Genomic DNA, 72,089 nt, shown 5'->3' on the forward strand with positions numbered 1-72,089 from the left:
TCCCCTTTTATGTTTTGTGTTGCTTAAATTTGTGATAATGACATGGCCAGCATAAAATGATGTATATTTTTGATGTTATTATTTGCAGTTACAACATATCATGACAATACCCCGGCATGTAAGCATCACTGGATGGTATTTGAAAGCAAAGTTACATGTATTTTTATAGGGTGTTGTAAAAAGGCTGACCTTCCAATGTTGTCATTTCAGGTTGATTTGGGTCGGATTGTTCTGGCCCTGCTCCCGGAAGCCGACCAACCTCAATCTCGTCCCAGGCGTAGGCATCGTAGGCGTGCAAGGCCCCAGATATTTCGAACACGTGTCACCCTTTTTGGAATGCCAGATGATGAGGTTTTAAGATGATACCGTCTTCCTCCAAAAATCATCATAGACACTCTCTCATTAATAGAGAGTGATCTTGAGCGGCAAATTGACAGTCCTACAGCAATTCCACCACTTACGCAATTAATGGCGGTGTTACATTTCTGTGCCTCAGGATCGTTCCAAACAACGGTGGGAATAGTGGCGGGCATCTCACAATCCTCCTTTTCCCGGATCCTGAGGGCAGTGATGGAGGCACTTTTCAAGCACCTCCATCATTTTATTCAAATGCCTTTGGATATGGGTGCCCTTAGTGTGGCCAAGGCCAATTTTTACCAAATAGCTGGCTTCCCACACATCATAGGGGTTGTGGATGGTACTCACATACCACTTCAGCCTCCAGCACGGCTGGAGGCAATATTTAGAAACCGTAAACACTATCACTCCCTCAATGTAATGGTGGTATGTGAAGCCTCCCTCCAGATCCTGTCCCTGAATGCAAAATTACCAGGAAGTGCACATGACTCCTTCGTCATCTGGCAATCAGGGATCTGGCACAAATTAAACAACCTACAAGCTGGTGATGCGTGGCTTCTGGGTAAGTAGAGACCTTTAGTACATAACAATGTTAAGCTTCATACAGAGTGAGCCTGATGTTGTCTTTTCGTTTTCACAGGAGACAGTGGCTACCCCTGCATGCCCTGGCTGCTCACTCCTTATTTGGCTCCCACACCAGGGCCACAAAGTGAGTATAATTCCGCACTTACTGCCACCAGGCAAGTGGTGGAGCGCTGTATCAGCCTTTTAAAAGGCAGATTCAGATGCCTCCACCGCTCTGGTGGCGAACTCATGTATTTGCCGGATATGGTTTCGAAAATTGTGGTCCTGTGTGGGATATTTCACAACATCGCCATAAGGAGTGGTGTCCCAATGCAGCCAGAGGATGCCTTACCTGAGGATGGCCCCCCCGAGGTTGGTCGGAGGTCAGTATGTGGGGGGGCCATACGTGATAATGTGGTGGCCAGATTTTTTAGGTAATTATTTGCAAAAAACCAGTGTTGATACCTAATGTGGTTGGGTTTGTTTGAGAGCATCTAATTTTTTGCTAATTTGTTTCTCCCTCTTCTGTTTTTTGACATAATCTTTGGCACTCCAACGATGACTACTTCCTGCTACCCTTACAAAACCTGTATGTGGATATTTTGTGGCTATATTCTGGAACACTTATTGCCACGCCATATATGTGGAATCATGTTGGCATGGTCCTTCGTCAACCAGTTCTTGATTGTTTTTTTTGGATGTTTGTTTTTTGGTATGTGTTGTATTTGAGATTATCACTGTGTGTTTTGTTTGTGAGTGACCACTTTGAAATTTCTGTTATGTTGGTAATAAATGTTTTTAGAGTGAAATGTTGTCCCTTTTTTGTAACGTTACCACCAAGTGTAACCAGGTTCACACACGTAACATTTGACTAAGGGGTAATCCAGTACTGACGCCATTTGAGCAAAAATGATTCCTTTATTCTGGGTCCAAACTAGGGATGTGCAGGCTCGGATAGGTTCGAGTTTGCACGTGGAGTTCGGATTTTTCCCTCCAAAAAAACGGAACTCAGAACGAGGCAAAACGTCATCTTACATGGACGAACATCATCATTCCTGGACAAAAGACCAGGAATGATGATGTTCGTCCATGTAAGATGACGTTTTGCCTCGTTCTGAGTTCCATTTTTTTGGAGGGAAAAATCCGAACTCCACGTGCAAACTCGAACCTATCCGAGCCTGCACATCCCTAGTCCAAACCAACACCAAAAGGAAGCCTGTACAATCCTTTTGCTTCGTAATATTGCCCTAAGCTGCTTGCACACCAACTAGGAACCTGGAAAATGTTGAAATATCTAATCGTGACTACACCAAAAAAGGGAAATCAGATTTGTACTGTTAGGTGTTTCTTGTGGCTGTTTGACCCAAAAATACAACACACACTCTTATTGGCCCAAATGTGAAATCCTTGCAGGAACACTATACTTTTGTCAGGGTAAACAATATGTGGTTGGGACAAAACGAATGAGCCAGAACGTAACTTCAAACAAAACAATTTATTTACAGAATGTTGAACAAAAAAAAAACTACTCCCTAAGGAGGACCGACATACGGTCAAGGACCACCAGCACCCCGATGATTTGGCTGTGCATCTGGGCCACACATCCGGCTAAATTTGCCCGAAGCCTCTGTTCCTCTGTGGGTGTGAAAAAATTGGGGATTAATACAACAATAGTGAAACCACATAAAAAAACAATTTAAAAAAAAAAAAAAATTAACAAAACTGCATTAAAATTCATCACACTAAAATGGTGTAGGGCAAAAATACAAGGCCTATGTCCAAATTCAGACAGGTGTGCTATGTGTATGTTGAAAATAGCAGTAACAGGTTACTGCAATCGACCAAAACCACTTATTTTTGGGTTAAACAAACAAAAAACATAAAATTATAAACAAAAAACAAACAGTTTGTGTCGAAAAAAAACAGCAAAAAAAAACATACCGGAAGACCCAACGCCAGCTACAGAAGGCCCTCCATCGTCCTCCTCGGAGGTGGGTCCATTCCCCAAAGATCGGGGCGGTGTAATGACCGACTCCGGGGAGGGGGTCATTCGAAGAGGGGTGGTTGGAGGAGAGGGGGAATTGGGACGGAGGGGAAGGAGTCCAGAAAAATCTGGCTGAGGGTGTAGGAAGGCTGGGGAGGAGGGGGGAATAGGGGAAGGAGTGGAGTTGGAGTGTTGGCTGGGGGTGGGGGAGAGTGGCCGTGCTCGCCGTCTGGCGGGACGCTGATGGCGTAGTCTTCGCTGGGCCCCTAAAAGATGGTAAACAAATTGTGGTTAGTTCCAACACAAATCCGCAAACAAAATCAATTTCAAATGCACCCCCAAACCCAAAAAAAAAAAAAAAAAGATTAGAATGAATAAATATGAAAGACAGGGAAAACATGGCCATGCAGATATGAGGAGAATGAATAAATATGAAAGACACGGAAAACATGGCCATGCAGATAGGAGGAGAATGAATAAATATGAAAGACACGGAAAACATGGCCATGCAGATAGGAGGAGAATGAATAAAGATGAAAGACACGGAAAACATGGCCATGCAGATAGGAGGAGAATGAATAAAGATGAAAGACACGGAAAACATGGCCATGCAGATAGGAGGAGAATGAATAAAGATGAAAGACACGGAAAACATGGCCATGCAGATAGGAGGAGAATGAATAAAGATGAAAGACACGGAAAACATGGCCATGCAGATAGGAGGAGAATGAATAAAGATGAAAGACAGGGAAAACATGGCCATGCAGATAGGAGGAGAATGAATAAAGATGAAAGACAGGGAAAACATGGCCATGCAGATAGGAGGAGAATGAATAAAGATAAAAGACACGGAAAACATGGCCATGCAGATAGGAGGAGAATGAATAAAGATGAAAGACAGGGAAAACATGGCCATGCAGATAGGAGGAGAATGAATAAAGATGAAAGACAGGGAAAACATGGCCATGCAGATAGGAGGAGAATGAATAAATATGAAAGACACGGAAAACATGTCCATGCAGATATGAGGAGAATTAATAAATATGAAAGACACGGAAAACATGGCCATGCAGATAGGAGGAGAATGAATAAATATGAAAGACACGGAAAACATGGCCATGCAGATAGGAGGAGAATTAATAAATATGAAAGACACGGAAAACATGGCCATGCAGATAGGAGGAGAATGAATAAAGATGAAAGACACGGAAAACATGGCCATGCAGATAGGAGGAGAATGAATAAATATGAAAGACACGGAAAACATGGCCATGCAGTTAGGGCCACAAAGACAAACATGAAAACCACAATCCATTAAACTTACTCGCAGAGATCTGCATGCGAAAGCATGCCAGCAAGCGGGGCGTCCGCCGTTGCAGGTCCGACCACCTGCGCTCCAGCTGCCCGATATGGCGGCGTGAGCCGAAGGAGCGCAGGCGGGCCCGAACCTCCGCATATGCGGATCGCTTCTCCCGGTTGGTGATGGGTGGAGGCTGGATGGTTATCCGCCGATCCATCACCTCCGTAAGCACCAGCAGCTCGCGCCTGGTGAATGCGGAGGCTCTCATGATGGCAATGGAGTTTTTCCAAAAAATCATTTTTGATAAAGTGCTAAATAAAATTCTGATTGGCTAATGTATTTAGGATATTAACAGGAGCAATTCTATTGGTTAGTGTATGAGTCATGTGTTCGACAGGGCCAGAAATCTGAGGAGACTTATGATAGGCTTAATGCAGTGACATGCGTAAGCAAATTTACATAAAAAAATGAACTCCATGAAATATGCGGGGCTAAAAACAAATAGACCAATTATTTAATAGGGGTTAACATGTATTTTGACAAATAAAAGCGAATGTTTAAGCCGTACGTATTCTGCGGGTAAACACAAACACGGACATAAATAAAGTTTATTGCATTGTGTAAAAAAAAAAAAAAACAATTAAGCTAATTGATATATTGATTGGCATGTTACGATTGAGGGAGGGAGGCAGAATAAACGAGCAGTTAATCGAAATGTCTCAGGCCAACTTCCGGGTAGTACTAGTGCGTGCGTTCCCTTCAAACCACTTGATTGTTTTGATGCGAACGAAAATACGAGCGTGTGCCTGAATTTAAATATTTCTTTACGTTCGCCCAACGTACGAACGGCCACTTGCGTCCGGGTCTGAATGAGGGCCAAAGTTTAGGGAAAATTACTTTACATTAGGGATGTGCAGGCTCGGATAGGTTCGAGTTTGCACGTGGAGTTCGGATTTTTCCCTCCAAAAAAACGGAACTCAGAAAGAGGCAAAACGTCATCTTACATGGACGAACATCATCATTCCTGGACTGATGTCAGTGGGGCCGGCTTGAGATGGTAGGCGTTCCCATGGGAACACCTCCGTCTGGCAGGCACGCCCCAGGCACGCCCACCAAAGGGGCGTGCTGTCAATCAACATCGACTGCACGCCCCCTTTGGTGCGAGACCCGGAGCGATGGTGAGCCCGTCGCTCGCCGGGTCTCGCGCATGCGCACGATGGAGCTCCCTCCGTCATGCGCATGTGCAGTGGGGAACATCGACCCGCTTGCGAGTGTCCTGCCGCTCGCGAGCGGGTCTGAATGACCCCCAATGGCGGAAGATGGAACCCGGATATGCCGCCCAGCAGTAAATTTGGATCCCAACAGGTGTGCAGGAATTTATAAAAGACACTAACAATGCGTTTCGATGCTCTGTGGCGTCTTTGTCAAGATAGGTGTCTGTTCGATCATAAACTAGACCAGCGCTTCTTACACTGCCACCATATTGAAGAGTCTTCGGATTCAATATGGCGGCAGTGTAAGAAGCGCTAGTCCCGCTGATATTGTAAGATCGTATCTGTTGTGTTATGTATGTATAGACAAGTTTGGTGACTTGTCACACGATCTTATTTCTGCTGCTTTGAGGGGCAGCGCCCAAGGTGTGAAATTACTTTTGTATATTATATTCACTATGTGTGAATTCAGTTTTAGCACCAGCAGCCATCTCCCTACAACCCCTCTTCCTGTCCGAGAGAAAAAGCCATCCTCCCCTTTGTGCAGGGGCAGAAGCAGCCATCTCCATGCTCCCTCCTCCCCCAGCCATCTCCCTGCTCCCCCCTCCGCCAGCCATCTCCCTGCTCCCTCCTCCCTCTGTCCAAGAGCATCAGAAGCCATGCCCTCCCCCCTCTGTGCAGGGGCACAAGCAGCCACCCCCCTGCTCCCCCCTTCACCAGCCATATTCCTGCTTCCCCTCTTCCTCTGCTCGAGGGCAGCAGGAGCCACTCCCCTCCCCCCCCCTCTGTGTGGGGTCAGTAGCAGTGGTGTAGAACAGAGGTTGTCTCCCTGCACAGTGTCAGTAGCGCACAGAAAGCGCCACTGTGCAGGGATTACAGTCTCCGCTCAGACCAGCAGCAGCAGGGCGCGGGGAACTGGCAATGCACTCTCCCCCCTCGGCTCCCTGATGACAGCCTGTCACTGACACACCCCCGGAACGGGAGCGCATTACACAGGCTCCAATCACAGCACAGGGTGAGCACAGCCTGCTCAGCTCAGTGCATGATGCGGATTGTGCTAGGGGGGCAATTGCTCCAATCGCCCACGCCCCCCCCCCCCTTTGGATCCGCCACTGGTGTAACCGGCCCAGTATAGTGTGTGTAGTGGTGTGTGATAATAATTCCCATGTGTGGCATGGATGCAATGAGTATCTATTCTGCTAAATTTTTTGTATTAGTAGTTCCATGAATTACTGGATTAGAGGAATTGGGAGTTCCTATGCCTGTATTTGGGTGGAGTCTATATGTGCGTGTTCATGTCTGTACATAGGGCAGCCAGATGGAGCAAAGTTTGCTGCGTTTAATATGTATATTTGTTTTTCATCTTTGTTTTATTTACTTGGTCTATACCTACAGAATATTTGCAGTGGTGTGTGTATAGTACAGGGAATAGCAGGGAGCATATACTGGGCTCAATCCTATTAGGTGTGAGTAGGGTCCTGCGGGCCGTTCTCATGGCAGACTTGCATTGCAGGATGGTCTCTGTAGTCCTAGAGCGAGATTCAGTGCACTGTAGTGATAAGCTCCATTGCCTATGCCCAGGGCCATAGAGAGTCCGGACTGGCCCAGGTGAAGTAGACATGGCCTAATCGCGGGATGCGTGGCCATGCCCCCTTGTGCTAAAAAAAAACAAACAAAAAGGGAGGGGGGCGCTGTAAGCCCCTCAGCCCGGCGCTAAGCGCGGGGCGGCGCGATCAGTGTGACTGCTCACCCCCACACCCATAGGAGACTGCTACGGCTGCTGCTCAGCAGCCATGAGCAGTCTACCACTGCAGCCCAGCACACGCTGTGAGAGAGGGGGTGGCGCCAGACCCGGGCCCCGCTAGCAAGCCCAACCCGGGTAAATAGTACCCTCCCCTCTCGGCACTCCTGCCTATGCCAAACTACAACTCCCGGCAGTATGCAGGTAACCGTCCTCCTCTCGCGGTGCTGGTTGATTTAATTGCCAGTACAGGGACGTGCTTTTGCTGCATGTGTTCCCGGAGCTGGGCAGTAGTGTAGTGTTTTTGTTATGTCTATGAGTGAGGAGACTGGGAGAGAGCAGTGATGTCTGCATACAGAGGGCAAATCAGCAAAAGCAAAGGCTTACTGATCTCTGTCACACCCCTGGCGAGGAGATTTGAGTTTGTCCGCACAAAAAACTCGGACCCTATTACATTTACCCCCTGACATGCATGAGAGCTGCCAGTACAACAATGGCTAAAATCAAAACTCTTGACAATGAATTTAAAGATAATAGATTACACAACAAAAATACATTTTTGAATAATTATTGTAGTTGATAAGGCACCACATAAGCTGATGGCAATGACAACAGAGTATATCTAAAATAACCAACAGTGTATACAAAATAAATAGAGGTGTAAAAGAGAACTAAGGACCTGATTCGCTAGGATGCGTTCACTGGTAGCTGGCCGATTTTCACATATTGAGCATGCATACGCATCGCAGTGTGCGTGCGTGAACCAGTGCGAGAGATCTGGAAGCGTTTGCTCCCTATGCATAGACAGCCCAGCAGAGTGAGTGACAGGAGTGTTTTTTTGTGGGTGGTGACAGGGGCTGGCCATTACCAACTGGGGAGTGGAGGTGCGAACACAGGCATGCCTGAGTGTCTTAACACAGTCTCAGAGGTGTGCATAATTAACAGGCAGCGTCATAGTACACGTCACCTGGTTGTATTTCATACTGAAGTGATCGCAGTGCTTGCGGCATGGTATAGTCAACCTCAAGCACTGTGTTCGCTTCCGATGGTGCCGGATGTACCGATGGTTGCATTCACATCCTGGAGATGACGTGCGCAAGTGGGTGTCTTAAGACAGGCTGGTGAGCATCTATATACACAAAGCGATCGCACGCCAAGACATAGTGGGCGTGTTTATGCCTTGCCGTGCGATCGCCTGCCTTGCTGAGTGTGTGTCGGATTTGCATATGCTGGGTGGGAGCGTAAGCATCTAGCGAGCGGGTCTGAATCGAGCCCTAAGATTATAATGAGAAAAAGGTACAGCTGAGAAACAAGTGTGGCTTCAAGTGCAGAGTGGGACAGTTTTTATGGTGTTCACTGTGTGTAATATGGGTGAGAGTGGTGTAAGCTTGAAATAAAGCTAATTACAGGAGACAAGGTGAGACACAGTTAAAAGGTAGATCAGAGGGTTGTAAAAGAGTATTTTGAAATGATGTTTGGCATAATAGGGGAGTGGTCTTATTAGTGGTAGATTTCCCATTCGGGAAGGTACACACTAGGTAGGACGTTGAATCAGCCTTCTGGCCGATCCGCCGTCCTGTCTGACGATTGGCAATTGCATACACACTTGCCAATCGTCGGCGCAATGTGTAGTGCCTGACGTCACAAGTGGCCGGGCAATTACGTGTGCCATCGGCTGTGCTGCACAGCCAATGCAATGTGTCTGTGAATGACATTGCTTAGGGGCATGGCCACAAATCTTCAGACATATCGTCTTTACTGACTGGCCGACACACACGATATATCGGCCATTTAATTGAACAGCCAATACAGGGCCGGATTATAGGCAGGGCGGACGGGGCGGCTGCCCAGTGGGCCTCCCACATTGGGGGCCGCCACACATTGCCCCTACCCTGCCCACTCTGAAACCTTCCTGGCTTGGCTGGCTCCTGGCAGCATCTCTGACTCTACAACTGCAGTGTCTGCGACCGGTCAGACCTTCCGCAAGGGCAAGATGGCTGCTTGATGTGATTGATGTTAGCAATATTTATGCAGGTAAACAATGTTGTAGGCAGATGAGAAGGTAGCAGTGGGCGTCCCTATGCTCAGGTGATCTTTGCAATCATTGTAGGTGTACTGTATGTCGCTGTTTCTTAAACCATGGCTCATATGAATACCTCTTTGGGACTTGACACCTTGATTGTTGGATGGCTTATTCTCTCTGGTACTGGACTCCTGGCTGATCTATGGACTTGCTATTCCTTGAATCCCCAGACACACACTCTGTATTTAAAGGCACAGTACACCTTCTCTAAGACTGTTTCTGCCATTGTAATCTGCCACTCAGTATCTGCTATACAAAGACCATCATCCTTGACAGTTGAATTACATTTTTCTCCCAAATTGCTGCTTATTGGCACCTTATTTATATCTTAAGTTAGTCATACAATCATATAAGTAAAGGAAGGTTGGGGTTATTTTTATTTTCTTTGTTTTTTACATAAATCTATTAGAAATCTTTAGACACTGTCAGTTAAAAAGGTGTGTTAGATAAAAACTATTTCCTCCACCCTTTTCTCAAAGCTTTAACGGAAATAATGCTTGCGTACTTAGTATAACAATAAATATTGCCTTAGGCATGGAAAAAGTTGGCAAAGTCATAGAATAGAGAGCAAACATTATCAAAACTCAGAGGTTTGTTACTTGATAACCACATCCCCGGTATTCTGTAGCTCTTTTGTCATTATGTCAACAACGCACTCTAGAAAAATTTTAAACAAGAACTCATAAAAGTGTGTATCACTAGTTATTAGGAATTAAAAGTTGTTATTTTTAAGTAAATATAAAAACAATATAGTACCAGTTATGGATTTACTCCTAATATTTTTGTAAGTTACATATATTGTGCGTTTCTGTTATCACATCCTAACTTTACACCTAAAGAGTTAGCCTGAAATGGCAAAAGGTAGTTCCGAATTTGAATGTTCTAAAGCCTGGTACTCACTTGTTAATGCCGGCAGCGACCATCGGCAGTGACGGAATGATCGGCGGTGGCCATGCTGCATTTGGCAGCATGGCCCCGCTGACGATATCGCCCATCGGACCTACATGTACAATTGGTCGTTATCGACAAATTCATTTACAATATCGTTTAGTGTGTACCCGACATAACACCCTCATAAAGTACAAATACAAAGAAAAGTTATGGCACAGATAAAGTTGTGCTGACAAACTCAGTCACTTTTCCGCCCCATTTCCCTGGCTCCCTGTGATCCGTTTATACAGTAGAGATAACATAGATTTATTATTTTCTCCTAAGAGCTCAGGAACTGACTAACTGCCACAATGAATGGAAGAGGAACAGGAGTTCCCTTCTCAGTACATGATACCACTGAAATGGCCACTGGCTGTACTTTTATAGAACAAATACACTGTGATAATCCAATTATACTTATTGACCTGGGGGCATATGGTAAAAGCATAGAGAACAACATATACGTAGAGGCTGATTTTGAGTCGCAGGCAGCTGCGGAAGCCATATTTACTACCTTATGTCAATGTAAGATTCTACTCAGCTAATGCGGGGGTCCGTGCATCCATGCAGAAACCCCTGCTCCCACTGATTTTATGCCAGCCGTCTCATCAGCCATCATTAGTATCGGCATTTGCTGGATGCAAGAGATCTGTCAGAAAGAAGCTTCCCTTCTCCATATACTTTAGATACACTCCCACTCGCATTGTTGCTGCCCAGTTCACACCCCAAAACGCCTAGCTTCACAAAAACACATCTGGACAAGTTCCGCCCAACTCAGAATAGGAGGGGGATACACAAAAATGTGTAACCTTGCACCTGCGCAATCACTGTATGCAAAACTGACCGTTTGCATTCGTGTACAGAGATCCTTCTAACTGACAAACAGCCCAATAGAGAGCGTTCTCAGCACAACAAAACCAAACAAGCAAGTTAAAACTCTGGCAAAAAAATAATAACAAAAAATAAAACCTATTATTACTCTACTTTGTACAGCAGAGGCTGATTTTCAAGATAGCACATTTATGTAGTCCCTCCTTTCTTTACATGATTGTTCATTGATCTGATGTGATCGCAGCTAACAGAAGAGAATATTAAATTGTTATTTGGTTTATTTTTCTGTGACACTGCACTATTCTGATTCACTGTCCTCTACTGAACAGAAGACGAAATGGATCAAATCTCAGTTAGGTCCTTCCGTAAAAAGCCGATCCTACTGGCAATGAAAGGTTCAGACCATGGGCAAATGGTACTATTAGTTGTCCTGCTAGTACTAACATGCCCAGTGCAAAATCATGTGCCCACTGAGGCCCTACATCTTATATCATTTTTCATGTTGCACCGTCTATAGACCTGTTACATCAGAAAAAGAACACTGACCATGAGGAAAAACCATTTGGGCCCTCATGTAATGCTGAGTTGAATCTAAAGCCGCATACACACTAGGCGATATTTATGAACTATGGGCCTGATTCAGAGCCGCTCGTAAGCGGCCGCTCGTTCGCTCCGAGCGATGTTTGCCCAACTGCGCATGCGTAAGGATCGTTATACGCATGCGCGAACCAGTCAGTGCGGTCGAAATTCATGTGCTCGCAAAATAGCGAATGCCTGATAATTTGAGTGACAGAAAGAGGCGTATGTGGGTGGTAACAGGGGAAGGTGCTTGAAAACGGGGAGTGGAGATCCGATCGCAGGCGTGCTTAAAGGTCAAAACGGGCGTTTTATGGGTGTGCATAATTAAAACAGCAGCGTCATTGAGCACGTCACTGGGTTATTTTATAGCCAGAACTGCTCGCAAAATTGTGGTAGGAAAAACCAACCACAAGAATAGCGAGCAGCTCATACCCTGGTCGATGTACTCGATTAATCTAATAAATAGCGGACATGACGTAGGATGCGAGCGGCCAGGGGGCGTAGTTTCCCAAAAAACGACCGCAAGTTTTGTTCGCTCGTTCAGACCTAGAGGCGTGAACAGACCGCAAAGAACGGTTCATTTGAATAGCCACCCCTTTTTTTTTGAACGAACGACCGCAAATAGCGACCGGCTCTGAATCAGGCCCTATATGGACGATAACGATATCGTTCAACCAGGGCAGGCTCCAGGGCTAAAAGCACCATATGCCGGCGGAGTGCTCTGTGCTCTTTAGGCGTGGCCTAATTATCATAGGCCACACCTCCTTATGTGACATTATCTGAGGGGCATGCCTGCATGGTACACCACCAAATAATGTCAGGCTGGGGGGGGCCTCAGTAGCTGCATCCATTCAGACTCCAGGGTAGCAGCACCGCCACACAGCTGCGGCAGTGGGGGTCCCCAACCCCCCGATTTGACAACCTGCAGGCCACTTTGGCCCATGGGTGGAACAGCACTGTCCTGCTGAAATCGGGATTCTGGGGAAGGGTGCGCCCTCTATGGGTGGCGCCCCTGTTCAACCACTAAGGTCGAACACCCCTAGAGCTGGCCCTACGTTCATGATATATCGTTCATATCGTCCAGTGTGTATGCCCTCACTGACAAACGATGCACGCTCCTGCGGGTCGTTAACGATATCCCCAGTCGGCTGTACATGCAGTCAAATCTGGGGATATCGTTAATGATGCCATGCTGCCAAATGCAGCATGGCCCTGCCACCTTGTGCTTCGTTAACGGCAAGTGTGTATGCACTTGCCAATGCTGGCATCCCCGCCAAGCCCGTCGCTGACTAGGTCGGCTATTAAATACATCGTCTAGTGTGTATGAGCCTTTATACTGTCCATGCGCTGTAGAGCTGTTTTCATCATATTCCCCATTTGGAAATGAGAGAATGAGTAATAGAGATACAGTACAATGGGATAGTTACATTGATAATGAGGGATGATAATGTTGATATAAGTGTTTAGCTTGGATAGGTTTGAGGAGAATGTTATTGATTATTTAGTTGCAGTAAATCATTCACATATACTACCACATATCCTATCACACTGTACATTGTTATATTTGATCAAAAGACAAACAGATCCACCTCCTGCATGTGGATATATCTGTATCCATACCTAGATTACAGATTAAGTAGAGGTAGAACCCCAGTTCATCTTTGTACCTTGGGGCCAGATGTACTAAGCTCTGAAAAGTGATAAACTGGAGAGTGATAAACCACCAGCCAATCAGCTCCCAACTGTCAGTTTTCAAACACAGCCTGCAACATGACAGTTGGGAGCTGATTGGTTGGTCATTTATTACTCTCCAGTTTATCACTTTTCAGAGCTTCATACATCTCATGTCATTTACAAGAGTTCATTACAGGAATTTGTTACAATCATAAACATCATGTATAGCAGTAAGGGCAGTTCAGCAGCAGCTATCGGAAGTATTGATAGATAACAACTGTACTCAGCAGCAACACCAGCATTATTCACACCATGTATAACAACTTCATTGATGAATACTGTTATTGGCAAACTGAGAATCAGTAACAGTTGATTCCATAGAGCTAAGCTTATACTGTATTATATTATTACATTATATTAGGTGATGATCTTGACAGAACTGCTGGCACCCATGTGGACAATAAATTGAATGGAGGAAGATGCCCACTATTCCATTATCCAAAGATCCATACATTATTATTTTGCCCATACAAGCAAAGCACCTGGACTACAAATGTTACAAACCCTAATGCTAAAGTATTAACGTTTTTGGTTTCTTAAACTACAGTATGTACTTGTCTTATTTCATCTACAACATAAGTGTGGGTGGTTGGTACCAAGGACAATACCATGTTCTTATACTATAGTTTTTATATTATTAGCATAATATTTTATTATTTAGAAATGTTGGGATTCAACCAAAAGAACATTCTATTAAAATGCTGCCCTACTAGCGCTCTGAATCTGCTTTTTACATTCTTTTCATTACATCCAATTATTTCTTGCTGTACTGTTAACAATTATTATTAAATGTTCCGCTTTGCCCACTTGTATATTTTTGTTAAATGTCCTATCATGTAGCTGGGACTGTTCTCTTCATTTGTTTCCTCTACTTCCAGTGTTGTTTCCTTTACTACCAAGTTTATATGACAAAAAAATAGTAGTTATAGTGACTATAGTATCTTCATCAACAACCACTGTTTTTTATATACCCCTCAATTTCACTTTTCATTTATGTCAGTTTTCATGTTGGTGTGTATATATATATATATATATATATATATACACTGTATATCCCTGGGGAAGTTTGATTCAAGATGAAACTCATTGAATTATCCCGTATGCTCACCAAGGAAGACTATGAGCCACTGTTCTAGACCTTTAGGTGGGCTTTCTTCAAAAAGCTTTTTCAATATAACATTATTTTGATCCTACACTATGAGTCTCTTTGCTGTGTCTGGTGCCGGGCTATATTCCAGATTGTGTTAAATCCCGTGATGGTGGATCGGAATCCTGACAGAGGACCACACCACATGCTTCACTTATTCAGATAAGCTTTACAAATTAAATTTTTGAGTACACATATTATTTACTTGAAATGTTACCATTTATTGGTTTTCTTACTACTACCATATATATATAAAGCATGTAGGCATCCCCATTTCTGGTTTTTAACATCTGTACATCTGTTCCCAATGAGTCTAGAGGTGGAATAAAATAATAGTGCTATGGTACTACCTTATCTACTAATATAAATTACATTTCTTTTGATGTTAATGCTTTCCTCTCTATCTACAGTTAATGTCATTCTAACAGAGATTTCTACTGAGGTTTTTTTTGGCGATTTGTGTTTTTGCTAAAGCACATTAAATATAAACCATTTCAGGAACAGCCAACATGTTCAAAAGCAATCAATCACCTGTCAGATTTGTCATATACTAGTGTAGGTGATATTCTTTCTGCCATTTGTCCCTTTATAATGTGAAACTTATGTCTTTAATACATTTCACTAAGAATTACCCTATCTGTTATGTGCTAATGCGCTCGGCATCTGTGACACAAATCCTCTAAATCTATGGAAAATGTACTTTGTTAAAATGTACCTGTTGGGCGAAGATAGACAACGGTAATACTTAAATCAGGCAGCTTTAAAAATATATGCTTGATGATTTCTCTTTCTATAGAAATGTAGGGATGTCTGAGCGTAACATAAACAGGAGCAGCCAGGAAGAGTCTAGGTAAAAAGCAGAATTGTGAGAACAGATAGGAGAGATAGTATTGATGACTTTTGTGGATGCGCTAGAAGGTACAATGTTGAAAGATGTCAGCATCAATCAGGATGTAGACGAGTATATGAACAGTATGCCTGTGATTGCTGGTTGTATGTTCTGATATGTTGTGATAAGAGACTCAACTAGAAAAGATTAGAACAGGCAAACTATTCAGTGATAGCTCTGTTGTTCTATTCTTACTGAAGAACATGGAATATCTGGGTGCTCCACAAAGATGTTGTTGTTTTCTATTTCATTCCTCTCATTCCATTTGCAAATAAATTCTCCTGCCAGTCACTTAGAAGCTGAGACTAATATTATTTTTTTCAACATGCTAAGTCTACCTATTATGTTAAGGTAAAATAAAAGCTATAGATAATATATCAATGCAATAGGTTGATTTAGTATCATAAGATGTCATTATTGCTATATATATATATATATTAACCTTACTAGTACTGTGACTAGGGAGAAGCATGGCACTTACAGGATTTTTTTTAAATGAACTTATTTATGTACAAAGCATACTTGCATTAATACATCTTAATCCTCATGTAAAGTTAACATTTCAGGGCCTCCAGGGATGCAGTGAAGACAACCTGACTCAAGCATGAAGATCTTCAATGCAAGTATGCTTTCTACATAAATAAGTCCATTTAAAATATTCTGTAGGGGCCATGCTTCTGCCTAGGCGCAGTACTAGTATGGTGTATCTGTGACTTGTATAGCAAGAGCACACAGGTGGATATAAAGTTTAAGTAGGAGTGCCGGATTGTGTTTTTTTATATATATATATATATATATATATATATGTGTGTGTATATATATATATAATATATATATACAGTGTATGTGTGTAAACAAGGCAGCGGCACTCAGCAGGATCACTCAAATAAACACCACTTCACAGACAATCCTTAAACATGATCGACGTTTTGGGTTTATTTCAACCCGTCTTCAGGACCCTGTGTATCCTGAAGACAGGATGAAATAAACCCGAAACGTCGATCATGTTTAAGGTTTGTCTTTGAAGTGGTTTTAATTTGAATGATCCCGCCTGTTTACATTATTCTATTTTATGACTGGCACCGCAGTTGTTAAACTGCATTTGAATGGGAGTGCCGACGTCAGGAATATATAAATATATATATATATATATATATATATATATATGACTTTAAACACTGTAACAATATGTATAACTTGATATGTGCAGTTTGGTTCTTCAGAAATCTGAAACTCCCCCGAATTTTGTGAATCCGAACAGGTCTGAGTAACTGTCCTAATCTCCTGAGGAGATCCGGACAGATCTGAGTCACAGTTATGCTCTTCCCACAGTTTGGAATTTAGATTTTAAATCCGAAATTCGGGTTTTGGCTTACAAAAATTACATGATTTTAGCTGTCTTTAGAAACCAAATCCAAAACCAAAACACAGGGGTCAGTGTACATTTCTATGTATAACCCATAATACATATTTACAAACAAAATAAAATTCTCGAATGCCAGAGAAGCAACAGTCACACGTGTTACTAGAAATTGTTGGGCTTTGCAAGAAAACATATTTAGGGCCTTTTACAAAATTTTTACTCTATCAGTATCAAAAGCAGGCTGGGCCAGATTGGAGAATATCTGTCACCAAGATCGGTGGAGTTTTTATTTGGCCTACTTGTGGCCTTACAGACATGGCTGTCAGCGAAGGGGGGCAGGCAGAGGAAGGTCCCAACTCAGGCCAATCTGGTTATGTTTTTATATTAGAATTGTTTTTGGCAGGATCAGTGTACCTGGCACATTCACAATAAAGGTTTATACAACGTGACACTTTTATGGTAACCTTACCTAATAACCAGCCCTGCAGAAGTCACACAAATGTGGATACTAGCCAGTGTCAAAAAGAGGGATCTCCGCCATTAGCGAGGTGTTGTACTAGGTTACTGACAAGGAACTCCTGTTGTCCACCTAACAAAAGCATGGCAGCTGGCTTAGTTCTCATTGGGAGAGGAGTGACTGTTGTGGGTCGGTGATAGCGGCAGCACTCCAAAGCATACTTGCCGACTATTTTTTTCTCCACCCCGGACTTCTCCCGCAGCAGCTGGGTGGCAATGGGGGACAGGACATGACGGTCCGTGTCATTAAGCCCCACCTCACGGTAAATTGTCGCACTTTGCGCTTATTTAAATAGGGGTGGAACCAAATGAAGTGATTCTTGCAGAATCGTGCCATTACGCCTTGCCACCTACACAGGGACCCGTGATCACCACGGAAATTCTCCTTATTCTGTCCACTTCACTATGAAGTGGGCAGGAATGCGGGATAAATGCCTACTGTACCGGGGGTGTGGGGTATTACCCAAAAAATCGTAAGCCTCCCGCAACTTTCGGGAGAGTAGATATGGATGCTCTAATGGAATCTACAGAACATTCTTTGAAAAGGGTTTATAAACTTTTCTTTACAACTTTTATAATAATTTTTCATATTTCATTTTATATATACAGTATATGAAACCATGCCTGCCCCATCATAACAATTTCTCTATTGAGGATCACTGGTAAAAAAAAATGAGTGTGGATCAATTAATTTGTGTTTTCCCTCCAGGCCAAAAAATGTTTGTCATCCCAAAATCAGTATTATAATGGTTCCCACGCAATACTCAAGCATATAATATTTTGTAAAATCGCATCCAATACCCTTGAAAAAGAAAAATGAAATACTTTGGATAACAACACAGAAACAATTTCCTTCACATTATCTATACATTGTACCACAAATTACCAGCCTGGTGCATCCAACAGATCATGCTGAAAGAGAAGTCACAGACGAAGATATTGGCTACTGAGCCAGACAAGGAAGCGCCTCAGCCCATGGAAGCAAAACACAAGAAAGTTTTCCATAGGACCAATCTAAGGGGAAGAGTACACGTAGACAGGATTTCAGACTGTATCAAGCCACGAGTCATTGGAGTATGCTAAGGATTAGTCCTTGTTAACACTCCTGTATTTACTATTCTACATAACTTTTAATTTTTTTTTAAACTGAAATTAAATACTAATTATATGCTCCATAAAGCAACTTTGCAGATATGCAATTCTTAGATATACAATACTAAGGACAGCCTTCATCAAGTGACTGCAAGCAGCATAATACCACATAGACTATTTATTTGATCATTTTTAACTTTCAATCAGTATTTTTTTTTCTCTGTTTTCCATTTGTTTTTAATTTACAATTTCATGAACTTCAAATCTTAATACGACATTGGTGGTGTACTGGTCAATAGTGAATTGCATCACCATTTGAGTCAATAGTTCCTTACAAACTCTTGCACAATCTATACATTTATAAACTATCAAAACTGTACCCATATAAGTAAAATACAGGTGAGTGCTGGGTATTTGTTGTAAATTTGTATTCAATTTGAAGTTGGAAACCTCTCACCACAGCAGCTTCTGAACCAATGAGATAGAATAAGACTGTGAGTGCCTGTGAATCTGTCCCTTCATTGTATTGCATTGAATGTATCGGTGAGCTCCCTGCCATATGATCAGTGTAAATGAAGGGAGAGAGCATTGCCCAGACCAAATGTTGACATCTTGACTGCTCCATATTTTCCCTGCATTTGTCCTGATTCATTTTGGTATGAGTCTACCTTTGTATCTTATTTGCTGGAATTTGTGTGTTTATTTTGTTTACCTGCATTTGTGTATTAAAAATAAGGTTTAACACTATCAAGCCCCTCTTCATTTTTTTGGGAACGCCGGTGACCAAATTGGAGGAGAACTATAGAGATACCGATTCCATTCCATTATTACTCTAGAATTTTATACTTTGTTAGGATCTTACTGACTACATCCATTTTAAAAGAATTTCTCCTGTGAGTTGTTTGGTTATGCAACAACCCCAATTCCTTTAGGGATAAGGTGGAAGATCCAACAAGACACCTGTGCATTACACCATAATTTATTTTTTCACCAATATTGAAGTTTTCTTGCCTAGACTGTACTACATGGTAGATAGATAGATAGATATTCCTTTACTTGAGGTGGACAATACAACAGAAAGAACGTCAGACAGTGATGCAATACTCCTCACAAGGAAAGGGGTGTAGTATTTGGTATTCTCTGTCAAAGCGCCATTATCTACCTCCATCCATATTCTCATTGTGTGATGTTTTGGTGATGCATCTGTGATGTTTGGTATAGGCTGCTTATTGCAGTTTTCATCTTTTAGTCTATATGCTAATATATAGATTACAAAATATGGGGTATCACCCTCTGTCAGATAAAATAGCATTTGAAATGGACGTGCCGTTTCAGTAAAGGTAACAATACTGTTATAAATGCTATAAAGAGGGAGGAAGAGTAAAATGAAGATGATGTCTAATGATGATAACAGTGACAGTAGAGGTGGATTCACTGTGCACATGAGTATGGCCCCTAAGAGATTATTGCTGACCAAACTATAGAACATGTTTAATAGATTTTTTTGTTTCACTCCCCTTCCCCCCATCCCACCTTCACACCAGATTATTTCTGCTTGCTCTCTCTGTGCCTTCCGATGGTTATATGGTCTACTGGCTATCAAATAACTTATATGTAACACAATGCTTTATTGTCAGTACACTGAATTGAAATGGCAATAAGGCACTGGATAGAGGGGGGAGGTTAGTAACATTGGTCTGTTTTCAAAATGGAGTGGTTCCTTTATTCAAATGTTATATTGATCTAGAACATCTGTTTTTTGTGAATTCCAAAATTATGTTATAGACCTCAAAGTGGGCAAATTCTGGAAAATCCAAGCCACTGCTGGATCTTTGCACTTTACTGTACTACATAAGCAATAGCAATGGGGGCTAAAATGCACGCAAGAGCCAGTGAGAAATAAATATGAAAAACAATAACACAATGTAGATAAAAATAATGTATTGCAGATCTTAATGCATTACCCCTTCCTTGGTACAAGATCCAGTACAGTAGCCATGATGTTTAGTAGCCCATCATCCCTGGTATAATCATTGGATGAGTAATGCTCTGGCACTACCTCCATTCTCAGTGCAGACAGGCAAGCTGAACAGGTGGTCTCTATGGCCTGCCACAGTTAAGTGAGAGGCCTAACCTGGGCATAGGCAGCATCTCTGTGTGTCTTTCTCCCTTGTATTCATGCCCAGGGCTGCCATCAGAAATTGCTGGGGCCAAGTACTGACAAAATATGTAGGGCCCCCCAGTGGTAGGCAGAGCTGTGGATGTGGGTGGAGCTACCTTGGAGTAGGACATCAACCAGTTTAAAAATTCTCAAAGCTTAGTCTGTGGGGGCTGTTTTACTAGGGGGGCCAGGGGCAAGAAAGGCCGGTTGGACTGGATGAGGGGCAGGGTAGGCATGCTGGACTAGGGGGCTCAGGGAAGGCTGGCTGGACTGGGGCAAGGAAGGCAGGCTGGCTGGACTAGGGGGGGTCGCAGAAAGGCTGCCTAGACTGGGGCAGGGCAGGGAAGACAGGCTGGCTGGACTACGGGGACACTGAGAAGGCTTGCTGGACTAGATGGATGCAGAGAAGGCTGACTTGACTAGGGGGACGCAGAGAAGACTCGCTGGACTAGGATAGGGGCAGGCTGGCTGGACTAGGGGGCTCAGGGAAGGCTGGCCGGATTGGGGGGTTCAGGGAAGGCTGGCCGGATTGGGGGGCTCAGGGAAGGCTAGCCGGACTGGGGGGCTCAGGGAAGGTTGGCCGGACTGGGGGGATCAGGGAAGGCTGGCCGGACTGGGGTCTCAGGAAAGGCAGACTGGCTATTCTAGGTGGGGTCACAGAAAGGCTGGCTAGACTGGGGCAGGGAGGGAAGACAGGCTGGATTGAATAGCGAGATGCAGGGAAGGCAGAGAAGGCTTCCTGGACTAGCGAGATGCAGAGAAGGCTTCCTGGACTAGCAAGATGCAGGGAAGGCTGGCTGTACTAGGGGGACACAGGGAAGGCTGGCTGGACTTGGGGACGCAGGGAAGGCTGGCTGTACTAGGGGGACACAGGGAAGGCTGGCTGGACTAGGGGGACACAGGGAAGGCTGGCTGGACTAGGGGGACACAGGGAAGGCTGGCTGGACTGGGGGGACGCAGGGAAGGCTGGCTGTACAAGGGGAGGGGCAGGGAAGGCAGACTGGCCTTCACTAGAAAGCTGGCTGGACTGGGGGGGGGTGCAGACAGGGGAAGGCAGGCAGGATGACTGGGTTAGAGGAGCGCATGAAATACTGGCTGGACAATAACAGGGGCAGATTACCTCATGTCTCCGAACACATGCTCCGACGCCAGCAGTATTTCCTGATGAAGAGGAGGCCCGGGTGGCAGCAGGGACAAATACACGCCGGCAGGCACAGGCATCGAGAATAAGCATCAACGCGGCAGCGGCATTTGAAATAAGGCAATCCGGAGCCGGCCGCGAGCCAATGACAGCTCGCGGAACGGCAGCCAATCAGGAGCGGCCACTCCTGATTGGCTTTCATTCCGCGAGCTGTGATTGGCTCCTGGCCACCTCCATATGTCATATGCAGCTGTTGTGCTTCGCTGATGCCCCTTTTCCCTGCAGCCCGTGTATTATACCTCAGTGCCTTCTGGGCCACCTTTCTCTCCGGGCCCGGGACTGGAGTCCCGACAGTCCCCCCCTGATGGCGGCCCTGTTCATGCCAACTAGACATGACTTTAAGACTCTCCAACTTACTAGCCATGCAGAACCTATAGAAACACCGCAAGTACACTAAATCATCACTGCTATAGCATGTGGGCATATTCCTAACATCCACCGATGCATTTACCACTCAGACCCTGGCGCATGACAACGTCCAGCGATACCCTAAAGTTGCAGGCTGCTTCTCTATCAGGCCTGGCCATCCTGTGGCTCTCCAGCTGTTGCGAGATTACAAGTCCCAGCATGCCCAGCAACTGTTTTACCACTCCCTAATAACAAAACTGTGCAGGGCACGAAGGGCTTGTAGTTTCACAACATCTGGAGAGCCAAAGATTGCCCAGGCCTGTTCTATATGCTGTTTCTATATGCTACAGTTATACCTGTCTTATCCCTGTGTCTTATGTTACTTGTTGTTCTACCTGGTTCAATAAACCTAAGAACTTGTAATAAACCTAAGAACTGGTACCACATGTATATCGTCACCAGCCCAAACAACCGTGTAACACACGCAACATCATAAATACTTTAGCTAAGTGTATTCCCACCTAGTGGGTAAATTGTCTGGGGGACTACTACTTCCAGCATCAATGCGGCGCAATGCACAGTTCTGCTAATAGGTTATGGGCCCAGCAGTCTCAGATTAATAGACTCTGGTTCCCCATACACCTGCCAATAGATGCTAATAATGATATCTAGTACATTCCTTTCTGAGTGATTTAAAATAAACAAAAAAATACCTTTGTTTACATACCTCATACATGAGTTCCAGGTTGTCATGTTGTGTGAAAAGCTTTTCTCGGTTGCCCAGAATTATGTCAAGATGTCATGTACAGGGTTTTTTATTTCCTGCCTCAGACCTATGTCAGGTAACAATGTCTATGCTCAAGTAATTGGCAGGGAAACTATGGGTCAGTCACAGGTCATTGTATTACTATATGTTGCAGCAAATTGACGGATGTAGCCACAGCTCATGTGTATCGCTGCCAAATTCCCTTATACTGTAAGCTGTTACTATTATAAAAACAATGTACAATGTAATTGTGGACAAGACATCAACATGTGTTGGCTAAAAAAAACAAGTGCTTAAATGGGTGTTAGCCTTTCTCCTGAAACCTTTCCTTCTTTTTCACTTTTCCTGTTATTGCTATACAAGTAACTGAAGAGCAATTTCAACGTATATTTTAGGCAGAAATATACATCTTTTGTATTTTGCTCAGGATCTAAAAGGAGTAGAACCTTGGTGCATCATGGATAGCGTAGCAGGTACTGGCAAAATCGCAGCACTGTAGATACTGACAAAATTAACACACAAGTGTGTGTGTGCACACTAGTGTGCCCTGGGACTTTAGTCTATAAGCACCAATGGGACAGGGACCTAAATGAATGACATACAGTATATTCTCTGTACAGTTAGTGGCAGAGCCAGGAGAGTGACCACTCCACCTGCTGAGAAAATATTTAAAATGCTACCTATTTGTGATGTTGATGGGAGATGGGTACATTTAAATGCTGCTGGATCCAGGTGCCTCCCCATCACATTCAGCTGCCCTGAACTACAATCTGTGAGATGCAGACACTTGCACTAGGGACACACAAGCTTGTTGGAACCTTTTACGCTGCATGTTAAGTGGTACTTTTGAAAAATGCTGTATTTCCCTGTCCATCTGGACATCACATGGCAGTGTACAGGATACCTATACCGGTGGATGATAAAGGTATATTGGATCACTTTGTTGAATTAGACTTACACCATGGTTAGCACACATTTCCGATTGTGCCGTCCTGCACCGGTGCAAGATTGCATGCAGAGCGGCAGCAGACTGTCAGTGATTGACAGTCTGCTGCCAAATCTGGACTGGGAGGGGGATGGCGTCGGCCTCCTTTTCTAGAATGAGGCATGTTGGCGCCATTGGGGGGGAGGGATGAGGCCAGAATCTCCGGTGGCTGATGGAGATTTCTTGGCCTCTTTTGAGCAACTGCATTCATCGGCTTGAGTATGGGTCACTCAGCCGGCAGAAGATCACGCAGATGCTCCGATGCTGTGTCCATGGATACAGCTCGGAACAGTAATGCATGCAGGAGGCGTGGTGTCTCCTGCTGCATTACCATAATAGTGCTATCTCAGCTGCTACCATGGTAGTAGCTGCGATAGCAATAGCATCGGACCTTGAATCACCCCCTTAGTTTCCCAGTGACTAATATATGTATGGTTATAGCACATCCCATGCCACTTATTAACCAGACCACATGACCAACTAACACTTCTGTACTGGCTGCAGTGCTGACTTAGGCCCTGATTCAGAGCCGGACGCTCTGACCAGAGCGCTCGCTCTGAATCAGGGCCCACCTCCATAATTATGGAGCGTCCTCCTGGACGCTCGTATAGCTGTGGGTCACCACCCACAGCATATATGAGCGTGCAGGATGATGGTCGCGATGGTCTTGACCATCGCGACCATCGCCACTGCGAGCCGAAGGCTGCGGTTGAGTTTCTCAACCGCAAGGCCCGGAGTGATTTTGGCTCTATCAGAGCCAAAATCACTCCCACTGACATCACTAGTGATGTCAGTGGGGCCGGCTTCAGACGGTAGGCGTTCCCTTGGGAACGCCTCCGTCTGGGAGGCACGCCCCCAGCACGCCCACCAAAGGGGGCGTGCTGTCAATCAACATCGACAGCATGCCCCCTTTGATCAGACACAACGAGTGAAGGAAAGTCCTTCGCTCATCGCGTCTCGCGCATGCGCACGACGGAGCTCCCTCCGTTGTGCGCATGCGCAGTGCACACCATCGACTCACTTGCGAGCGGACAGCCGCTCGCGAGTGGGTCTGAATCAGGCCCTTAATGTCTCTGATATTGATATATATCTGTATATATAAAAGAAGAAGTTTGTTTGTGTATTTGTTTGTTTGTTGGCGAATATCTTCCACAGCTCTCAAGGTAAAGCTGCCAAATCTTACATAGTTGTTTAGTATCCAAAAAGTAAGCTACTAGACCACATAGCGACAACGCAACAATGTGACAAACATTATATATACAATTCATTGGTCTGTTTATTTGTTTGTTTTTCTGTCCAGTTATAGATCCGGACACCCCTGCACCGATTGGGATAAAACCAACGTGAGGTGGTCCAGTTGGATCCTGGAGCCTGTTTTGAGCCTTCCACATGATGGAATTGGACGTATATTTCACAAAGTGGTAAAATTGGACCCCAAAAGACATACTAGGGGGTTCCTGGTCTGACCTCCCGTTGGTGTACGTTAGGTAGAAGTTTGACTCAGGAAGCCTGTTCTGGGCCTTCCACTAGATGGATTTGGACAACATGACATAATAAAAATTGGCAACTTGAAGATTTAAACCAAGGCAATGCCGGGTACTTCAACTATTCTTCTATATAAAATGAATTGGTCTGTTTGTTTGTTTGTCTGTCCGGTAATGCATTTGGACACCTCTGCACCGATTGGGATGAAACCAATGCAAGGTGGTCCAGTCGAATCCTGGCTAAGTTTTGGGGAGTTTAGGGTCCCAATGGTGTACGCTGGGCAGAACTTTGACCTGGGAAGCCTGTTCTGAGCCTTGCACTGAATGGATATGGACGAAAACCTCTCAGAGTGGTAACATTGGAACCCAGAAGACATACTAAGGGGTGAGGTACTGGTCAGACCTCCCTTTGGTGTACGCCAGCAGAACTTTGACTTGGGGACACTGGGTAGAACTTTAAACTGGGGAGCTTGTTCTGAGCCTTCCACTGGATGGATTTGGATGAAAACTTCACAGGGTGGTAACATTGGTTCCCAGAAGACATACTAGGGGGTGTCGGACCTCCCGTTGGTGTACACTGGGCACAACTTTGACCCGGGGAACCTGTTCTGGGCCTTTCAATAGATGGATTTGGACGACATCACATAATAAAACTTAATAACTTGAAGATTTAAACCAGGGTAACGCCAGGTACTTCAGCTGGTATTGCTAAATAAATCTACACTGTAATTGTTACTTTTTGGCTGCTTGATAATATACATGGTCATGACAAAACTGCTTTCATTATGACATTGTCTGTCTCTGCTTCATTGTAGAAAGGAGGAAGTGACATTCTTATGAGCACAATATACCGAATAGATCATTGTATAATTAAGTAAATGTAGATTTCATATTTAGAAAAAAACAACTTAGTTTCCCTCAAACACAGAATATTTATCTCAGTTTGCATTAACTTATTTACAGTTAAATATTTTTTTAACTGATAATGTAAAACTCTCTGACTCTGAAATATAATGGGAGTGATTTGCAAATTATGGAAGAAGCTGTATATTTGTTCCAGTGTAGGTTTGCATAAGTCTCAGCCAGAAGCATAATGCACACCCCATTTCTGACTTTGGTCCATGTTAAAGCTTTTTGCAATTTTTTCAAGCTTGCAGCCCATGTTAGGATATAGGCAAAAAAAGAAAATTCCATGTTTGCATTTGTGCACAGAATCACGCACATTACCTCCATTATTCTTTTCACAAAATACATCATCATAATGCACCGACCTATACCAATTCATAGTAATAGGCTCATGACATCACAAAAAATGGCTTTTTGGCTGGACTACTGAATATTTTCTAGACTTCATAAGTGACCCCTAGTGAAAAGATTTAATGCTATAAAGTCTATTTGTAAAACTTTTGGTGGCTCACTGCTGAGACATGCTGTAATTGGCTGGCAATGTCCTGTCTGAAGCTCAGTGATAATGTTACTATGGCAAATTTTGTTTATTATTTTCAGAGATGGTACTAGGCATAGACAAACTAGGCAAATGCCTAGGGGCATGCATTCCAAACCTAGGGCTGGCTCAGCTTGATATCGGGCAGCGATGGGAACGGGACAGCAGCCGGCGCCGGTGGCTCTGCTCTGGCTACCCTATCGCGATTGGAGCTCTCATCTCGGCTCTGATCGGGCAGTAGCTCAGACAGCCGGCAGCAGCATGAGCAGAGAGCAGGCATAACGAGGCAGGGTTAGGTCAAGTAAATTTATATAGGCTAAACGACCTTTAATGTCACATCTAGCATCAACTGTGGGGGCAGCAAGCAGTAACACAAATTGCCATTGGAGGAGTCTAGCAGGCTGTGCCTGTTTGTAGGGAGACGCACGGTGCCGAGCTGAGCATAGCGTGAGGAGTAGAAGCATAGCAGCTTCAATATCTGCAGAGTCCAGGCAGGCTGACGAGGTCACAGTTTTATTGGCTGGGTGAGTTCTGTGTAGGGGGTGCGGAGAGGTTGTGGGTGCAATATCACATGCCATAATGTGTGAGGGGCATTACAGTGTGGCATTATTTGTATAAGGACATTACTAATGTGGGGCATAATGTGTAAGGGGCATTACTGTGGGGCATAATGTGTAAGGGGTATTTCTGTGTGGCATTATGTGTATGAGGGCATTACTAAAGCATGGCATAATGTGTAAGGGGCATTAATGTGTGGTATTATGTGTATAAGGGGTGCTACTACTGTGTGGCATTATGTGTATAAGGGGTGCTACTACTGTGTGGCATTATGTGTATAAGGTGCACTACTTTGTGGTGTAATGTGTATAAAGGTATAATGTGAATAAGGACCAATACGGTGTGGTGCAATGTGAATAATGGACACTACCGTGTGACATAACGTGACTAAGGGGCACTACCGTGTGACTTAACGTGAATAAGGGGCACTACTGTGAGGCTTAATGTGTATAAGGTAAAGGGGTTCTACTGTGTGACATAACGTGAATAAGGGACACCATCATGTGATCTAATGTGAATAAGGTTGCACTACTGTGTGGTGAAATTTTAATTGGGGATACTGTTGTGTGGCTCTAACCCTTTTTTTTGGGGGGTGCAACTTCGGTGCATTCTGCCCCTATTTTAAATATGTGGGGTGGGGGGCGCCAATGCTCTTGCTGGCACATGGCACCAAAATGTCTAGTTACAGCTCTATGGGTGAGGGGTGATGGGTGTTGCTGACTGCTGTTATGTTCTGTGCTGCTCGGTGATGGGTGCTGTGCTGGGAGAGGGGTGCTGGGTCTGAGGTAGAACTAACAGAGGTGCTAGGGAACACCACTCAAAATCTTGCCTAGGGCATCAAATTTGTTAGGGCTGACTCTGATTACACGCATTGTGGGTGCAAGCACAAAGTCATGCACCCACAATGGGGATAATAGGGAACTGGTATGTAATGCTGGCTGTCGGGATGCCTCTTGTCAAAATACCAACAGCGGCATCCCAATGGTTGGTATCCCGACAGGGGTCGGATAAGTATACTTACCCTCCCCCCTTCTACCCCTAACCCTTCCTTCCTGTAGCCTAACCCTCCCCACCCTGCGCTCTAACCCTCCCCATTTGTGCCTAAATCCCCCGTAGTGCCTAACCCTAACCCCCCCCAGTGGTGCCTAACCCTAACCCTCCCCGTAGGGATGCCTAACGCTAACCTCCCCCCAAAAAAACCTTACGCTAACCCCGATATGCATGCCACCTGACCAAACCCTCCACCACCACCCCCCCCCCCACACACACACACACACACACGGCTAACAGCTAAGGGCGCCCTGAACTTACCTCGTTCGGGCTGACATTCTTCTGGATTCCGGCATCGGGATTAAGATAGGCATCGGTATTTCAACACCTATATTAAGTCCTTTGTCAGGCTTCCCCTGATAATAGAGCAGAAAATACTGTACATTGGTTTATTATGTAGTCATTCTTGCACTTATTTTTATATTTCTGTTTTCCCAAATTGGTATGTTTTGAGTGCTTTCTGATAAGTTTACTTCTGGTAATTGTAAATCTATATAACTTTATTTTCAATAAACCTATTCTTTGTTTCTTATTGAGAATGTGTATAATCCGGATTCCATTTGGGGATCTATAAGTAAGATAAAACATATGGAGTTTGATTTAAAATCCAGTATCATGTTTCCCCATTGTAACCTTGACCAGCAAGCATAACTCCTGCGTTAGTTTTCTATGTCAGGCATCAAATATCTACTATGCTTTGAAGAACTATATCCTGCGTTATCAGTGAACATGATCACACTATATGCATCAACAGCATCTGCTTCAGTCAATGTCAAGACAAGAGCTGTTTTCTGTTCATCATTTTCTTCATGGCAACCATAGGCTCTTAGATACTCATAAATATTTGCTAAAAGCATTGCCACAGGCTCTCAACATTTCCTGTGACCATCAGCTCTGCAGATTGTTTCAAAACGCTCATTTCTAGCAGCCTTTTGACATTATTTCACCCGAGGGGGCACTTTTCCCTGCTGGCTACTCTACAATGCATCAAGTCCCTCACTCTGTGCCCTGCTGCTCGGTGATTGAGCAGTTTTGTGCTGATCCATTTTCCTTCTGCTGCTGGCTGTACATTACATTCTTTTATTTCTTATGAATCATTTCTACTAGCCGTGTATATCAGGTGCTGCAGCTCAACATCACGGAACAAGTTCCTGGCATTCTGTATTTTCTGAATCAATTCTGCAAATAACCATTATAACTCCTTACTCACCGTTATTGTATGCTGAAGAGAACATACAGCACTGATAAACTAGTAGCGCCAAACCTCGAGATATAAGTGTATATAAGAAGGATTAGGTGCACTGGGGTTTATGCAGAGTTGACAGCAAATCTATTTGCTGTGTGTAACTTGCATGTTTTTCGCAGCTTGTATGCCCTGGAAACATCTATGGGCAATGCAGTAATAATCATCTTAGGCGCATCTCCACTTGCAACTTGCCATAGGGAAACGCAGGGGGCGGGTGTTCCAGTTGCCCGGAAACCCCCCTCCCCAGCACACACCATGAATTAAATAGTAATATATAGAAATAGTAATATAATAAAATTTTACTATATAACAAATAAAATATTTAGCACCAACTGTGAATCTTTTAGCATGCACCAGCCAGTTATATATACGGCTGTGCACTAACTAGGAGATCTGGAAAACATGCACTGTTAGGGGTACACTGCTATAAACCATCAATAGGGTTCATTATTAATACTGTATAATATTAGTGCATAAGGAGACCAATATGTACATACTGTATATGTCCAGGGCAGTGCTAGGTTCTTCTGTTGCTCCCCCAGACTCCCGGACTTGCACCCATGCCCTGGAATGGTGCCCACATCTGAAATAAAAACATTCAACTCTGTCAGGATGGCTCTACTGCTGCATCTAATGGCATACTATGATCGCTGGTCCTATTATATGCTGTGGATTTATCAAACAAGCAACCACAAATAGTGATGTCATGTTCCATTCACCATCATCTTGTTGTGGACTTGCACCTATCCTGGAGTAAGTGCAAATTGCAACCTGCTTTTCTTTGTATCTTTGTAAATATGCAACTCAATGCATAGCATTAATAAATGGTGGTAATAATAATAATAGCACACAGTTCTTTGAACATGACTCTACTGTACACTGACTATGTGAGAACACCCATCCCACTTCTGTCTCGCCCCTCCAATCTCTACTGAGATGCGTTTGATTAGAGCATGACTCTGTATGCACCTTACATTCGGCAAGATCCATCCACAAAATGGACTTGTCTGCCGCTCTGCATCAGTCCCAAAGTGTAGAATATTTTGGGGGTTTCCTGAGGAACCACAAGAAAAAGACACTCATTGACCACAGCTCACAGCACATTTCAATGTACCCAGCTTACATGCGTTGTCAAGTGTCTCATTATTGCCAGGTACATTCCAGACTGCATCGCTCTAGGAATACAGGGCCTGATTCACTACGGAACGCAATTCTGCTTATACGCACGCACCGCAGGTGCTATTTAAATGTTTGCATTCACATTGCGATTGCAGCCTGACATAAGGACGCCCACTTCTCCTTACTCACATCCGTATACTTTGGCAACATAGCAAAACAATCGGTAACATCGATACCCATACGCACACTTGCACAAGCCCTGACCTTACTCAGAAATTGCTAACAGCCATGTACACTATCGCTGTTATGGCTGCTTTCGGCCACGCAGTGGATAATTTATGCACGCCCCTGCAACGGCCTTGAAATGCACTGGCATGCCTGCGTTTGCACTTTCTGTCAATCACTCTGCTCTGGATCTGCGTAGCCTCTGCAATCGCAGTTCCCATCGCAATTGTTAATTCGCGCAGGTGCACTGCGATGCATACGCTTGTGCAGAATGCAACAATCAACCAATTGTGTGCGTATTAGCAACTGTGTTCCTTGCTGAATCAGGCCCACAGACAGCCATGATCCGGTACTTCTATATTGGAGAATACCCCTAATTTGGGAATAGCTTCCAGATAGCATAAGACTTTTATGTTTTATTCAATGGGGTGATTATATAACTGAGATTGTAACTATTTACTATATCTGGCTACATTGGGACCCTATACTGATTTTGTCTGCATATTTCTGCAGTCATTTTGCAGCATATATTGGTGTACATGCACAGATAATATTTTATTTTAAATATCTATTTAATTAACATATATATATTTATATTATATAATTTGTGGCTCACTAAGACTTTATGTATTTATAAATGTTTGACTAGTCTAGCGCTGTTTCTTTTTCTTTGGTTTCTTGAGGAAGACCACTGAAATTGTGCACTTTTTAGAAATTTTTAAATACAAGTAGTCCTTTACTTGCTTCTAAATCTCACTGAGATGCTGCACTTTGGTTCTTCTTGTAGGACTATTTCAGGGACAAGGAGTGAATCACATCTTGTGATGAGAGATGGCCACAAGTGGTTCATGTACTGGATGTACACTCAAATACATCATTTACAAAGACATTGCAAGAAGGTGTATCTCTTTTTGCTCACTTGCATTGGTTTCTGTGCCATGCCCATGTACATGTAGGACGAGCGGATGTAGTGTCGAAACCCTAGACAGCACACCACCATCCAGGGATTGCAATAGCCGCCCTCCCCTCAGCCTTGGAAATAGCGTTCTCACCCCTACTGCTTCTTTACTCAGCAGGCTGGAAGTAGGGGCAACATCTTCTGCTCCCTTCTGGGAGAGTGTTGCTAGGCAGTGACATTGGGCTTGATTCAGTATGAATCGCAATAGCAGTCCCACTGCGAAGATAATCTAATGTCTGCGATCACAATGCCATACACAGCCTAACATAAGGACAGCCCCTTTACCGTACACAAATCCGTAATACTTAACAAGACTGCGAAACCATCGGTAACATTGAGTACAATCGCAGCCTCACGCACACTTGCACAAGCTATGACCTTACTCAGGAATTGCTAACCTCGTCGCACACAGTGGGAGCTCAAGCTGCGAATGGCATCGTAGTGGATAATTTATGCACGCCCCTGCAATGGCATTCAAATGCACTGGCACGTCTAAGTTTTTCCGACCACCCCCAAATGGTACTTCCTGTCAATCATTCTGTGATGGGTCTGCATAGTCACTGCGATCGCATACACATGCACAGTCTGCAACAATCGGCCGATCGTGTGTGCAATTGCAGTTGTGATCGCTACTGAATCAGGCCCATTATCACCATTCTCCCAGCACATACATAGCAATTATCACAGTGTCACATCCCTGGGTGCATGTCCAGCACTTCCAAAGCAGTTAACTGTCCCCTGAGCCTTTCCCCTTACCTAAAAACACCCATTCATAGCTGCGCACATCTCATATATGAACCATCCCACCTAAATCAGGACATTTGGAAGGGATGCAGTGAATGCCTTGGCTGTAGTTAGCAGATTCATAAGTGCAGATTTCACAAGTACAATATAGATTTTAAAGAAAAATTTCAGCGTTAGACCGGCGTTACTGGTTATATCATCAGCTGATATTGATTGAATTGACCCCTCCTATCTCTGTCTCCAACAGGTACTCAGCATTTGTTATCTGAAGTCTTCTGCAGAACATTAGTCCTGATGTGCTGCTTTATTTGAATTATATATTTAGGTAATCAGCAATTGTTATCTTAAGTCTGCTGTGATCTTATAATATTTTATTGTATATAAATTGTCATAAGTACTATCTCCAGTCTTTAGATAGAGTATAGGCATTATTGATCTTAAGTCCTAAATGTTTGGTATGTGCTACATGTTTGTTTAAGCCATTTTATTGCTGACTCTGTATTGGATAGCCAGTGGGGGGTTGTCATTAATTAGGGTGCACACTTGGCTACATCTTTACTTAAATATCATTCACTAGGCTGTTAGCCTTGGCCGTAGTCAGCAGATTTCACAAGTGCAAAATAGATTTTAGGGAAAATGTCAGCGTTAGACCGGCATTAAACCGAAGGAAAACAGAAGGAGAACTTTTCATCAAACAAAACTAAACTGAAATCAACACTGCATAAGGACACCTATGGAGCATCAAGTGTGAGTTCACTACCTCTTCACAACAAATATCTGCTGCTTGCATAACCAGGACATGCAACACTGAAATCCTTGTTTGATCATTGCAAAGACATTATCTCACTTGCTACTATTTGTGCTGCCTTTCTTTTTTTCACTAAAAACTAAATTCTTATTTGTACCAATGCCAAGTAACCTCTATAACCTTGCATATACGATCTGATTTACCATTGCTTTTTGCCTAGCCTCACAACTTTGAAGTTCTTTGTCTTATTACTCATTTTCAAAACCCATTAAAACACATATATTCCCCTCAATAAAAAACAAAAAACTTTTGTCATCAAGCATACGCATTCACCAACAGTGTTCTTTCACCAGCATTTTTACAAAACCTTCAACACTGTTGTTCTCATACATACACTATTCCTACTTCCAGTTTTTCTCCCCCCTTCTTACCTCATCCACACCATGACCAAGTTTTCTTCAAATTCTCACTTTACTCAGTGCCTACCTAATCCTTTATTCTGCTCCCTGTTCCCACCTCTATCCTTCCCCCTAGTCTCCTCCCCTTGTCTCCTCTCCACTGTCTGTATTCCTCCCCTCTGCTTCCCTCCCCCTCCTCTCCTATTACTCCACTTTCATTCTTTTCTTCCCCGCAATGGTTCTACAACCCAACCACTAAGCTCAGCACCCACACTCCTCTCCCTATCACTTTACCACACCTTCATCTACATCACACTAATCTCCCTCCCTTTCCTACAAATGCATCCCACCTCTCTTGCCTACTGATTACTTCGTCCCACTCCTGCCTCCAAAATCTCACCCAAGCTGCTCCCGTCCTCTGGAACTCTCTCCCTATCAGACTCTCCACCTCTCTACAAATCTTCAAACGGGCTCTCAAGACCCACTACTTCAAAACCTTCCAGCCCTCATCCTAACCTGCTGCTTACATGCTTCTTCCTCACTGTCTACCTTATCTGTGTTTTCTGTCTGTCTCCCACTCCCCCCCCCCCTATACATTGTAAGCTCTCACGAGCAGGACCCTCTTCCCTTATGTGCTTTTCCTTCCCTCATTCATATGATCATCTACTCAAAACTCTCCACAAGGGAACTTAACACTTGGTTGTTGACGCCCTGCTGCATTTTTGAGTGTTATGCTCACTGCAGCAAAGATTATAAACTATGTTCTTATTCTGTATTGTTTTGTACTGTAAGTCACTGTTTTATGAGTTTGCTCATTTGTTAATGTACTTTTTGAGGCACTGCAGAACCCTTGTGGCGCCATATAAATAAAGAATAATAATAATATATAAAAATAATAATAATGCCACCATTTATTGTTCTGACTTTTTAATGTGTTTAGATCAGATCTATATTTACAGAGAACACTGCACTAAGCTCTGCAAGTGAATTGTGTGTACGTAATTGTAACCAGTGGCCTCCTATGATTCACCCAATATCAGATTTTGTCCTAGTCACAGCAGGCCTGTATCTAGGTGTGGCAGAAATTGAACTCTCCAAGAATGAAAAACGTCATCAGGTGCTAGTATATGTGAGATGCTGATACAGTAGTGCCATTATTTTAATCTCTGTGAGAAGACTAATAAAGCTACTGAATGTTCTTTGAAAATTACGTAGACCTCATGGATGTTGTTTGCCCTAAGGCAGCAAGGGACGTGTGCGGGCATGCTGCCATAATGTAATCCGCACTTATATCAACCAATTTTTTAAATGAATTATGTGCTTGCTCTAAGAGTCAGACCGAATATATTTGTGTGCATAGAAGGGCTTCTGTAATAAACGGCAAAAGGTGCATTTGTCCTGAGCCCATTTAGACAGTGGATCCACCAATGGAGACTAAGTAGAATGCCCATAAAAGTGTTTGTGTCCTGGTGCCCTTGAAGGTCAAGATTGCTATTGTTTCAAAGTAGACAGTATCCTTTTTCTGTAGGTCATCAGAATAAATTGCTAACATTTTCTGGGTCATTTAATCAAAAATGAAAATAGTATAATATATTGTAATGGTATTGTCTTTATCCAAACTGATAAACTGTGCATGGGCTTACACTGTTACAATGCAATGATGAATATGATGAGATCCAGCCATTCGGCTGTAATGCAGAGAGGCCTGATTACTTTTCTCATTCTGTGTGTGTGGTCTGAAGAAGTCTGTAAACAGACATTGGCAGAAGAGGTCTTTGGTGGTCTCCTATCTTTATTGTATAAAATACTTAATGATAATTCAATCTGTTTCAACCAGACTATTATCAGCCATCATAGTTGTTTTCGGACCACAAGTATGGCCAGCATTACATAGCCCAAGCATTATCTGAAATCCTAAATCTGATCCTATCCCAACCTTTGACCACACTAATGTGATCCATACGTTGTGCACAAAATTAGCGAATAACCCCTATATGTATTAATTAGACTTTGCCCCCAGTTATATTAAATTGATCTGTGTTTTGCCATCAACTTAAATCTTTGCATTTTATTTGCATTTTGTTTGAATTACATTGCTTTCAATTTTATTATCCTATGTCAAATGAAATAGAATACTTGCAATAAAACAGAACTCTTACAGCTGTACAATACTTAAGCAAAGAAAATATTGCAGGTGGGAGAATCATTCACTCATATAATAGAGATGTCTATGGGAGCCCAGATTAATTGTGCTAAAAAAAAATCCCCCATTAAATCCAAAAACCTACTTCATTAATAGGAAATGAAAGAATAATGTAATGTAATTTGTTTAACTATCACTACTGAATACATGGCATTAAAGACATTCCTGATGAGTCTTATAGTATGTTTCTGTCTATTACCATTCTGTGGGTGCTTTTCCCAAGTGATGTCAGTCTAAACTGTCGTTATGAATTATCTTTTGTCATAAGACACCATTCAATGGTCTGTGTGGAACAAAGCTGCCACCACATTTGTGTGTTTTGTAGTTTTCCAGAGCAGTGAGATTTATTTACTTATTCTATGTGTTTATTTGTGTAAAGGAGCTCTTGAGTACACACTAGTTCAAGAGCCAGGACAATGCTGACACAATTAATTTGACATAGATAACAATTTATTATGCAATGTAACAATGTATTAAACAAACACACTCTGGCAGGTGGTAATGTTGGCTGTAATCCTCCTGTACTTCATTCATCACTGGAACATACTCATTCTCTTGTAACGGCTGTGTTACAGTCTGCAAAGCAGTCAAGGATGGTTTTATGTCCAAGCAGAGGACCATGGTCAGTGTATTGGTCCTGATATTGTTAGTGGTAGTAATAATTGTTGAATAATTTTTTTTATTTTAGAGTTAAAAACTATTGTGATGTATGGCTGTAGTGTTAGATGATAGTAGTCACCATTCATACTAGTACATCAGCCACTATCACCAGCAGTAATTATTTTGAGCCCTGGACGCTGCAATATGCATTAAAGTACATTAGACTTCTTCATACTATGAAAAATATAAATTTCACCATAATATAAAATTATCAACCAGTGCAAGCTACACTAGTGAACATTTGTTTAGAGCAACATATATAATAATTAATTTCAGAAGGTCTGTCCCATCTCCTAAATGTATATTTAGTGGTTTTATTTATATACTAAAGTTTATGTTTCTTAACGTTAAACCATTTCAGGACTTTGATATTCTGTATTTAATAATCTACTCTTGCTCATTCTATAATGGCCATGGTGTTGGTATATCTCTGATCAGGTGGCTATGTGACTTGTGTTACTGAAAGGCAACATGAATTTCAATGTATCCACTTTACTTCATTTGCCTATTTGGTCCGAGTTTCCGAATTGCTCTACAGCAGGGAGAATTACATGTCTTTGTCCTGGGTTACAAGTGAAAATTTAAAACGACATCCACAGTCGGTGTAAAACCCGACATACTTTACACTGACTGTGGGTGCTGGTTAAATTTTCACCTGCAACCAGCCAAGAAGCGATGGATTACAAAAGCCGCTGCTTCATAAATATAGCCCCTTGTCTTTTGCAGAGGGTAACAAGCTAACAAGCAGGTAGCTATATTTTATTATTTTTAAGTGGCCTAATATTAGAGCTGCTGGCAGGGGTGTTAAAAAAACATCTAAACTTTATTTCACACTATCAAGATCTCTAACATTTCTGGGGGCCTAGGCTGGCCTCACACTCCCGGCCCTTTACTTTAACTTTCCATACCAGCAAATCTACGTTCCCACTTAATCCACTAAGCTGCTCAAAACAAAAGTACAACTATAGATCGGGTTGGGTATGAAATCCCGGCTGAATAGCCGCCAGGATGAAATGCCGACGCCAGAAGCCCGACAGAGGAGAATCTCAAGGGAGCAGGTAAGTACCCTAATCCTACCCTTCTCCTCCCCCTAACCCTAAACTTCCCTTAGGGGTGCCTATCCCTAAAAACTCCCGGGGTGGTGTCTAAACCTAACCCTCCCCCCTGCACCCTAATCCTAACCCTCCCGGGGGGTGCCTACCCTAACCTCCCCCCAGTGGCGCCTAACCCCTTCCCCTAGCCAAACCCTAACCCTCACGGGGGGTGCCTAACCGGAAGTTCCCCCAGTGATTCCTAAACCTAACACTTCCCCCAGAAGTGGCCAGACTTACCTTGATCGGTCCGGCATTCCAGCATCGGAATTAAGATCTGCATCAGTAATTCGACGCCTATCTTAAGCCCATTGCCGGGCTTCTGCTGTCGGGATATAGACCAGCTGCATTTAGTCCGCCGGCCTATAAACTACATCCCCTATAGATCATATGCTATATTTTACACAATTAATTATAGACAGACCGTTTATTCACAGAGAGCACATGGGCCACAATCCCTCACACAGTTGGCCACACACCCCAGCCACACACGTCTATTATGGTGCCCCCCCTGTCATTTTTTCCTGGATCCGCCCCTGTGCCCATGAGTGTGGTCACAATTTCTTGGAGGTGTGGCTGCACATCTTCTTGCCACCTCCATATGCCAGTCCTGATTGCTAATTTAACTACAATCATATTTTCCCATTTCCCTTCACATTCATAACAGTTTTCTCTCCTTTTGTATCCATTTACTATCTAGTTTACATTTGTTATATTTAAATATTTTTGTAAATGTTCAATAAGACAAAGTGATTGTGAAATAAAAAGAATCTTACTAACATGACAGCAAGTGTAGTAATCATATTGATTTCTATAGAAACTTTACCAACTTTTTGTGAAGGAGATTGTAAACAATATCAACTGGAAACTTCTGGGGAGTATTAAACTTGTAACCTGTTTACAATGAAAATTCATGTTTTGCTCTGAAAAGTATAACAGCCCAGAAAATTCAATGACATTCTATTAAAATTGTTATGATTGTATTGGAAAACAAGAGCAGCACAAATCCTATATTCCTATCATTTAATGCCTTATATTTCATTTTTTGGAAAAACAGCAAAATCTACTCACATCACAGTACTGTGATTTGATTTGGGGTGAGATTATATTGTACATGACTCAAATACCTGTCCATATGCTGTGATAAAGCCGCTAAATTGAAGCAATGAATTAACTAGCACCTCCAAGCTAATCTGTAAATGGAAAAACTAAAAAGTAATATAATAAGAGCTCAGAACTGAAGGTATGCAATAATAATCTGCTGTTCAGTGCAATCCTGACAATGGGCTTATCCTAATGCGTTTAGGAACATATCTATTAAAGTATTTTTGTGGAAAATCCTCAGATAAATTCAGCTTCCTGAGGATTTCTACATTAATTATCTCAGTAATGTTATATTACGGTACAGCAGCAAACATTGGGGATATCTGGTGCAGGCCCTCTATTTTCAAATGCAAAGCAGTTCCAAAGGTTTTAATGGGGACTGCAATTGGTAAATATACCAAGCTCTGAAAAGCTTAGGTATTCAGAGCTCAGTCCGATAGCTAACACCATCTTTACATGCCAATAGCCATTGTCATTTATAGATTCCATTAATGGGAGAGATTCTTCACTATACTTTTTTTATCTTTGCAGTAATGGGTTGTTATTGTAACCTGTGTACCTGCAAATAAATATTGATACATTGCCCCGATAAATTAAATATTGCCCCAGTAAATGAAATATTGATACATTCCCTTGATATATGAAATATTGCCCCGATAAATGTAATATTGATACATTGCCCCAATAAATTAAATATTGTCTCGATAAATTAAATATTGATACATTACCCTAATAAATGAAACATTGCCCTGATATATTATATATTGATTCATTGCTCCGATAAGTGAAATATTGCCCCGATAAATGTAATATTGGTACATTGCCCTGATAAATGAAATATTGCCCTGATAAATGAAATATTGATACAGTGCCACAGTACAATTAAATATTGCCCTGATAAATGGAATATTGATTCATTGCCCCGATAAATTAAATCTTGTCCCGATAACTTAAATATTGATACATTGCCCCGATAAATGAAATATTGCATCGATAATTGTAATATTGATACATTGCCTTGATGAATGAAATATTGTCCCGATAAATTAAACAATGATACATTGCCCTAATAAAAGAAACATTGCTCTGATAAATGAAATATTGATACATTTCCCGGATAAATGAAATATTGATACATTGCCCTAATAAATATATTGCCCCGATAAATCAGTGATACAGCACCTTCCAAACAATATTGACTTTATTTTGCAGGAACAGAAGACAACACTTTCCGCAATGGAAACGGTAAGTTCATGCAATACATATAGTTTTACACTTACAACATTGAAAATAAACAAATAATCTTGCTGTTTCGATAAACTATTTAAACCAGTGTAACTAACACTTTAAATAATGACACTTATTTCAAAATTCACAGTTTACATTAACTGTTTATAAGATCTATAAATGACGTCTCCGCTTAGTCTAAGTTTCCTTCAGTGAGGAGAGGCCCATATCCAGCCTCATTTGGCAGCGCAGTAGACTCTGGCTTGGTGTGCAGGTCTCTTGGGAAATGGCACCCAAGCCTTATACCAACCAAAAAAGGCATATTTATCTCTCTCCAAGCCTTAGTATCTCTACCCCTGACTGAGTACTGCAAAAAGGACTGGTTTTGCACACATACACCTAATAATCAGAGCCTCTGAACATAAAAGCAGGCCCGGCAACAGGGGGGTACTAAGGGTACACCCATCCCGGGCCCCAAGGCTCAGAGGCATGGTGCTGCAGTGCACACTCTGGGCATGTTTCAGAGATGGACGGAATTGCAGAGTCACATACAAGCAGCTTTGCAATTCCATCCATCTTAATGCAAATGCAGAATGAGGTGTCAGACACCTCCTTGCTGCATTTGTGAGCACCATCACGACCAATGGGCTCAATTTTTGCTCCAGACTGCGGGTGCTGAAGTTTCTCACAGCCTGACTGGGTGCTGGTCACATCAGATGCCAGGAAACTTCATCACCTGATGCAGACCCTGGCCTCATCCTTCCCAGAAAACGGGGGTGACTTGCCCCTGTTTCAGGGAATGGTGACCATTCACGTTCCCACTCCACCCCCAAATGCCACAGCATGTCAATCACTGCTGCGGCTTGGGGGGGAGATTTAGTTTGCGAGCGTAATCACAGGACCTGTTCTGCACATACGCAGAACGGGTCCTCCGCAGGTGCAGACTTGGAAACAATGGAGATGTATGTTCATCATTGTATAAATGTTCATCTCTCAACCAGGCCCTCTGATGGCTCCTCATACACAGTGGCTGGACATGCTTCCTCTGCTCTATGATTGAGGGCCTTGTTTATCAATTAGTTTTATCATTCACAATGCTTATGATAATGGTGCTCCAGCCAATCACCTCCCAACTGTCATCTTTTCAGACAGTTGGGAGCTGATTGGCTGGAGCACCATTTATCATATGTAACAAGTTTTATTACTCGTTGTGAATGATAAAACTCATTGATAAATAGGCCCCTGAGAGAAAAGCACACAACATTAAGACCTATCAGCAACAGATGAGTGGTGCTGGAAAGGGGGCTAGTTGAGGGAAGTTAATGTTTAGAATTATGGGTTAGTGAATGCTTTGGATCTGTTATATACCCGCCACTATTCCTGAGCAACTTTCTATTATCTACCCACCACTATTCCTGAGCAACATACTTTACAAACTGCGGAAGAAATACATGAAAAACATATTTATATAGTATCAGAAAAACAAAGCATCTGCACAAACCTCTCTCATATTATTCCAGTCCACACAAGTGTTCTTGCTTCTATGCAGTTCATGCTCACAAATTAAATTGTTATGTACTCATGACTCCATGAATACATGAAAAATATAGCCAATGTGAAGTCTAACGCCGGGAACACACTAGACGATATGTGTACACTGCCGACGTTCAATGCGATGAACTATATATCATGCAGTCATTTCACAGTGCACAATCTGGTGAATGACCGCACGATATGTCGTTCACCAGCCACCTCCACAAGCATTCGATCTTTCATCAAATTGATAGACTGAGCAGCATGGAGGCTCGATCTGTCGAAGCGATGAATGATCCAGAGGGAGCGTGCATGGTTGCTCATAGTGGGTACACACCGGCCAATGCGGACGATATGGACCGGGCAACATATCGTCTAGTGTGTACCCAGCTTAATTTAGAAGCTGCGAACCATATATTAGAAAGTAAAGTTATTTCTTCTCAGCATCCTCGTGTAGAACATCTACATCTCTCTTCCTGGTTATCCCAATGTCATCTAATGACCTGAGGAGCAATTTCTTTGTGCATGTAAAACTCCGTTTTGTTGTAGGAAACATATGGCTGTTTCTCAGTCTTTAACTGTTATTGATAAATCAAGGAAATTCATTACAGAGATGCAGTGGTGGCTCCAGAGGTGGGGCTGCAGCGCAGTTCAAAATTCAAATATGGGAGTCACACAACTGTCATTTCACACACTGCCAAATATCGCTGGCTGGGACTCACTGGAAGTTGGTGTGACTCCCCTATTTGAATTTTGAATTGTGCTGTAGCCCCCCCCCCCCCCCCCCAGGGAGCCTCCACTGTAGAGATGGGTTATAGGAACAAATGACTGGCTCTATATTGAAACTGTCTCTGAGGTGAAAAATCTCTGTAGTGTGATTGAGAAATTATCTCCTTCTGACAGGAGCCCTCAGCAGCATCAGCAGCACAGGGAACATCAGAGACTCTGCCCTGACCAACTGCCAGTCGCTTTCAACTGTCACTGACCTCCCCAGCTGACACTGCTCATGTGACCTACTCAGGAATACTGGCGGGCAGATAACAGAAAAGATCCAATGTGTTTGATGGGTTTAAAGAGCGATGCAATTAGGGGTTGATGAATATACAGATAATTGATTATGTGAGGGTTAATTAATAATGGGGTGAGGGAGTTAATTATGTTGAATGTAGGGATTGTTACGTTGAAGCTGAAGGAGTAAATTATTTTGGGGGAGAGGTTATTTAATGATGAGGGGATGATATTGTGTGATATCCACAAAAATTATCTATTACTGTGGTCAATGGTATGCACTGTGTATTGTAAGGTGGTCATTGGCATGCAGTGTGCACATATTATATGATGGTCATGGGGATGCTTTGTGTACTGTATGACAGTCATTTGAATGCTCTGTGTTCTGTATGTCTCTCAATTGGATCAACTGTGTACTATATGGTAGTCACTGGGATGCTCTGTGCTGTGTATGGTGGTCACTGGGATACTCTGTGTACTGTATGATGGTCATTTGGATGTACTGTGTATTAAATGTTGATCATTGGGATGTTCTGTGTATTGTATGGCAGTCATTGGGATTCAGGGCCTCATTCAGAGGCGGTCAGAGGATGCAAGCGGTCGCTCAGAAACTGGGCGGCCGCTTGCATCCTGACCGCCCGCCTCTGTTGCGGTCGTTAGGCTGTGGGTTAACACCCACAGCTCTAACGACCGCTCGGGTGATGGTCGTGATGATCAGAGACCATCGCAACCATCGGGGCTTACGACGAGAACCTAGGGTAGGGTCTCACTTGTCGTAAGCCCCGGAGAGCTTCTGGCTCTGTCTGAGCCGGAAGCTCTCCACTGACATCACTAGTGATGTCAGTGGGGCCTCCCCCAAACGGCAGGCGTTCCCATAGGAACGCCTCCGTTTGGTCTGCCACCCCCCCAGCCCGCCTTCCAAACAGGGCGAGCTGTCAATCAACATCGACAGCTCTCCCCCTTTGGAAAGAGACCCGCTACGACCAGCGCTGTCGGTCGTAGCGGGTCTCACGCATGCGCACAAGGGAGCCGGCTCCCTCGTGTGCATGCGCACTGGCAAAACATCGAGGCGGCCGTGCGGTCGTAGACCGTACGGCCACCTCTGAATAAGCTCCTCAATGTGTACTGTACGGAAATTACTGGAATGCTCTGTGTACTGTATGTAGGTCACTGGGCTTCTCTATGTACTTCATGGTGTTCCCAGGGATACGCTGAGTACTGTATGGCAGTCCCTTTGATTCTCTGTGTATTGTATGGAGGTTACTGGGGTGCTATGCATATTGTATGATAGTCACAGAAGAGCTTTGTATCCTGTAGTCCTGGAACCACAATCCAGGAATATGGTATTAAAAACTTTACTAGGGTATAGATTGATATGACTAATATGACTAGTGACTAACTAGTGAACCATCCCTTACATTCCCCACATTTGAGGTTCATGCTATACGACTCTTCCAACCAGTAAACCTCAGAGTAGCTGTCATTTACCGTCCCCCTGGCTCTCCCTCCAAATTCCTTGACAACTTCGCTTCCTGGCTCCCTCACTTTCTCTCCTCAGATCTTCCCTCCATTATCCTAGGTGATTTTAATATTCCTATTGACATTCCCACAGAATCCTCTGCAGCTAAACTCCTTACCCTCACCTCTTTATTTGGTCTCGCTCAATGGACCTCCTCACCCTCCCATGTGAGTGGGCACTCACTTGACCTGGTCTTTACGCACCGTTGTGATATTTCTGATTACTCCAATTGCCCATTCCCCCTCTCTGACCATCACCTTCTCTCTTTTAACCTATCCCTCTCTCCTTGCCCTCCTCTAACTCCTAAAGCTACCATTACTAAGCGTAATATTGAGGCTATTGACACTGTTGCTTTTTCCTCCCTGCTGGACTCTCTTCTCTCCCCTATCACTTCTCTCTCCTGTCCTGAACAAGCTACTTCCCTGTACAATTCCTCCCTTGCTTCTGCTCTTGATTCTGTTGCTCCAGCAATAACCACTCACCCTCGCAGATCCACACCACAACCCTGGCATTCCAAATGCACCAGATACCTACAAAAGTGTTCAAGAATTGCGGAGCGTCAGTGGAGAAAGTCACGCTCTAAGGCTGACTTCCTCCATTTCAAATTTATTCTCTCCTCCTACAGTGCTTCCCTGTCTCTCTCCAAACAAACATATTTCAAGAACCTCATCTCCTCCCAGTCCTCAAACCCCCGGCGTCTCTTTGCCACTTTCAACTGCCTACTCTGCCCTTCCCCTCCTCGCCTTCCCTCCTCGCTCTCTGCCCTCGACTTTGCCACCTACTTTACATCTAAAATTGACTCCATACGTGAGGACATCATATCCCATCAGACCCTTAGCACTCCTCTCCCTCCTTGCCCTTACCACCCCTCCCCTTCTGTCTCACCAACTCTGACATCCTTCTCCCCTGCTTCTGGAGAGGAAGTCTTGGCCCTCATCCGGTCCTCCCCTCCTTCCACCTCCCCTCTTGACCCTATCCCTTCCCGTCTCCTCTCCCACTTGTCTCCTTCTGCCTGTTCCCATCTGGCTCACCTCCTTAATCTTTCCCTATCATCTGGCACTGTCCCTTCTGCATTCAAACATGCTCTTGTCTCCCCCATTCTTAAAAAACCTACCCTTGATCCTAACATACTTTCAAACTATCGACCCATCTCTCTTCTCCCTTTTGCTTCCAAACTCCTTGAGCGTATTGTCTACAACCGCCTTACCACCTTTCTTTCCTCCCACTCCCTCCTTGACTCATTTCAATCTGGCTTCCGATCTCTCCACTCCACGGAAACTGCCCTCACGAAAGTCAGCAACGACCTCCTTGCTGCCAAATCCAAGGGCCACTACTCTCTGCTCATTCTCCTTGACCTCTCTGCTGCATTTGACACTGTAGACCACCCTCTCCTCCTGCAAATCCTTTACTCTCTCGGTTTACGTGAAACTGCCCTCTCCTGGCTTTCCTCCTACCTCTCTGATCGTTCCTTCGCTGTGTCCTCTCATGACTCCTCTTCCCCTCCACTTCCACTAAAGGTAGGAGTTCCCCAAGGTTCTGTTCTTGGACCTCTCCTTTTCTCCCTATATACATCCTCTTTAGGTGAACTCATTAACTCCTTTGACCTCCAATATCATCTCTATGCAGATGATACTCAAATTTACCTTTCCACCCCTGAGCTCACCCCTGAGCTCCTAACCCGTATCTCCAACTGTCTCTCTGCTGTCTCTTCGTGGATGTCCCAGCGCTTTCTTAAACTTAACATGTCTAAGACTGAGCTGATCATCTTCCCACCCTCTTCCACTACATCACTTTCCACAATTTTGTTATCTATTGATGGCACAACTATCTCCTCTAGCCCCAAAGTGCGCTGTCTTGGAGTTATCCTAGACTCCTCCCTCTCCTTTAAACCGCACATTCAGCACATCTCGCAGTCCTGCCGTTTTCACCTAAAACATATCTCCAGGATTAGACCCTTCCTCACCCAGGATGCCACTAAAACCCTCATCCACTCACTGGTCATATCCAGATTGGACTACTGTAACCTTCTCCTAGCTGGCCTCCCAGTCTCTCACCTCTCTCCACTACAATCTGTTCTCAATGCTGCTGCTCGGCTCATCTTCCTCTCCAGACGTTCTATATCTGCTTCCCCTCTCCTTCAAGCCCTACACTGGCTCCCCTTCCCCTTCAGAAGGTGGAGAGTCTGATAGGGAGAGGGAGAGCATTCCAAAGGTAGGGAGCAGCACGGGCAAAATCTCAGATTCGGGAGTGGGAGGAAGTAATCAGTTGGCAAGAGAGGCGGCATGCATTAGTTGAGCGAAGTGGGCGGGTGGGATTGTGAAGGGAGAGAAGGTCAGAAATGTATGCGGGAGAGGATTTGGTGAGGGCTTTGTAGGTGAATGTAAGAACCTTGAATTGGCATCTGAAGGGGAAGGGGAGCCAGTGTAGGGCTTGAAGGAGAGGGGAAGCAGATATAGAACGTCTGGAGAGGAAGATGAGCCGAGCAGCAGCATTGAGAACAGATTGTAGTGGATAGAGGTGAGAGACTGGGAGGCCAGCTAGGAGAAGGTTACAGTAGTCCAATCTGGATATGACCAGTGAGTGGATGAGGGTTTTAGTGGCATCCTGGGTGAGGAAGGGTCTAATCCTGGAGATATGTTTTAGGTGAAAACGGCAGGACTGCGAGATGTGCTGAATGTGCGGTTTAAAGGAGAGGGAGGAGTCTAGGATAACTCCAAGACAGCGCACTTTGGGGCTAGAGGAGATAGTTGTGCCATCAATAGATAACGAAATTGTGGAAAGTGATGTAGTGGAAGAGGGTGGGAAGATGATCAGCTCAGTCTTAGACATGTTAAGTTTAAGAAAGCACTGGGACATCCACGAAGAGACAGCAGAGAGACAGTTGGAGATACGGGTTAGGAGCTCAGGGGTGAGCTCAGGGGTGGAAAGGTAAATTTGAGTATCATCTGCATAGAGATGATATTGGAGGTCAAAGGAGTTAATGAGTTCACCTAAAGAGGATGTATATAGGGAGAAAAGGAGAGGTCCAAGAACAGAACCTTGGGGAACTCCTACCTTTAGTGGAAGTGGAGGGGAAGAGGAGTCATGAGAGGACACAGCAAAGGAATGATCAGAGAGGTAGGAGGAAAGCCAGGAGAGGGCAGTTTCACGTAAACCGAGAGAGTAAAGGATTTGCAGGAGGAGAGGGTGGTCTACAGTGTCAAATGCAGCAGAGAGGTCAAGGAGAATGAGCAGAGAGTAGTGGCCCTTGGATTTGGCAGCAAGGAGGTCGTTGCTGACTTTCGTGAGGGCAGTTTCCGTGGAGTGGAGAGATCGGAAGCCAGATTGAAATGAGTCAAGGAGGGAGTGGGAGGAAAGAAAGGTGGTAAGGCGGTTGTAGACAATACGCTCAAGGAGTTTGGAAGCAAAAGGGAGAAGAGAGATGGGTCGATAGTTTGAAAGTATGTTAGGATCAAGGGTAGGTTTTTTAAGAATGGGGGAGACAAGAGCATGTTTGAATGCAGAAGGGACAGTGCCAGATGATAGGGAAAGATTAAGGAGGTGAGCCAGATGGGAACAGGCAGAAGGAGACAAGTGGGAGAGGAGACGGGAAGGGATAGGGTCAAGAGGGGAGGTGGAAGGAGGGGAGGACCGGATGAGGGCCAAGACTTCCTCTCCAGAAGCAGGGGAGAAGGATGTCAGAGTTGGTGAGACAGAAGGGGAGGGGTGGTAAGGGCAAGGAGGGAGAGGAGTGCTAAGGGTCTGATGGGATATGATGTCCTCACGTATGGAGTCAATTTTAGATGTAAAGTAGGTGGCAAAGTCGAGGGCAGAGAGCGAGGAGGGAAGGCGAGGAGGGGAAGGGCAGAGTAGGGAGTTGAAAGTGGCAAAGAGACGCCGGGGGTTTGAGGACTGGGAGGAGATGAGGTTCTTGAAATATGTTTGTTTGGAGAGAGACAGGGAAGCACTGTAGGAGGAGAGATTAAATTTGAAATGGAGGAAGTCAGCCTTAGAGCGTGACTTTCTCCACTGACGCTCCGCAATTCTTGAACACTTTTGTAGGTATCTGGTGCATTTGGAATGCCAGGGTTGTGGTGTGGATCTGCGAGGGTGTGTGGTTATTGCTGGAGCAACAGAATCAAGAGCAGAAGCAAGGGAGGAATTGTACAGGGAAGTAGCTTGTTCAGGACAGGAGAGAGAAATGATAGGGGAGAGAAGAGAGTCCAGCAGGGAGGAAAAAGCAACAGTGTCAATAGCCTCAATATTACGCTTAGTAATGGTAGCCTTAGGAGTTAGAGGAGGGCAAGGAGAGAGGGATAGGTTAAAAGAGAGAAGGTGATGGTCAGAGAGGGGGAATGGGCAATTGGAGTAATCAGAAATATCACAACGGTGCGTAAAGACCAGGTCAAGTGAGTGTCCACTCACATGGGAGGGTGAGGAGGTCCATTGGGCGAGACCAAATGAAGAGGTGAGGGTAAGGAGTTTAGCTGCAGAGGATTCTGTGGGAATGTCAATAGGAATATTAAAATCACCTAGGATAATGGAGGGAAGATCTGAGGAGAGAAAGTGAGGGAGCCAGGAAGCGAAGTTGTCAAGGAATTTGGAGGGAGAGCCAGGGGGACGGTAAATGACAGCTACTCTGAGGTTTACTGGTTGGAAGAGTCGTATAGCATGAACCTCAAATGTGGGGAATGTAAGGGATGGTTCACTAGTTAGTCACTAGTCATATTAGTCATATCAATCTATACCCTAGTAAAGTTTTTAATACCATATTCCTGGATTGTGGTTCCAGGACTACAGGATACAAAGCTCTTCTGTGACTATCATACAATATGCATAGCACCCCAGTAACCTCCATACAATACACAGAGAATCAAAGGGACTGCCATACAGTACTCAGCGTATCCCTGGGAACACCATGAAGTACATAGAGAAGCCCAGTGACCTACATACAGTACACAGAGCATTCCAGTAATTTCCGTACAGTACACATTGAGGAGCTTATTCAGAGGCGGCCGTACGGTCTACGACCGCACGGCCGCCTCGATGTTTTGCCAGTGCGCATGCGCACGAGGGAGCCGGCTCCCTCGTGCGCATGCGTGAGACCCGCTACGACTGACAGCGCTGGTCGTAGCGGGTCTCTTTCCAAAGGGGGCGAGCTGTCGATGTTGATTGACAGCTCGCCCTGTTTGGAAGGCGGGCTGGGGGGGTGGCAGACCAAACGGAGGCGTTCCTATGGGAACGCCTGCCGTTTGGGGGAGGCCCCACTGACATCACTAGTGATGTCAGTGGAGAGCTTCCGGCTCAGACAGAGCCAGAAGCTCTCCGGGGCTTACGACAAGTGAGACCCTACCCTAGGGTCTCGTCGTAAGCCCCGATGGTTGCGATGGTCTCTGATCATCGCGACCATCACCCGAGCGGTCGTTAGAGCTGTGGGTGTTAACCCACAGCCTAACGACTGCAACAGAGGCGGGCGGTCAAGATGCAAGCGGCCGCCCAGTTTCTGAGCGACCGCTTGCATCCTCCGACCGCCTCTGAATGAGGCCCTGAATCCCAATGACTGCCATACATGGGCTCTCAAGACCCACTACTTCAACAAGGCCTTCCAGCACTCCTCCTAACCCACCTCATGCTCTTTCCTTCCTATCTTCCCCTTCTGTGTCACGCCTGTCTGTCTGCCCCTCCTCTTAGAATGTAAGCTCTCATGAGCAGGGACCTCTTCCCTCATGTGCTTCTCTTTACATTTTCTTCTACTCTCTACTCCCCATTAGGGCACCTAACACGGGACCGCCAACTCCCGGCAGCTTATTATGAGTGCTTTAATCACTATTTCAGCAATGTATATAAGTTGTGTCCTTGTCCTGCACTGTAATGTACTGTAAGTTACTTGTTTCTTGTTCACTTATTAGTTCTATGTACTATGTAAGGCGCTGCGGAACACTTGTGGCGCCATATAAATAAAGGATAATAATAATAATAATAATAATAACTGCTTATTGATTCCTTAGTAAAGTTATAAAAGATTGTTTGTTAGCATAGATTAACCCCTATATACTGTAACTGTAGGACTACTATTAGCAGAGAGATCTATTACAATGGGAAGCCACTCCCCTGCTATAAATGGCAGCCCTATTTGGCTTCTATGGGCAGCCAATGCAGTTCCTAGAAGCCTGGGCTGCTGGTCAATTTGTGTGCATGTGCAGGTTCATAAACCTGCTCACACAAGCCAGCTGCACAAACCGGCAGAGAGCACAGAGCAGCAATCAGTTGTTGCAGACCCTACAGGTAAGAGCTGCCGCTGATTACTACATATATGGTTTTTCATGTCAGGGATGGTTGGTAGTGTGGTGCTGGGCTATGATGTCACAGTCTCAATTTGAGGAGAATATGCTGCTCTCACTCCCTCAAGCCTGGTAAGGTAAGCAGCAGGGGGATATGAGCCCAGCACCCAAGGAAGAATCCCAGAGTGCCCGCAAAGCTTCCACCTGCTTTGGCTGAACCCCTGTATTTTCAATCTAAAAATTATTTCATTGTGTGTAAGTCAGTGTGTACTGTAGTAGACCACTGAACAATGTAATATGGGATGTAGTTATGAGAGACCGTCCCGATGGGGGAAGCCCGACAAGGGACTTAAGATAGGCGTTGAAATATCGATACTATCTTCATCCCGACACCAAAATCCAGAAGGATGGCAGGCCAAATGAGGTAAGTCTGGGGCGCCCTTAGGGTTAGCCACAGAGGGGAGGGTTAGGTTTAGGTAGCATAGCGGAGTTAGTGTGAGGTTTTGGGGGGAGGTTAGGATTAGGCCCTCCTAGGGGGATAGGGTTAGGTACCATTGGGGGGGGTGTTAGGGTTAGGCACAAGGGGGAAGGTTTAGGTTTAGGCATGAAGAGAGGAGACTTAGCTTTAGGCACTAACAGGGAGGGTTAGGGTGCAGGTGGGGAGGATTAGGGTTAGGCTACGAGAAAGGAGGTTTAGGGTTAGGGGGAGAAGGGGGGGTAAGTATACTTACCCGACCCCTGATGGGATACAAACCATCGGGATGCCGCTGTTGGTATTTTGACAGTAGGCGACCCAACAGCTGGCATTACATACCGATTCCTGTAATATATATTACATAGCCTAATACAAACAAATGTAACAAAATACAACAATCACATGTATTTGTTTTACAATCATGAAAGGCTAATATGTAGAATAGAAAACATTTTTTCTGCAATAATCTCATCATTTGTCTCTATTTTTCCCCATTTTCTACTTATTCAGTACATTTGATAGATAAAAACAATGAATAGAATTCAAGAAAAATAGGTAACCCTCATATGTGCAGGGAAACATTTTCCTTGAAATATTATATGTTGAAAATACATACATTCAGGATTGACTGACCGCATGCTAACATAATCGAAATTCAATATGATAGAATATCCTCACAGTATTTCACTGTTCTGTATACTTTGGCTGTAAGAACAATGCATTAAGCCACCAATTAATGAGGCCAATGTTTTTACAGTGTTGTCATAATGTGTTATAGAGATTTACAGGCTGCCAGACTGGCTGACAACAGGGAATTGTTTAAAAGGTGCTGATGGATATTAATTTGATTTGTACCTGGTCACACATCTTCAGGTCCAAGGGACCTTGTGGTGCATTGTATGTGTGGTTCTCAGCATGATCACCAAGCACAGGAACGTCTTGGACCAGGATCTGTCCTGGTAATTGCTCATTTTTATTTATCTATAGGAGTTCTTTCTAATCTCTGCATGAGAAACAAGAAAATAAACACTAGGGTATAAAATCTGACTTTCAAAACGATATACAAAAAAAAAAAAAAATAAATGAGTTTGACAATTTAATTTATTAGCACTCCCTCTGAATAACAATACAATAATGCATTTTTACAGCAGTAGATGAAAAACAAATGTAAGTGCATTGTCCTTCAAATAAACACAAATATGTTAGATGCCAAATCATTTCTTAAAATAACAATAACTTTAAAGGAAACTAAAAAGTAAATGGACGTCTTTAAGAGAAGGGAAGGCTGGACAAAGTTTTTTCTGCGCATGTGTTAATCGCATACATCCCAATTGTATTTGTAATTGCAGTTGTGATTTCAGATGCACGCATGGAAAAGTACATTGAGATTGTATTGGGATTTCCTGGGAAGTGACTGGGAGTGAGAGGTGGCTGTTCAGATTAACAGGGATGGTCCATTTTATGGGCATATTATGGGAGTGTCATGGACGTGTCACTGAACTGTTTGCATACACACATGCTTAATCGTTCACATTTGAAGCCACACTCAGACGGAGAAATCTGCACCTGCAATACGACTGGTGAAAGTTTGGATGGTGGGACCGACGCATGAAAGTGAGCATCTCAGTCCTTGCACATTTGGATGCACAGATGTACACCATCTAGTATTAGCACAAAGTAACTGATGCGACTGCCACAAAAGATGCAAACACGGACGGCACTGCATCCGACTCAGAATCAGGCCCCATATCTGGACAATGACATCAACCAGAGAGGTTGTGAGATGAAATCTACTCTTGTACATTAATATAACAAGTAACATTTATTTTTAAGTTCTGTGGGATGAAGTATCCTTTATGTTCATTGCCCGATGTTCATCTGTTACATCTTTTCAAGTTATCAGAATCATTGTATTTGCCTTGGTCTGATGAAGAACTTTAGAGAGCTTTTAATTCTTTAAAATAAGACAGAGCGCCTGGTCCTGACAGGTTCACTAATAATGTCTATATTGCCTTCCAGACTGAATTAATGACCAACATTCTCAGCTTATTAAATGTTGTCACTACGGATACCCCCTTTCCCCAGGAGATGTTGGAGACACAATGTATTACCATCCATTTAAGGTCCCACAAAATGGTAAAACTACACATTACTCTCTTGAATTTGGACATAAAGATATATGCTAAATTGATCACAAATCCACTAACCCTATTATCCCAAAGGGATGCAGTCAATATCCCAGCATGCGGGATGCTGGCGCTTAGAATACCGGCGCCAGAAACCCGACACCTGTCAGAATCCTGGCGCTCGCATCCCAACCGTAAGTAGCAGGGTTAGGAGGAGGGTTAGGCACTAAGAGGGAAGGCTTAGGTTTAGGGTGCCGGGAGGGGGAGGTTATGTTTAGGAACGAGGGGGGAAGGTTAGGATAGGTACTGGGGAGGGAGGGTTAGGGGTAGGGAGATGGGAAGGGTTAGGATTCCGATGGACAGGTGTGAGTATCCTAACCCTGTCGGGATGCCGGCATCAGGATTTTGATTCGAGGTAAGTCCTACAAGTTTTATATACTGTAGTGCAACTTTGGTTCATTTTTGGGGCGTGGGTCCCCCTGGATTGCGTTTGTTGATCTGTTTCAGGGCACCGCATTATAACACATTTTTCTTTTATAACACATTTTAACCCTTCACTGTTTGTTTATTATATATGTACCTCACTTTTTATTTTCATTCTTTATATGCAGCAGTAGCTGCTCCTAACTATCTCTTTCACACTGCATTTTTCTCACTATGGCGGTGCCCTGGGGCGGCTTAGCTGGGCTAGTTTGGGGGTTTCCTGCGCTCTGGATTTGAATCGTAGTATGTAAGGGACCTACCCTACAGAGGTTACCTGGATATGGTGGGTAGCCCGTAACCTTGGCCAAGATTATGCTAAAAACCTCTATTGATTGCAAAATTTTATTGCATTTATATATTATTAATAATTTGGAGTTGTGCACCTGAGATTTGTCTGTTTTTGTGCCTGCAATTAGTCTCATCAGGTAGCACCTCCCACTATATATATATATATGTATATATATATATATATATATATATATATATTCAGGGTGTGCAGTCCAGAAATTTTCCCGCTTAGAATACCGGCACCAGAAACCCGACACCTGTCAGAATCCTGGCGCTCGCATCCCAACCGTAAGTAGCAAGGTTAGGAGGAGGGTTAGGCACTAAGTGGGAAGGCTAAGGTTTAGGGTGCCGGGAGGGGGAGGTTATGTTTAGGAACGAGGGGGGAAGGGTAGGATAGGTACTGGGGAGGGAGGGTTATGGGTAGGGAGATGGGAAGGGTTAGGATTCCGATGGACAGGTGTCAGTATCCTAACCCTGTCGGGATGCCGGCATCAGGATTTTGACTGCCAGGATACTGAGCGCCAGCATCCCGTACCCAACCCATACCAAAACATAGCAATCAAGTAGGCTTTATATTATTTAGACAGACTCCTGACTTTACCAGTTGAGTGCTCGATATTGCAGCATTCCATTTCAACTGAATCCTTCTGCTGTTATTGCTTTCTCTGGATGCAAAGAAAGTGTTTGACAGGCTTCATTGAGGTTAGATGCCAGCTGTCTTATCTAAGTTCTGTTTCTCAGATGTTTTTCTTAAAACCATCCTTAACCTATATAATAATACTTCAACTAGGACAGGGGTGGCCAACCTGCGGAGGATCTTTTGAGCTTCTAATGTGGCTCCCGGCTCGTGGCTTGGTAGCCCCCCATTATTACTGAGAATACTGGTCCTTGAAGCCATCAGAGACTAAAGAAGCCTCTGATCGCTTCAGAGGCCAGCGTTCCCAGTAATGCAGTGCGCGGGTGATGTCATGACATCACCCAAGATGTGAGGAGCCCGCGCATCTTCTGGATCCAGTTAGATCCAGCAGGCAGTGGAAGCTGTAGCAGCAGCAGCAGCAACGGCGGGACTCGGGAGCCCTGACGGTGTGGAGCGGTGCCTGCATTAAGGTAAGTTTCTTCATAGAGGTGTGGGCGGGCAGGGGTGAGCTAGTGCTGGCACAACTACAGGGATATTGCAGGAGGGGCACAGCTAGAGGGGGCATTGCTTAATGGGCACAGCTACAGGGGGCATTGCAGAAGGGCCACAACTGATGGGGACATTGCTTAATGGGCACAACTACAGGGGGAATTGTAGAAGGGGCACAACTACAGGGGGCATTGTAGAAGGGGCACATCTACAGGGGGCATTACATAATGGCCACAACTACAGGGGGCATTACTTAATGGGCACAACTACAGAGGGCAATGCAGAACGGGCACAACTACAGAGGGCAGTGCAGAAGGGGAACAACTACAGAGGGCATTGTATAATGGGCACAGCTACACGGGGCATTGCATAAGGGCCACAACTAATGGGGGCATTGCTTAATGGGCACAGCTACAGGGGCATTGCATAATGGCCACAACTACTGGTGGCACTGCTTAATGGGCACAACTACAGGGGGAATTGTAGAAGGGGCACAACTACAGGGGGCATTGTAGAAGGGGCACATCTACAGGGGGCATTACATAATGGCCACAACTACAGGGGGCATTACTTAATGGGCACAACTACAGAGGGCAGTGCAGAAGGGGCATAACTACAGAGGGCAGTGCAGAAGGGGCACAACTACAGAGGGCACAGCATAATGGGCACTGGCATTATCAATGTATTTTATGTGGTTCTGGATTTCAATATGTATTTTATGTGGATCTGGCTTGTTTCTGTGCATTTTATGTGAACGTGGCTATTTCAATGTTTTCTATATTGCTCTGGTTTTTTCTTTCACTTCAACAGTGAAAAATGTATATTGAGAAAATTATGTAAAATGTGTATTTTCATTGCCCTGAGCTCGCCCCCAGCGTGACTAAAATCGGGCGTGTGACACAAGGTCATGCTCCTGCAAATGTCATACCAGCGGTGCGCGCATGCCATCAGCTCTTTCTCTTGTCTACATATATTCTTTGGCTCTTTGCCTCAACTGGTTGGCCACCCCTAGCTAGGATATATAGTAATAGCTTCTTAAATCTAATTTTAATATCATTATTGAAACTAAGCAGGGGTGCCACTTCATTGTTTCCTCAAAATAAAATAAAATAATGCAGCCTGACTTGATTAAGGGTTCAGTGATTGGCAGCACTCGCCATAAACTCTCTTTGTGAACAATATTGTAAATTGTGTCCAGCCCCAAGTCATCCCTTCCTGCTTTACACCAAATTCTCCAAAGTTATTCAATAGCTTTCTTCCACAAATAAACCCCTTTCACTGTTAAGAATAAGTGAGACTCATACTAAGCACTGCCTCGGTTCAGTTAGACGGGAATGTGATTAAGCCCCACCCATTCCTTACAAAATCCTGAATAAATTTTTAAAGCCAAGGCATAGGAGAAAATATGTAGCCATAGTGGTTATTGTCTACCTGTGACCACCAGACAATATCAACCTGCACTGCAGCAAACCTATGTACAAGCTTACCCATTCTGGTACTTACATAATCAATGGCACTCTCATTTGAAAAAGGTGAGTAGCCTCTTTCAAACAATGTGACCCTTTAGTAATTATTTTCTGGTGATAACCAGACAATAGCACCTTACACTACAGAAAGCATTAGAAAATACAGAGATCCCTCATCTCTGCTTAATGCTCAGATCTCCCCCATCCTGATGTGGCAGGTTATCCATTTTTCAAAATGGTATAGGTCGTTGAGCTACCAAATTATTTTTACACACATTATGTTCCACTTAAACACATATAAAATTGCATTATTATAAAGTTTTTTTTTTGTTTTTTTTTTAATAAGAAAACCTATGTGCAAAATCTGGATTTTGTTGGTTTTGAAAAGGTGAATTAATGCTGAAGGAAAAACCCAAAATAATTTCTTGGTGGTGGTTGGTACTGTTTTGGCCTTTTGTAGATTGATTTTGCTCGGTGAGGAGAAACTAGCAAACTAATGCCTTTTACAACAAAAAATAAATCTAAGAAAAAAAGTTATAATATTTATGGGTACTACATAAACAATTGCTGATATTAATGTTGGATTTTGACCAGCCCAAAGAGTGCTGAAATTGGCTTGGCAGCCAAGGGCTACTAAATCTGAGGTTTTAAATCCTTCCCAAGATTTGCTCTGTAGACTGGAAAATGAAAAATATATTTGCCCAACTTCCTTGAACTCTCTGGGTATTCACATCACTCCCTCCTGACAGTAATTATTCCCTACCTTTACAGAAGTTCATAAACCTGACTAAAGTTTGGTTTAACTATGAAATCTCATGACTGTGACCAGGGTTGTCTTAACAGCATTGCGGGCCCTGGGCAAAGCAATGCACTGGGGCCCCTACCCACCCATTCACGGGAAAAAAATTTAAATGGTCAATAAAATTAAACCCTCCTGCATGCCCATCAGACCTCTCACACATGCAGAGAGACTCTGTCTGACTGGTCTGAAGCCGGCGGATGAAGTGAAAATGGGACTGAGGTGAGTACTCGTCACCAGGGGGAGATGGGGTGGGGGAGGTTAGATCAGAATACTGTGCAGCAGCAGCCAGCTTATAAAAACATCACAAATTTTCCAACTGGCCGCAGCTGCAGGGGGCGGGTTGGCAGGCTCCTACAAGCTTCAGGCCCTTGGGCAACTGCCCAACAGCCCAATGTAAGAGATGGCCCTGACTGTGACAAATTGCAGCTGTGAAAATGACTATTCTCCCAAAGATGTTATATGTTTTTCAGTCTATCCCATAGTTAGTCCCTCAATCATTTATCAATAAATTTTATGCTACAGCGTTTGCTTTCATTTGAAAGGTAAACACCCCAGACCTACAAAAATAAAAATATATAGGTTAAATTTAAAGAGTCTTTAGTGGTTTCCTAGCTTGAGATCAATTATATGCTTTTTAGACCAGTCTAGAGATTGACTTACCCATGGTCCCCCTAAACCATTGGTAACCATTAATACTTTCACTGATCCATTTCCCCTCAGAAATCTGCTTTGGGTCATTGAAACATAGAAAACGTTTATTAAATATCAGTATTGGATAGCCTCAAATTTGGGGATTGTATGCTGAAACTGGCACCAGAATCTAAACCTCTCCACATATCTCTAAAATAGGCCTGGTCTGCTGATTCCAGATTTCTGCTTGTCTATTTGCCATATTTTAGGTAAAGTTAGAATTCAGGATTTATTTACAGATAATGTTTTATTATCTTTTCACCCAATTACACCATTATAGTCAGTCTCAGACCACTCAATTACCTTTCTTGCCTCCCAGTTCATCCCTTCAATACTTTTAGGCTTAAAGGGACTAATGCTGGGTACACACTGGCCAATATATTGGCCGATCAATTAATCGGCCAATATATCTGCTAGCTGTCGGCCAGACTGTACAGACGACATGTCTGTGAACCACGTCGTTACCGGACATATCGCATTGGCTGTGCTGCACAGCCGATGGACAGATATGTCTGCAGACATATCTGTCCATCATCGAGTGTGTACTGGCGGTCTGCAGACCACCCATACATACACAGTGGCAGCCACATGGAGGGGGCAGCCCCGCCTCCCTGCCAGCGGGACCCGCGGATGCCGGATAGACGATGGCAGTTCAGTGTGTATAAACAACCATCATCTAAAGATATATCTGCAGATCACTCGATCTGCAGATATATCTTTCAGGTGTGTACCCACCTTAACCATAGGTGAGGTATTTCCACCAGATATACTCTCTTTTCATCTACCAATGAAGCTCCAGAGTGGCCTCTTACTGCTTAAATTGTGGAATGAGGGTTTTTACTTTATAAACCATGTAGTTCAGCTACTGTTCCCTCATCTTCAGAGCTGGCTTTTTATACATCATTATCAGCTGTAGCTAAAGGTCTGCTGATAGATTTGTTGTAAGTCACATCCTTATATCTAACAAGACAGCAATAACCCAAAATTCCATCCCTTTCAGTTATTACAACGAAGATCCAATGGACATGGAAACCTTTTGGTCTCAAAATACTTCCTCAGCTTCTTCCCCTTTCGGAGGCACTCATTATATAGAACACCTTGCGCCAACACAGATAACTTGCATTTATTTTCATGAGTCTTATGCTCAGTGTTTAAAGTTCTTCAATAAAAAAATATATTCAAAAAATTGGTAGGATCATTATCATGTTGAAAAATAAATATTGTCATCCTGTGTATATGGATCAGGGTCAAATAATTTGTGGTCATCTTAATCCAATAGCTAGAATCAACAGCTAACCTGCAGACAAACATAGAGACGGTGGGGTATGGAAGATGCGCTCGCCCTGTGGGTGCAATGATGATGGGGGAGTGTTGGACTGTGTATGTGGTTGCTAGTGTGTGTGGTGTGAATGAGTGGGGAGGGGTGGACCAATGGAATGACATAGGCGGACACAAGGTGGGAGTAAATGTTTTTTTTGGAGTAGTCACAGTGCTTCTATATAGTCCCGGGCAACAAGGTGGGTGTGGTGGGTGAGAGAGGTGGGGGGGAGAGACTGGGGAGGTGGGTCAACCCTTTCAAGGGGGCTCCTTTCCATGCGGTTCAATAGACAGGCACGTTACCCCTGCTGGACACTATGGTCCACAGTCTTGGGAGTCTCGGTGGGTGAGGGGGGGAGAGAGAGGGGTATGGTTTGGTGGGTGGGAGTAGTACACCGGGCTGCGTCTCGCGAATGAATGAAAAGTCTCAAAGTCTTATAACTACTGGTAGGTAAGGCCTGAGGTCGGTAGTTCGTAGGGGTGTTGCGTTGCTGCAGTTCCTTGTTGACTGACTGAAGCTGCTGTGGTGGTAAAGATGAGTAGCTGTTGTTCAAGAGGATCTTCTATTTTGCAGCGGTCAGCGACCGGGTAGTGCTGGTGGTTGTGAATGCAGCAGTGGGGCTATATTGCTTGTGGGAACTGCCACTGGTGCCGGGTCACTGGGGTGGGGGGAGGGTCCCCCTGTGAGAGCCGGGGGTTCGGTGTGGGTCACCCTTCTGGCAGGTTGATGGACAGCCCAGGACGGGCTTGATGTGTGATGATCTGTGGTGGTCTCCAACGCGTTTCGGCAGGGGTTCTGCCTTCTTCTCCTTGAAGAAGGCAGCACTCCTGCCAAAATGCATTGGGGACCCCATACGTCCACATTCCAGACCCATGACCTACTCCCACCAAAGCTCCTCATCCCCACGGGGACCTCCGGTTGGCCTCAGCCGTCCCATTTGCATCTCCCCCGCACTTGCTGCTGCAAGCGCCTCCACCCTAACCATACAGACCACAGATCATCACACATCAAGCCCGTCCCGGGCAGTCCATCAACCTGCCAGAAGGGTGACCCACACCGCACCCCCGGCTCCCACAGGGGGACCCACCCCCCACCCCAGTGACCCACCTCCTCAGTCTCTCCCCCCCACCTCTCTAACCCACCACCACACCCACCTTGTTGATCGGGACTATATAGGAGAAGCACTGTGACTACTCCAATAAAACCATTTACTCCCACCTTGTGTCCGCCTCTGTCATTCCATTGGTCCACCCCTCCCCACTCATTCACACCACACACACTAGCAACCACATACACAGTCCAACACTCCCCCATCATCATTGCACCCACAGGGCGAGTGCACCTTCCGTACCCCACCATCTCTATCCAAATTTAAGCAGGACCCGGTATGCCTGCGATCAAGTGCAGCACCCCACTCACTCATATAGCACACCTTTCAGCCCACTAACATATCACATCTGCCCACACAGCAGAGCGCAGTCCTACCCAACCATAACCATAGCAGACAAACATGTTTGGAAGACATTTCATGTCTTTGTTTAATTTTTCTGTTGTATACTAGAGATGTGCATTGCTAGCTGAAGGTCTTTCTTTACTATCATCTAGTTAAATATGAAAAAAAAATAGAGTTAGATTGTTGGAGATAATCAGGTTACTAAATAGTGTAATTTTTAGTTAATTAAAGTGGCTAGTCTAAGTACACAGCTACAGGCATTTTAATTAACTGTCGGACAGCTTGCTGAGACTCTGCAACAGATGGTCATTTTCAGTAGTATACATATTGGTATATCTCTCCAATTAAATTTGTGTTAACAATTGTAACTAGTCTTGTGATTATCTGCTCCAGGCTTTGAGCAACCTGAAGCTGGGATGATGATAATGGTTATGTTTAGTCAGTTATTTTATGACAATTATTTCCTGTAGCAAACAACTTTTAAGTGAGTGCCTTACTAATGCAAGGATAAATAGAATGTAAAAATATTCCAATTATCAGTGTTTTTGTACTGAGATTACAGGAATTTAATTTAACTTAACTATTTATTTCCAGACAATAAAACATAAGGGATTGTAAATACATTGGGCCTCATTAGCATAGGCAAACATAATGTAAACATAAAGTTACAGCTACAGATCTGCAGCCTAGCTTGTATTTTGCAAATATCTTAATATACAGTAGTGCTCAGTCACTGCCATACTATATGGCAGTGGCTGGGTTTCATACCATCTGCTGTATGGCGGTGACTGGGTTTCATGCTGTATGCTGTAAGGCGGCAACTGGGATGTTATCTGTGTGCTAAGGCAGTGATGGCAGTGCCCTATGGCGGTGACTGGTATGTTGTTTGTGCGCTATAGTAGTAAGTGCAATTCTGTCTGTGCTGTATGGCGGTGACTGTGATTTTGTCTGTGCTGTAGGCTGTCACAGGAATTCTGTCTGTGCTGTATTATGGTTACTGGAATGTCTGTGCGCAATGGCAGTCACTGGGATGCTCTCTGTGCAATATGGTGATCACTGGGATTCTCTGAGCATTGTACAGCATGTCACAAGGTGTTTATACGAGGGGCACAGTGGGTACCTTTTTCTTTTGCACCAATGTTGTGTTATTTGTTTTGCCATAATATCCTTATTGGGTGGATGACTTGATGGTTGGAGATGGAGAGACATAGACAAGGATGACGCTGGAGAGATGGGGTGATGATGGAGCGACATAAGCAAACATGATGCTGGAGTGACACAGGCCATGATGAGATTGGAGCTTCACAGGAGAGGATAAGCTGGAGAGACATAGGGTGGATGAGCCAATAGCCAACCCGCCTGTATCTACTGGGGAGGGATGGGGAGCCTCAAAAACATGAGTGTGCTGTGCACCAATACTTCTGTTTCTGGCCCTGCCTGAGTATATTTCACTGTGGTCTTGGTAGGGTCCTGTACAAAATGCTCCACTCCCCTCCAAATTGTCCCCTTCATGTACAGCTCAAGGGCAGCCATCGGGGGGTGGGGTGGGGTGGGGCAGGAGGCTGTAAGGTGTCCAGATTGCCTAGGGGGCCCACAGCAACCTGACACTTTAATTACAGTTTGTTTACATTTTATTAAAACTTATAATGCTGTTGTTACTATAATGCTACCACCAAGCTGCATGTTCCAGGTGTAATTGAAATTTCCATTATTCTATTCATTTTTTGCATATAAATTATGATGAGAACTAGGGGTGTGCACCGGCCACTTTTCGTGTTTTGTGTTTTGGTTTTGGATCTGGATCTTTCTTCGTGTTTTGGATCTGGATTGGTTTTGCCAAAACCACCCTTCCGTGTTTTGGGTTCTGGGTTTTGTGCTTTGGATCTGTATTTTTTTTTAAAAAGCATAAAAACAGCTAAAATCACAGAATTTGTAGTTTTTTCTGCCCCAATGCTATTATTAACCTCAATAACCTTAATTTCCACTCATTTCCAGTCTATTCTGAACACCTCACACCTCACAATAGTGTTTTTATGTCCAAAAGGTTGCACCGAGGTAGCTGGATGACTATGCCAGCGACACGAGTGGGCGGCACAAACACGTGACCCATCTAGGCGTGATACTGCAGTGGCAGACAGGATGGCAGTTTGAAAAACTAGGCCCCAAACTGTACATAGTGCAAAGAAAAAAAAGAGGTGCAAGATGGAATTGTCCTTGGGCCCTCCCACCCACCCTTATGTTGTATAAACAGGACATGCATACTTTAACAAACCAATCATTTCAGCGCCAGGGTCTGCCACACAACTGTGGCTGAAATGATTGGTTCGTTTGGGCCCCCACAAAACAAGCTGGCAATTAATGTGTCCCTGCACAAACTGGCTCTACGGAGGCAAGATGTCATCCTCATCCTCCTCATCCACCAATTCCTCACCCTCTTCAGTGTGTACATCCTCATCCTCACAAAGTATTAACTCGTCCCCACTTGAATCCACCACCACAGGTCCCTCTGTATGTTCTGGAGGCTGGTCTCTCTGGAAGAGCTGATAATTCATTTTGATGAACATCATCTTCTCCACATTCTGTGGAAGCAACCTCCTACGCCTTTCGCTGACAAGGTTCCCGGCTGCACTAAACACTCTTTCGGAGTACACACTGGAGGGGGGGCAACTCAGGTAAAATAGAGCCAGTTTGTACAGGGGCCTCCAAATTGCCTCTTTTTCTTGCCAGTACAGGTATGGACTGTCTGACATGCCTACTTGGATGCTGTCACCGATGTAATCCTCCACCATTCTGTCAATGGTGACAGTATCATATGCAGTGACAGTAGACATGTCAGAAATTGTTGCCAGGTCCTTCAGTCCGGACCAGATGTCCAAACTTGGTCCTGCCTGCCCTGCATCACCGCCAGCGGGTTGCTTAGGATACCTAAGTTTTTTCCTGGCAGCCCCAGTTGCGGGAGAAAATGAAGAAGGAGCTGTTGACGTGTCACGTTCCGCTTCAGCTGACAGTGTGTTCACCAGCAGGTCTTTGCACCTCTGCAGGCTTGTGTCGGCCGGAAAGAGATACACCACATAGGCTTTAAACCTAGGATCGAGCAAGGTGGCCAAAATGTAGTGGTCTGATTTCAACAGATTGACCACCCTGGAATCCTGGCAAAGCGAATGAAGGGCTTCATCCACAAGTCCCACATGCCGAGCGGAATCGCTCCATCTTAGCTCCTCCTTCACTTTCTCCAGCTGCTTCTGCAAAAGCCTGATGAGGGGAATGACCTGACTCAAGCTGGCAGTGTCTGAACTGACTTCATGTGTGGCAAGTTCGAAGGGCTGGAGAACCTTGCACAACACGGAAATCATTCTCCACTGCGCTTGAGTCAGGTGCATACCCCCTCCTTTGCCTATGTCATAGGTGGATGTATAGGCTTGAATGGCCTTTTGCTGCTCCTCCATCCTCTGAAGCATATAGAGGGTTGAGTTCCATCGCGTCACAACCTCTTGCTTCAGGTGATGGCGGGGCAGGTTCAAGAGTGTTTGCTGGCGCTCCAGTCTTCGGCACGCAGTCGCTGAATGGCAAAAGTGGCCTGAAATTTTTCGGGCCACCCAAAGCGTCTCCTGCACGCCCCTGTCGCTTTTCAGAAAATTCTGCACCACCAAGTTTATTGTGTGAGCAAAACATGGGACGTGCTGGAATTTGCCCAGATGTAATGCCCGCACATTATTGGTGGTGTTGTCAGATATCACAAATCCCCAGGAGAGTCTAAGTGGGGTAAGCCACTGGGCGATGATTTCCCTCAGTTTCTCTAAGAGGTTGTCGGCGGTGTGCCTCTTACTGAAACCGGTGATACACAGCGTAGCCTGCCTTGGAACGATCTGGCGTTTCTGAGATGCTGCGACTGGTGACGCTGCTGCTGTTGCTGCGTAAGGTGATACATCTACCCAGTGGGCTGTCACAGTCATATAGTCCTTAGTCTGCCCTGTTCCACTTGTCCACATGTCCGTGGTTAAGTGGACATTGGGTACAACGGCATTTTTCAGGACACTGAGGACACTTTTTCTGACGTTTCTGTACAGTCTCTGTATCGCCTGCCTAGTGAAGTGGAATCTAGACGGGATTTGGAACCGGGGACACACTACCTCCAGCAATTGTCTAAATCCCACTGCACTAATGGCGGATACCGGACGCACGTCTAACACCAACATAGCAGTCAAGGCCTCAGTTATACGTTTTGCTTCAGGATGACTGCTGTCGTACTTCATCCTCCTCGCTAAGGACTGTTGGAGGGTCAATTGTTTAGTAAAAGTAGTGGTGTTCCTACTTCCTCTCTGGGATGATGAACGACTCCCAGCAGCTGCAACAGCAGCAGCGGCAGCAGGAGGCGTAGCAATGCAGGATCCTCCAGAGGAATCCGGGATAGGAGAGTCAGTCATGCCAGTGACATGGCCTGCAGGACTACTTGACTAAGGAGGAAATTGACGAGGAGGGAGTTGACGGTGTGGTTTGCAGGTGCTTGGATACAACAGGACAACGGGATTTAGGTGTCCCTGGACAGCTTACGGTCTTAGCCAAAGTTTCTGAACTTAACAGTAACTTATTATGAACGCGCTGCAGGTGCCGTATAAGGGAGGATGTTCCTAGGTGGTTAACGTCCCTACCCCTACTTATTCCACCTTTACATAAGGTACATATGGCAAGACAGTTGTTGTCCGGATTTGGATAGAAATATTGCCAGACCAAAGAGGTGGAATGTTTGGTCTTCTGCCCAGGCATGACCGTGATGGGCTTTTTCATCCCACGGACAACAACTGTCTCCCCCGGAGCCTGATTTAAACAAACCACATCACCATCAGAATCCTCCTCCCCAACTTCCTCCTCAGCGCCAGCTACACCAGTATCCTCATCCTGTTGTACTTCAACAGTGACATCTTCAATTTGCATATCAGCTCCTATCAGCACTTGCAGGGGGCGTGCAAATGGTGGAAAGAGCCACCTCTTCCCGTCCAGTGCTGGGAAGGTCAGGCATCGCAACCACCACCACACTTGGACTCTCCTTGGGGATTTGTGATATCTTCTTAGAAAGCACAGTTCTTCGCTGTGCTTTTGCCAGCTTAACTCTTTTGATTTTTTAGTGGGAGGAGGGCTTCCATCGTCATGTGAAGCTGAACCACTAGTCATGAACATACTAGGGATCGACTTTAGCCGTTCCTTGCCACTCCGTGTCGTAAATGGCATATTGGCAAGTTTACATTTCTCTTCAGCTGATTTAAATGTTTTTTTCAAGGTCATTTTCCTGAACTTTGTCATTTGGGATTGTATGTGCCCTCTATTATGACATTGGGCATCGGCCTTGGCAGACAACGTTGATGGCATGTTATCGTCTATGTCATGACTAGTGGCAGCAGCTTCAGCACTAGGAGGAAGTGGTTCTTGATCTTTCTCTATTTTATTTTTATCGGAGAAAGTTTGGTCCTCCATTTATGTTATATCGATTTGATATATACGTGCGGCTAAACACAGAAAATATTTCTTTATTTTTGCTGGAGAGTAGTGCACTTTGTGGGTTACACCAGCCTTTAAGAAATGAGCCAGCCGGCTCTTTACTTATGGGACACAGGCGCACACTTGGTGCTGCTCCTTTGTTGATGCACGTGCGGCTACTGCGCACACAATTCACAAACACAGAAAATAATTTTTTTTTTGGTTTGGACTGGAGTGTACTTTGGGGGTTACAGCACCCTTTAACGGTCAAGCCAGCCGGCCCTTTACTTATGACACAGGCGCACGCTTGGCACTACTTTGTTGATGCACGTGCGGCTACTGCGCACACAATTCACAAACACAGAAAATTATTTTTTTTATGGTTTGGACTGGAGTGTACTTTGGGGGTTACAGCACCCTTTAACGGTCAAGCGAGCCGGCCCTTTACTTATGACACAGGCGCACGCTTGGCACTACTTTGTTGATGCACGTGCGGCTACTGCGCACACAATTCACAAACACAGAAAATATATATTTTTTTGGTTTGGACTGGAGTGTACTTTGGGGGTTACAGCACCCTTTAACGGTCAAGCCAGCCGGCCCTTTACTTATGACACAGGCGCACGCTTGGCACTACTTTGTTGATGCACGTGCGGCTACTGCGCACACAATTCACAAACACAGAAAATAATTTTTTTTTTGGTTTGGACTGGAGTGTACTTTGGGGGTTACAGCACCCTTTAACGGTCAAGCCAGCCGGCCCTTTACTTATGACACAGGCGCACGCTTGGCACTACTTTGTTGATGCACGTGCGGCTACTGCGCACACAATTCACAAACACAGAAAATATATATTTTTTTGGTTTGGACTGGAGTGTACTTTGGGGGTTACAGCACCCTTTAACGGTCAAGCCAGCCAGACCTTTACTTATGACACAGGCGCACGCTTGGCACTACTTTGTTGATGCACGTGCGGCTACTGCGCACACAATTCACAAACACAGAAAATAATTTTTTTTTGGTTTGGACTGGAGTGTACTTTGGGGGTTACGGCACCCTTTAACGGTCAAGCCAGCCGGCCCTTTACTTATGACACAGGCGCACGCTTGGCACTACTTTGTTGATGCACGTGCGGCTACTGCGCACACAATTCACAAACACAGAAAATAATATTTTTTTTGGTTTGGACTGGAGTGTACTTTGGGGGTTACAGCACCCTTTAATGGTCAAGCCAGCCGGCCCTTTACTTATGACACAGGCGCACGCTTGGCACTACTTTGTTGATGCACGTGCGGCTACTGCGCACACAGTTCACAAACACAGAAAAAAATAATTTTTTTTTGGTTTGGACTGGAGTGTACTTTGGGGGTTACAGCACCCTTTAACGGTCAAGCCAGCCGGCCCTTTACTTATGACACAGGCGCACGCTTGGCACTACTTTATTGATGCACGTGCGGCTACTGCGCACACAATTCACAAACACAGAAAATATATTATTTTTTTAGCACTTGGGGGGAGCACCCCTGTTGGACAGAGCACCCCCTGGACAACACTACAGCACCCCTTTAGGACTGGGACACTTCACAGGACTTTGGAGTGGACACAGCCCCTATGGAGAACTGACTGCACAACACAGTCCAGCCAGCCCCTATGGACTTTGAAGTAGTGGACACAGCCCCTATTAACAACAGCAGCACAGCACAACACAGCCAGCCCCAATGGACTTTGAAGTAGTGGACAACAGCAGCACTACACTACACTACACTACACAGCCCAGCCAGCCCTAACTCCCACCCTCCCTCTTCACTGTCCACAGCCGAGTGAGAAAATGGCGCCGACGCGAGTACCTTATATAGGATCCAAAACCCGCGAGACTCGGAAGGCGGGATGATGACGTTTTGCCTCGATTTCAGATCCGAGTCAGGCGGGAAAAGTCGAGCCTGACTCGGATCGGACTCGGATCGGGGGGGCTCGGGGGGGTTTGGATTTCAGAAATCCGAACCCGCTCACCCCTAATGAGAACTGAACAGTCATTCTCTTCATATTGTCCTTTAGATGAGTGAGACAAAAGTTGCATGTGGAGAGGGTTTGGGTATGGGATGCCAGCAGTCAGGATCCCGGCTGTCAGAATCACGACACCGGCATTCCGATAGAGCTAGCACACCGACACTTGTTGTTCAGTATGCAAACCTTCCCTCTACCTACCCTAACCCTCACTCTTTGGTGCTAACCCTAACCTCCCCCCCTAGTGCCTGAACCTAACCTCCCCCTCCTCGCGCCCAAAACCTATCCCTCCCCCTTTATTGCCTAACCCTAACCCCCTTTTAGTGCCTAACACTAACCCCTAAACCTAACCCTCCCCCCCACTCCGCTACTTTCCTTCGGCAACCGGGTAGTCGGGATACCAGCATCGGTATTGTGAGAGGCGTCAGCATTCCGGTGCCAGTAATATCAGCGCCGGCATCACAGCCATCGGGATACTTACTATATCCCGTGGAGAATTCTAAGGGGCATGTGACACCATTGAACTCCTTACTTACAATGCCTGAGCCCTTTGTGTGGCAGTTACAGCCTCTCAATTTTGGTCATATTTTGATATTGGAATGTCAGTAAAAATGCTAGGTGTCAATAAATTTTAATAAAATGGTTCACAGAGGTTGTCCAAATCTGATCCAGAGGTGAGAAAAATGTAATCTATAACAGATATTAGTGGCCTAACCTTTGAGTCTCAGCTGTTGGCAGGAGCTAGCAATATCCCTAAAGCTAGAAAGCCCCAAAGTCCCCACCATTCACTTATTTATTAACAGTTTCTTATATAGTGCAACATATTCCATTGTGCTTCACAATTGGAGACATTAATAGAACAAACATGATAATAACAGACAGACATAGAGGTAGGAAGGCCCTGCTCACAAGCTTAAAATTTCCATTCCATAGCAGTGTGTGTGCACACGTGATATTTTATACTGTTTGTGTCTTCAGTGTGTGTTTATTTGAGTACGAATATAAAAGTTCAGCCAGAATGTTAAAGAACAGTTTTCAAGGGGCACCATTTTTTTATTTGCCCTGGGTGCCATGAACCCTTGTTATGCCTCTGATTGGTGCTGATAGTTTATAGGTGTACATGTCCACATGGCACTGGCCACACCAACACAGCACCGGTCACACCTCCTTCTCTGCTTCTCATAATAGACCCTTTAATTTTTTTCAGTCACAGCCCCATGTGGCCATTAATCCAGCCCAGCGCAAATTATAATTTGTGCTGTTATAATGAAAACCGCTTAAACCGTTGATACGGCTTATTTAAACTAGGCCTCATCTCCAAGTGGCATGTCACTTATATGCTACGGTGTCAACAGTATCACTGTAAATATGTTGTTAATGCAACAGGTTTATCATAATACTGCTGACACCATTAATCGATTTCTTAGCATTTTAACGGGGTCGACATCATTGTAGACATTGTTTTTATTGACATTATAACCACATACCACTTGCAGTTCAACATATCCAACTCTAAGTCAGAACTATTATTTTACTTTGTGCATGCTGTCCCTATTATATTTAAGAAAAACTACTAAGGTTAAAAACAATTTCTGTTTTCTAGTACTTTTCATACAGAATAAATAATGGGTAGCAAAGGCAGCAGTGAGGTAAGGATCGGACTAGTCCACCTTGGTACCAGGGAAGCCCTGCTGATTGAATCATGCCACCTATGCTGTGAACATGAGACCAGATAATGCAGACACAGAGATTCCCAGTCCCTGCAGCCTCAAGTGTCTCAGATGTCAACTAATAATGACGTTGCGATGCTGTTAGTTTGTGCAGAGAAGTGGGAATTAGAAGCCAACCAGGAGAGTAAGAATAAGCTGAGAGAAGAGGAGCGCAAATGACGAAGAAAAGCAAGTAGGGAGATCTATAGAATCAAACTAAAGCATGGACGTGCAAGATTTGGAACAGAGGGAATGGGGAAAGGATGGGGCTGGGAGTAAGTACATAGAAATGTCAATGGCAATCTTGAGAATGAATGAGATGCAGACAAAATACAGACAGCCGGGATGCCCACGCTTAGAATGCCAGCACCTGAATCCCAACACCTGTCAGAATCCCGGCACCGGCATCCCAACTACCAGCATCCTGATGGTAAATAGTGGGGTTATGGGGAGAATTAGGTTTAGGGGTTAGGGTTTGGCACTAGGGGAAGGGTTATGGTTAAGCACTAAGGGGGAGGTAAGGTTTAGGCACTAGGGGTGAGGTTAGGTTTAGGCAGTGGGCAGGGAGGGTTAGGGGTAGGGAGACGGGGGATGGTTAGGATACTGACCTGCAGGTGTCGGTATCCTAACCTGTTGGGAAGCCAGCATCAGGATTCTGACTGCTGGGATCCCGAGCGCCGGTATACCGCACCCAACCCGAATGAACAAAGCAAAGAGAAAGATGGGTATAATTTAAAGAAGTCACCTTTTATGGAGGAAATGTGAATAATAGACCTAAAGCATCTATGTTGCTAACACAACACATATTCTATGTATAATCATTTAATAGATGCATTGATTTATCACCATTGTGTATTTGTAAGTACCACAACATTCCACGGTGCTGGACAGTCAGTGTAGCAAATTATAGCTAAAACAAATGATACACAGAAATAGAACAAGTGCATACTAAGGAGAAATTGGCAATACAAATCTATTTCAATTAAAACATGTATGTATACATAGTATAAAAAGCTGCTGGATTAAGGGAGATAAACCAAATGAAACTCCTAAATATTTGATAATACTATAAAATTATTTAAATAACCAGCACTGTATACATATGTGCCTTTAACAAGGTAAGAAACAGCACATCAATAAAAATACAAATACATTTAATAGATTTATAAAACTAAATATATAACACATATAGGTCTAGCAATTGTTAAAACAAATAATAAATAATTAATAAATTAGATGGTGACACTTTCCATGCTCACAATAAGTCCCAGTACCTCTTTTCTCGTGATCTTCATATTACCCTTTATCCTCTGACTCCTTATCTACTCTGAATACCCCGTGGAATATGAGAAAAGAGCCATGAAGAATTCTCCCGATGCACAGGGCTCCGGGTCGGGATGGCTTCAGTAACAATTTTTATGTCCCTTTCATAGACAAGATTTCCCCCAAGCTTTTTACTTTTTTACTGCAGCTGCTGCAAAAGGACAAATCCCAGCTAAAATGTTAAAGGAACAAATTGTTACTATTCCCAAACCTGGGAAAGATCACAGTGCTTGTAAGAATTATAGGCCTATAGCCCTACTTATTACAGACATCAAAATGTATACCAAATTAATTGCTAACAAGCTTAGCCCTTTGATCCCTCAACTGATTCATCTGGGCCGGGTTGGTTTGTGCAGGGGCGTCAGGTGTTTACAACACCCGTAGGGCGATGTATGTCGTGGAATTTTTGTATAAACACCAGTAATCTGCAATTTACTCTCACTTGATGCAGAGAAGGTATTTTACCATCATCACTGGACATTTCTGTTTGAGCCTCTTCTGCATTTTGGGTTTTGTGATGTTATCCTTCAGTTGATCTTTGCTCTTTATAATCGACTGTGACAATATTAAGCAATGGGTTTTTGTTGGATACCTATGCCATCTCTCATGGGACTAGGCAGGGCTGCATTTGGTCCTTAAAATAAGAGTCTCCTCCTCCTTCTATATGTCTAAATTTGTTCTACTGTCCACATGCTCTGTCCCTTTGCCGATGATTTGCTGTTACTTATAACCAGCCCGGAGTTCTCATTGTCCGCTATTCATGATATTTTTCAAAGTTATGGCCAGACTTCTTTGTATAAACTAAATACATCTAATGTGAAGCCCTCCAAGTTAATATCCCCCCCTTGCTTCCTCACGATTTGCAGATGCATTACTCCTATATCTGAAAAATTAGCTGTATATCCTTTCCAGGCATTTCTATAGCTCCTTATTAGCAACTATATTTGATGATAATGATAGGATGACTCACATAGCTTCTGCAGTCATGACTTG

This window comes from Taudactylus pleione, unplaced genomic scaffold (assembly GCF_031769625.1).
Source record: "Taudactylus pleione unplaced genomic scaffold, aTauple2 ptg000041l, whole genome shotgun sequence".
NCBI classification, from domain to species: Eukaryota; Metazoa; Chordata; class Amphibia; order Anura; family Myobatrachidae; genus Taudactylus; species Taudactylus pleione.